The 72089-nt window shown below is 43.3% G+C and overlaps 1 protein-coding gene across 1 annotated transcript; it reads right to left on the reverse strand.

The window, feature by feature from the left end:
• Positions 1-6066: 6066 nt before the first annotated feature.
• On the reverse strand, positions 6067-38871 carry LOC132249393 (uncharacterized). The gene is given in 4 exon segments (XM_059724449.1): positions 6067-6129; positions 26247-26996; positions 27139-29168; positions 38865-38871. Coding segments are annotated over 4 exon segments (2850 nt in total).
• Between the last annotated feature and the right edge of the window lie 33218 nt (positions 38872-72089).

Below are 72089 nucleotides of genomic sequence, written 5' to 3' on the forward strand. Positions count from 1 at the left end.
TCGCATCTCCAAAGAGCTTATGTTTTAGTAATTACTTTAAAATATTACAGAACTTAATATGGGAAGATATCCTTTGTATGATTTTGTGACCTATCGTATATATAAATTACTACATTTTAAGGACATAAGGGTCTTTATGAATCATCTAGTATGACTTCCTGCATAACACAGACTATAACATTTCACTGGTTATTACTACATCAATCTCACAAATTCTGGCCCAACAAGAGCATATTTTTTCAGAGGGGGGAGTGGGGAAGATCAGGTCTGACTTAAAAATTGCAAGTGACTCTTAGTAATCTGATCTAAAGGTTACCCTAACCTAAATGAGTGCTTAATTTGTAGTTTAAATTTACCTAGCTTTAGCTTTAGGAGTAGGTTCTTAAGCCTCGCTCTATTAAATGCTATAATATATATCCAAAAATACCAATGGTAAATTTGACATTCTGCATTATATTATGAAGGATTTATCTACAACAGAAAATACTGAGATGGCACAATGCAGAGATGCTTCTATTCTCAGATGCAATTCCTACTGAATCATTCCACAGAGTCAGTGCCTCACAGTTCTTAAATGATTGCAAGTAAATAACATGCTTTCTTATTAAACGGTCTGTGTTTCATTCATCTCTACAGGACACTTGCTTATTTGCTGAGCTGACTGCCCAGAAATGAAAAAAAGAAAGGAAATCATCCTGTGGGGCTGAATTAAACAGATTGTGACAGTTGCTGTGGTTTATGGCCATGATCCAGCAAGGCAGTTAAACATGTGCTTAAGTGCTTTGTTGGATAAGGGCCTGCTAGCCTGTGAAGAAATCTTGGAGTGTTTCCAGGATGAGTGACAGATTTGACCTCAGACCTGGTGATGTTGCTTGATACATGTCTTATGAGCAGGGATCCTGGTTTTCTCTGATAAAAAAATCCCAAATTTTCTGATATAAAAAAATATTCCCAAATCCATATTTTTCATGATTAAAATGAAATGCCACTAATATATAACTACATATTAAAATGAAACACCACTAAAATATAAATATATGTATTAGTGGCATTTAATTGTAACCATGGAAAAATGTGGATTTTGAGATATTAAGACTTTGTGGAATGATTCAATAGGAATTGCATCTGAAAACAGAAGCATCACTGCATTGTGCCATCTCAGTATTTTCCTTATAGATAAATCCTTCATAATATAATGCAAAATGTCAAACTTACCACTGGTATTTTTGGATATATTGTAGCATTTAATAGAGTGAGGCTTAAGAACTTACTCCAAAAGCTGAAGCTAGATAAATTTAAACTATATTTTAAAAATATCCCCAAATCCATATACATGCATACATATACACACACATATACACGTACATAAACATACACACACACACACACACATATATACATAAACATACATACATATAATGAATAATAATTATAATTAAAATGAAAAACATTTAATCATTTTCACATGATTAAAATGAAACACTATATCTATCTATCTATCTATCTATCTATCTATCTATCTATCTATCTATCTATAGTGTTTCTTTTTAATCATGGGGGGAAAAAAAATCCCCAAATCCACATTTAAGTCAGAAAATGTTTTTGCTTTTTTAAAATCAGAGAAAACCAGGATCCCTGCTTATGAGATGCATTTTAGAGTCCATGTTGTCCACCCTAAGAAAAACTGGGAATATAAAATTGAATCTTGGGATACTGCTATATCAGCCAGGCAGGGATTATTCTGTGTTTGAGAGAACCATGACAATAATCAGAGTAAGCTCTTCACTGAGACAAAGAACCACAGAACCTGGACAGGAAAAGCTTCCTATCCGGAGAGCTACTAGAAAAGCTCTGGGGTAAAGAATGGTTAGAGCTTTCAAATGTATACTACACTTTTGGTATTTGAGAGCACTCATCATTTTATAGATATTCAGCATTTTATTAGATAAGGTCTAAAGTGATCTGAAAATATGAGCATATTTTTTCCCCCTGACCAGCAAAAGGTAAATTTAGAAGTTATTACATCAGTTTTTTCACTAGCAGATGTGTAGACCCTCAAATAAAAATGTCTTTTGTTCACATGAAATATATTTTTTCCATTCTTTCTATGCTATGAAGCACTGCAAATTATATGCTATATTTTTAAAACTAATAATATATTAGTGATATGCACAGAGTTGTATTTTTCCATATTATGGTATCTATTTTTTTCTGTACTTACTGATGCATTCTAATCAAATGAAAGGTCAGCTGTACCTTATTTGTCAAAAAGTTTTTTGCTCAGAACCTTGTAAAAGAAAGCAGCCATTGCAGGCTACAATGTGTGTGTGCATATACACAAATTAATGTATGGCAATGAACACACACACACACACATACACACACACATGCACACACACACTTGTTATGATGTCGTAGATACTAAAACCAGGCCTACAATTTGATATTAATATTAACTTTATTTCTCTCTCTTTCTACTCACTGCTAATTGAATTTCATATAAAAAAAATCTAATAAAGTTAGTAACAAATTGGGGTGAGTATTTTGTATTTTATTACAGTATTTCTAGTGTGTACAATGAGGATATTTATTTTTCATCTGAAAAAGGAGGTCTAAAATTAAGATACTTCTTATACACAAAAGTTAAGTAACAAAAAACTAGATTAAATCATTGTAATTTTATTCTTTTTCAGTGGTTCATCTTCAGGGATCCTGGTTTTACCTGATTTAAAAAATAAAAAATCCCCAATTTTCAGTTTTAAAAAAGTAACCCCTAATCCAGCTAGATATAGCTTTAGCTATATCTAGCTATAGAGAGTGGTGTTTCATTTAAGTCACGGAAAATATGGATTTGGGTTACTTTTTTTAAAACTGAAAATTGAGGATTTTTTTATTTTTTAAATTAGAGAAAACCAGGATCCCTGTTAATCTTAAACAAGGAGTTAATAGGCATACTGCCATGGGAAGATAGACTAAAGGATAAATGTTCCCAGGAAAGTTAGGAGCTTCTAAAGGGCGCAGTATTTGACCCCCAACAAGAAACTATTTTTACATGATGAAATCACTAGAAGAAAGGCAGGAGACCAATGCAGCTTCACAAGGAGTTTCCATGAGTAGAGTCCTGAGAAAATTGCAGGTTTTTTTGAAAATTCATGGCATGTGCACAGGTAAAGTATCATTTGTTCATGGAATATTCAGGGAATTACCATTTATCTTGGCAAATGGGTCCTGGTAGTTCTGTGAACATTCCATGAAAAAATGATACTTTACCCACGCAAGTGTGGCAGGCAGGCACATGGCCATAAGTGGGAGAAGGCTGTGGCTAAGAAATTTAGCCTCCTTAGACTCAGGGCAGTGCAGAGGGTCCCTGGGCATCCCAGGCACAGGCACTGGGCAGCTGCAGCAGTGGGGAGGGGTGCACACAGACAGACACAGAGTCTGCAGGCAGCCAGGATTTCAGCCAGATGCCATATGGAACACTCTCCACCATACCAGGTAAGTCAGGAAAGGGGAAGTGCCATAGGGATGGGGGTGGGGTCGGGGTCAGGGGCTGGGGCTGGTGTGAGCGGGCCCCAGGGTGGATTGTAGAATGCTCAGAGCCTGGATGGCTCGTCCAGGGGTGCAGGGAGGTTCCTGCTGCTGTGCGCACCTTGGGAGAGGCCAGGGGGCATGTGGCCTCCAGATCTGTGTGTGGGGCAGAGATGGGCTGCACGTTGGACTCTGCACACTGCTGCCACTGCTCCAGCAGCAGCATGACACCATGTGCCTGCTGCCACCAGCTCCTGGAGCCGGCTTCTGGGGTAGCGACAGTGTGGAGAATATCAGAAAGGCAAAAAATTAAGAATGATTTTAAATACAACAAGAAGATGTTCTATAAATATGTTGGCCAGAAAAAAATTACTAAGGAAGATGTAGGTCTCCTGTTAAAGAGCCAGATGGAACTACAGTTGATGTAAAGAAAGTGGAGCTACTCAGCTATTTTGCCTTCATCTTCACAAAACTATTAAGCTGCAACCAGACACCTAATATAGGTTACAGGCAACCCCTGCTTAACGCTGTTTCACTTAACACTATTTTGCGATAGTTCTCATTGATACCCAATTTCACTTAGAGCTCAACGAGTTTCACTATAATGCTCACAGGTATCAAGCAGGGAGCACTGGCAGTGCACAGCCTCATAACCATCTTGCTTCAACAAGAACTTTTGTGCTCTGTGCTCTTTCTTGTTCTTTGTGCTTATGTCGCTGTCTTGCTTTGTCTTTTGAGCTTGGTGTTGAATCAGTCATCGTGAGTCAGAAACGTGTAACTGACTGTGAGACTTCAAGTGCAAGAGTCTTTCTGACTGCAAGAGTCAGAAACAGTGCAAAAGTATAATGCTGGAGCTTAAACTGGATGTCCTGAAGTGAACTCAAGCAGGGGAACACCAGAATGAGGTCTGTAGAGAGTTGAATTTGGCTGGATCAACTGTTGCACCCATATTGAAAAGTATAGATAAAATAAAAGAATGTGGTAGAACTGTAACTCCTTTGAATGCTTTGAAACTCAGTCGGAGTAGTGCTCCATTTATGTTAGAAATGGAGAGGCTGTTAAGTGTGTGGATTGAGGCTACAATGCAATGCCGTATGCCCTTGAACATGCTGCTTATTCAGAAGAAGGCTAAGAGTCTGTATGATAATTTACAGAAAAAAATTGCCTGAAGGGTCTGCTTCTGAGCATTTTATTGCAAGTAAGGGGTGATTCAAAAGATTTAAGAAACACAGCAATTTACATAACATTTCTATTCAGGGGGAGGCTGCTAGTGCTGACACCCAAGCAGCTTCCACTTATAGAAATAAACTTGTGGAAATCATTGAGGAGGGGGGTTATACACCTCAACAAGTCTTCAATGCTGATGAGACAGGCCTGTTCTGGAAGAGGATGACTTCTAGGACTTACATTTCCAGGGCAGAGAAGTCATTGCCAGGTTTTAAGGTATCCGAAGATTGACTTACTTTATTGTTGGTGGTAATACCGCAGGGTATTTTAAATTGAAACTATTGCTTGTATACCACTCAGAAAATCCCAGGGATCTCAAAGGGCGTCTTAAAAGCAGTCTGACAGTCATTTGGAAGTCTAAGAAGAAGGCCTGGCTGACAATGTCAGTCTTCCAGAGTTGGTTCAGGGATTATTTTTGTCCTGCAGTTGAAAAATATTGTGCTGAGAACAATCTTAGTTACATCTCTCTCCTTCAGTTTATTTCATTAGTGAATTCTAACCTGTTCCTAAATGCTTGACTATTATGCCCACAAGGCATTTCTCATTTTAGACAATACACCAAGACATCCTACCACACTTGATTACCTCAGTGATAATGTAAAAGTTGTTTTCCCACCCCCCAATACCACCTCCATTATAAAACTGATGGACTAGCATGTCATTTCTGCCTTTAAGGCTTATTATATAAGGAAAACATTTACCCAGGCAGTCAGAGCTACAGATGGAGAGGGTGCTCTGGCTCTAAAAGAATTTTGGAAGGGCTATAACATCTGCAAGGCAGTAGATAACATTTCAAGTGCCTGGGATGAAGTTGCTTCCAAAACAATGAATTGTGTCTGACAAAAGCTTTGGGCAGACTGTGTCCAGGATTCCCAAGAGTTTGAGGAACCAGTGGCGACAATTCATGACAATATCACTGAGGTTGGAAGGAAAATTGGATTTAATGAGCTTGAACCTGAAGACATCCAGGAGTTGATCAATTCCAGCAGGGAGGCATTGAGCAATGAGGACCTCATTCAAATAGAATGGGTGAGAAGCCATGAAGAGGAGGAAGATGTTCAACCAGCAAGGGCCTTAACCAGCAAAGGCATGGCTGAAGCTTTCAAACATCTTGAAGATTTTCTTTACTACTTTGATGACCCTGACATACAGCGCAGTTCTGCAGTTGCAAGAGGAGTTAACAATGAAGTTAATTGTTACTGACTGCTTTATGATAAAAAGAAGAAGCCCGAAGTGTAGCTATCAATGGCTTCCTTCAAAAAATGCACAAACTCCTGCTTCAATCCCTGCAGCCATCCGTCAAAACCATCCTCAGTCAAGCTCTTCAAAATCCCCTGAAACTTGCACTAAGCTCGACAGGCCTGATTCTGAGTGCTTAAAAAAGCCAAAAGAGCAAAAAGTGAAAGTGAAAGTGCATCTATGAATACAGTTCATTACTTTATTTTGTAATGTTATACATTATTTCAAAGTTCAAAATAGTAAATAAAGCATACATACATTTAAATGCCTGAATTCATTAATTTTATAGTATGAGTGGGGAGCCCTAGGAATGAATTATACTTATTTACATTCACTCCTATGGGAAAACCAGTTTCACTTAACACTGTTTCACCTAGCACTGGATTTTTCTGAAACTAATTAAGAGCGCTAAGCAGGGATTGCCTGTATTTGGATATGAAAGAGGACATGCTGAGGGATGACATAATGAGAAAGAGAGCTTTTGATGGTCTGAATAAATTCAAGTCAAAAGCAAGATATTGAAGGATCAGGTCATAGACCTAGAGAGTGCAAAAGTTCACTATATACAATGGGGCCAATACTGCAGCAGAGGCATTTAGATGCTTTTTGGGATCTCTCCAGTATTTTTAAACAACCTTTACAGAAGCATTGCATTGCCAAAAGCTTCCCCCTCCTTTATGTGCAGCAAATTAGGGTGTTATGCTTTGGGTTTTGTGTCAGGGTTGATTGTGCAGTTTTTCTAAGATTTTAGACTATTTTTATAGGATGGCTTAGTTAAGGCTGATCTTGCCTCAAGTAGGAGGTTGGACTAATTGGCCTCTGGAGGTTCCTTACAGTCCTACCACTTCTCTGATTCTGTGATACTATGATATTTACTAATATTGCAATATGTTTATGGTTAAATATCCTACAAAGGGTAGTGCAGGGCTTTTGAAGTATTTGCTATGTTTAAGACTTTACAATTTTGGCCAAGAGTGCCCCCAATTGACCTAGTTGAAAAGGGGTATTTGTGTTGGGGCATCAAAGGCAGTTGGCTCTGATGCTGACAACATAATTTCCATTCTGTTGGCTACAGAAAATAGTTTGGTTTCACTACACTAAGGCTTTGGACTGCTCAGCTAAGGAGGACTTTTTTACCTGTTCATAGCTAATTCAAGACTCTGAAGAAAACCAATCAAATATAAGGAAATATGAACTCTATTTTTTCACTTCATAAACTCATGGGCTAATCAGAAGTTCTGCATGCAAGAGCAAATGACTAGAAAGCAAGTTTCATTTAGTTTACTTCATCAGTTATATTATAGTAGGCCAAATCCACAAGCTATGGAAGTGTACCAGTTTACAACAGCTGAGGTCCTGGAACAGGATATATTCACCTATTCATTTATTTAATTTGATAAAAAGTGGAAGGAATTTGTTTCTAAATGATACTATCAAAGGTGGTGTGAAATCTTAAAGCCATTGGAGATCCTGGTCCAAGTGAAACATAAATTTGCTTAATTAGTTAGTGTCTGACTCTGGTTTCCTGAGGAGCCCCTGTCCCTTGGTTTGGAACTAGGGTTGCCTTCTGTTGGTCTCAACCCAGTTTTCATCCCTGCAATCCCACTGATGCTCGCTCCCAGCTCCACCCACTAGACTTACCACACTTTTGAACCACGACAAAAGCCATAAAAGTTTATATTCAAATGGGCCATTATTCAGTAGAACAGCTGTCCCTAAGTCCACAGGGCTCCCCCTGTTAGCTACTGATCTCTTCTCTCTTTATCTATATAGCCTGCTCACTGTTGAGGTGAAAGCCTGTGCTGCAGTTCCTCCCATCTAGAAACTCTGAGATTAGTGGGGGGTTTGTTTGTTTGTTTAAATTTCATTAGCTCTTAATTTAGTTGTGTCAAATTAACTCAGGGTATGTGGGCAGATAGGAAATTTTATACTTATTTTGGTCTGTGAACTAGAATATCAAGTTAGGCCCATAAATGCCTCACAGTGTATTCAGACAGGAAATTTACAATCTTCTAATTATTGCTTCAGGTTATCTGCAGTACAGGCAGCACTCCAATCTATCAAGATCCTTCTGGATTCTACTCCTGTCCTTTAAAGCGTGTGCCATTCTTTTTAGTTTCATGTGATTTGCAAATCTGATCAGGAGGCTCTCTATTCCATCTTCTTGTTTATTAGTAAATATGTTGTACATCACTGGACCCAGGACAGACCCCTGTGAAACTTCCTGCCACTCTGACATTGACCTATTATGATTACTCTTTGCTTGTCATTGATGTCTCATAGTATTTTTATTCAGCCCATGTATCTCCAGTTTAGTTATGAGAGCTAGGATCCTGGTTTTCTCCAATTTAAAAAAATCCTCAATTTTTGGATCCAAAAAAGTAAACCAAAATCCACTTTTTCCATGATCAAAATGGAATAGGACAATCAAAATAGGCCAACTACCTATTTACCAGCAGGGTCTTCTTTGCTTCTTCTGTTAATAGATCATCCTTGCTATAAAGATTGCAGGATCTTTCCTCTTTGACCAAGGAAAAAAAAAAAAAAACTTCCTTGTTGTTCTGCAATAAAGTTTAAAATCCAAATTTGGCTAAAATTCGGCATCTTCCATGTTTCAGGGGTGTACTTGGTAGCCATGCTGGTCTGAGACAAAAAGACATACAAAAAACTAGAAACCTTGGTTCCAAAATTATACCTTTTACACAGTTTTTTTTTTACCTCTCTGCCTGACATCTGACACTTCCAGGGAAGGAATTCTACCTGATCAACACATCAAAGAGCTACTCAACACAGCTCACAAAGACACTCTAATGGACCCAGAGGGACAGACTTCCCTCTTCAGCTCCCTCTGTGCAAAAATGAAGTGTATTTCCTACCTATGGGGACTTTTTACCATCTTGTACCGTCTACACTTTTGACAAAACCTGACGAAGGAACTTTGATCCTGAAAGCTTGCAGAAAAGGAAAATTTTCTTGCCATTTTCCAGTTGGTTTAATAAAAAGGTATCATTTTGGAACCAAGAGTTCTAGTTTTTTGTATGTTTTCTTGGGAGAGGTATATATAGAGGAAAAAAATCCCACCAATATTGTTTTGTATCTTAAAGTAGAGTAATTTAACTCTTTATGCTCCTGATTTGTGTTAGTGAGGGTTACTGACATAAATGCTTATGGAGAACAAAGCTTCAAAGACGACTTATTACAAAAGCCTTATAATAACCCTATCCAATCAAAATAAAGAAACCAAAACATGCATCTCATGTACCGAGTCATGATTTGGTCTTGAATAAGACAGCAGGCCATGAAGAAAATAAAACTTCAGACAACCCCCCTCCAAACACACACACACATACATACATACACAGACACACACTTTGGAATGGAAACTTTCTTCTCTTTAACTTCTCTTTTTTAAGAACTGTCAGGCTTCTATCCTTCATTGGATTACATTATTTAAACTTCAAATGGAAAAAATGAAAAGTAGCCATATGGTAATAAACAAAACAAAACAAAAAAGAGGCCCAGCAAATGTGCTCTTTACAAAATCAGCAAGGTCACACAATTATTAACTTTTGTTTCTTCCTTTTAAGCACATTAAAAGAATGACATTTTCAGACTGGACTTTATACCACATATGCTCTTTTCAGTATTTTATAGAGAGGGCAATATCATTTTAATCTTTTATTTTATTTTTTCAGACTATCTTATGAAGCTCTAAAAGTTATTAGAAGCACTCTGCTGCTGTTCAGTTTTAACTGTTAGTGCTGACCTCAGATTTTTTCTTTTTCTGTTTTCATTGTAGAAAAGAAATAACCTTAAGCAATAAATCAAACTCTCAGAGAGCTGATATTTGTGGTCAAACAATTTCCTCTAACACTTCAAGTGAAATTTAGCAGAAAATAATTTTACAGTTTGATTTATTACTTTTTGGTTTAACAATTATTCCTGAAGCAAGGAAACACAGGGTTATTAGAAGATATGGTGATTTTTCTGGGGAAAAGGCCAATATTTAAAGCTTAAATCACAAAGATATGTTTTAAAAGATCTTAAAATGTATTGTCTCATCACTTCTGCTCCAAGTGTAAACAAAACCAGGTGTTTAAAGGAGACTCACTCTTACAGACTTCACTTAAAAATACTTGGGAAACAGGATTACCATAAATGTGTAAAAGATACTTAAACTATTTATTGGTTACAAGCTGCCAATTAACTTTCATTGAGTACCTAATTAAATAGGTCATCATGAGTGCTATCAGTACCTAACAGAATTGCAAACACAAAAGAAAAGTGATGATGAAAGAATGTTAAAGATAAAACCCTAAATACTTACCTTCACTGCTAGAATTTTTTTTTTTTAGATATAACATATAACAGGTACTAGCTATCCCAACGCAACAATTCCATGGGAGCAAGGCTTTTCAGTTATACCATAAGATAAACTCAGGCAGGTTATCCCTATACACAAACTGATGTTGGAGAGCTTATTTTTTTATAAAGCTGAAGTATCTTCTTGGAAAACAGAGCATATACTACTCTTTGTTCAACATGGGTGATGTCATGGTGAGTGTCTTCTATAAACTACCAGACCAGGAGGACGAGGTAGATGAGGTTTTCTTGAAACAGCTACAAGAAGTTTCCTGATCACAGGCCCTGGTTCTTGTGGGGGACTTCAATCACCCGGACATCTTTTGGGAAGCCAACACAAGAGTGCACAAGCAATCCAGGAAGTTTTTGAGAGTGTTGGGGGACTCTATGGTACAAGTGCTAGAGAGATCAACTAAGACCATGCTCTTCTTGACCTGCTTCTCACAAACAGGGAAAAATTAATGGGAAGTATAGAAATGGATGGCAACTTGGGCAGCAGTGATCATGAAGATGATTGAGTTCAGGATCTTAAGGAAAAGAAGGAAGGAGAGGAGCAGAGTAAGGACCCTGGAGTTCAGAAAAGCAGACTTTGACTCACTTAGGGAACTGGTGGACAGGATCCCCTGGGAGGTCAGTCAAGGGAGAAAGGAGTCCAGGAGAGCTTGTTGTATTTTAAAGAAACCTTAATGAGGGCACAGGAATGTACCATACCCATGGCAGAAAGACTAGCAAGTATGGCAGAAGACCAGATTGGCTTAGCAGGGAACTCTTGAATGAGCTAAAACCAAAAAGGAAGCCTACAAGAATTTGAAGTTTGGAAGCAGGAGTGTAAGAGAATTGCTCATTGCAGGGATGGAATCAGGAATGCACAATTGGAGTTGCAGGTAGCAAGGGATGTGAAGGGTAAACAGAAAGGTTTCTAAAGTATATCAGCACCAAGAGGAAGGTCAGGGAAGGTGTGGGTCCCTTACTGAATGGGGGAGGCAATCTAGTGACAGATGATGCAGAAAAGACTCAATGCCTTTTTTAGCTCAGTCTTCAAATGCAGTGTCAGCTCCCAGACTACTGCACCAGGAAACACATTTTGGGGAGAAAGTGAGCAGCCCTCATTGGTAAAAGAACAGGTGATTTAGAAAAGCTGGACATGCACAAGGCCATAGGGCTGGATGCAATGCATCTGAGGGTCCTGATGGAATTGGCTGATGTGATTTCAGAGACATTGGCCATTATCTTTTAAAACTAATGGTGATTAGGAGAGGTAGTGGAAAATTCAAAACTGGCAAATATAGTGCATATCTTTAAGAAAGGGAAGGAGGAGGATCTAGGGAAGTACAGACCCTGGAAAATCATGGAGCAGGTCTTCAGGTAACTTATTTCCAAGCACTTTCAGGAGAAGCTGATTAGGAATAGTAAGCATGGATTCACCAAAGGCATGTCACTTACCTGATTGCCTTCCATGATGAGATGAATGGCTCTGCAGATGGAGGGAGAGCAAAGGATGTGATGTACCTTGACTTTATAAGGGCTTTTGATGTGCTTTCCCACAACATTCTTGCACACAACCTAAGGAAGTACAGGCTAGATGAATGGACAATAAGATAGATAGAAAACTGGCTGGATCATTAGGCTCAAAAAGTAGTAATCAATGGTTCGATGACTCCATGTCTAGTTGGCAAGTGGTATCAAGCGGAGTGCCCCAGGGGTCAGTCCTGGGCTAGTTTTGCTCAGTATCTTTATCAACAACCTGGAAAATGGGATGGATTGTACCCTCACCAATTTTGCAGATGATATCAAGTTTTGGGGGAGTAGTCAATACACTGCAGGGTAGGGCTAGGATTCACCTAGACAACTTGGAAGATTGGACCAAAGTAAATCTCATGAGGTTCAATAAGCAGAAGTGCAAAGTTCTGCACTTAGGATAGAACAATCCCATGCACTGATCAGGCTGGGGATTGACTACCTAAGCAGCAGCAATTCTGCAGAAAAGGACCCCAGGAGTTACACTAGGTAATAAACTGAATATGATCCAACAGTGTGCCCCTGTGGAGAAGAAGGCTAATGATATCATGGGCTGAATGAGTAGGAACATTGTCAGCAGAACTAGGGAAGTGATTCTTCCCCTCTATTTGGCACTGGTGAGGCTACAGCTTGAGTACTGTGTCCAGTTCTGGACCCCCTACTACAGAAAAGATGTAGACAAATTGGAGAGATTCCAGGAAAGGGCAACAAAAATGGTTAGGGGTGTGAAGCACATGCCTTCTGAGGAGAGGCCGAGGGAGCTGGGCTTATTTAGTCTTAAGAAGAGAAGACTGAGGATGGATTTAATAGCACCCTTCAAGTACCTGAAGGATGGTTCCAGAGAGGATGGAGCTAGACTGTTCTCAGTGATGGTCTCAAGTTGCAGGAAGGGAAGTTTAGGTTAGATATTAAGATCAACTTTCTCACTAGAAGTGCAGTAAAGTACTGGAACAGGTTATCCAAAGAGGTTGTGGAATCTCCATCCTAGGAGTTTTTTAAAGATCTGGCTAGACAAAGCCTTGGATAAAATAATCTAGTTGGGGATGGTCCTAATCTGACAAGGGATTAGGACTAGATGAACCTCCTAAAACCCCATCAAACCCAATTTTTTTTTTTTATATGATTCTATGATTTCTTAGCAGTTAGGTGCCAATCTTGTTTGGACCTTAGACATCAAGTTAATAAATATTATTCTCACCTTGGCTAGGGACAGACGCACAGAAAGCCTAACCCTGAAATAATTCAATCTTTGCAGGTTAGTCTAGCTTGCAGAGACTGAATTGATTTTCAAGTGCATAGACATTCTCTGTTCATTCCAGAAATGCAGGCACATGCCTGCAGTGACCTAGGCCAGACCCACGGGTGATAGTGCAGCCCTCCCTTCCTTTCCACAGGAAAGCTGAGCTGAGGGGTGGTGGCGGGGCATGACCAGGTCCTGGCAGACTTGAGTATGACTGAGGAGGCCTGCAGGGTTCAGTGGGTGGGGGAAGAGTGAACTTGACCAGATGAGGGCATAGCTAAACCCCCATGGTAAGGGAGATGGGGGAGATGGAGAGCTCTGCCTACTGCAGCAGCTCCCTGATAACCAGGAGGAATCTGGGCACACACATCCATTGTCCAGCCCCAGAGGGGGACTCTTTCCCCTTGTCCTTCTCCTGCTTTCTCTCCCTAACCACTGCAGGGCAATAAGGGGGCTGCGCGTGGCACTTCCTGACACTAGTTAGGGACTCTTTCCCTCCCCCCTCCTCACACAAGTGTTATATTTAATTGATCTAAATTACTGTACATCCTAAACTAAAGTAATTTGAACAAAAACTAAATTAAACTAGATAACTTTAAACTCAATAACTAAACTAAACTATATCAAGAAATGGCTAAACTAATCTAAGAAGGGTTTAACCTGATATAGTGAATGCCTGCACATGTTCACAGCCCAACTCTGGGGCTAGGAGAGCCCAGCCACTGGCCCCAGCCATGGACCTGTGCTATTCCTACCCACTGTTTTGACCCTGAACAGCTATTTTTAAATCTTGATCACATTTCCTGATGGTGCAAATCCCTTAGTAACCCAGCAGCACCCCTCCCTGGACTCACCACCTCTTCCTCCACCCCACCTCCCAAGTTACTTACCTTGGGCTGTCCTCACTGCTCCTGGCACACTTTTTCACATCCACAGAAATCTTTTAAATCAAGACTAAGATACATTTCAAGAAAGTTTTGGAGGGAGGAGAAATATCATTATCTAGTTTGATACTACAAATGAAGAAATGACAAGCTGAGCTGACCATTTTACAAACAAGCCAGGACCTCAGTTATTCACCCAACCTATGGAATGAGTAATTATCAGGGATCCTGTATTTGTCTGATTTTAAAAAATCCCCAATTTATGGATTTAAAAAAGTAACCCCAAATTCACATTTTTCTGTGATTAAAATGAAATGTCGCGATTATATATATATATCTAGATCTAGATAGATAGATAGATCGATAGATATCTATACATCTATACGTATATCTAGATCTATATAGGGAATGTAGTGAAGGCAATACAATGGTAGGAGTCTACTACATACCTCCAAACCAGGAACAAGTGCTTGACCAAGAATTTGCCAGGGAACTGGCCAAGGCTGCATGCTCTCAGTGCATGGTCATCATGGAGACTTCAAGTACCCTGTCATCTTATGGGATGAGCACTTGGCCAAATGTGATTGGTCACAAAGCTTCCTTACATGCATGGGTGAGCTCTACCCATTCCAAGAAGTTTATGGGCCAACAAGAGGCAAGGTGCTGCTGGACCTGGTACTGGCCAAAGGAGATGATCTAATCAGTGACCTAAGTATTGAAGGGAAGCTGGGTGACAGTGACCATGAGTTGATTACTTTCACTATCCATTACAAAGCTGGCAAATCAGCCAGCAATGCAGTAATCCTTGACTTTAGGAAAGCTGACTTTCATAAGCTCAGCAGGCTTGTTCTTGAGGCCCTGAGAGGCCATAATTTCATAGGGAGGAGAGCTCAGGACGAGTGGTTGCTCCTTAAGGAAGCAATCCAAGAAGCACAAGGGGAGTCCATCGCCATCCATAGGAAAGGTGGTAAAAGAGCAGAGAAAAACAGTATTTCTGCTAATTATGAATATTTTGCTGGTGCTATTGCTTTAATCAAAAATCAGTTGCAAAACAAAAAGTCTATTTGTATGGAATACTGTGTACAAAAATATTATTATTGTGCTCTAATATTGTTAAACATTCCAGATTTATGTTCAAAACTCTTCAAATATTAATTAAAATGAATTAATTTTCACATTTTTTTAATCTGCTTTTTCTTTATCATTTCAGTAGCAGGGATCCTCCCTCCCTTTCCTCTGTTCCCAGTGCAAGTGCTTTATATCACAAGTACTTCTGAAAGTTCTAGATGACTTTTAGAGACATGTCAATGGATTGCTAAAAAATATAAAAATTCAGCAAACTTTTAATAAACAAAATTGCTTTTTCAGACAGCTTCAGTGGCAAGATAGCCTGTCACTGGGAAATAGGGTAATACATTTGGAGAATTCAGATCCATGCTCAGCAGCAGGATAAACTTGTCTCCCTTGTCTGTTTAGGCCTCAAGGCTACAGCTCCTTAGAAATAGGTGGGTCAGGACTTTCTCCTACTGTTAATAGAATAGACTAAGCTGGTATCAGAAAATTTTTGATGAACAGAGGAGAAAGTCAAATGGGCATGAAGGTTTTTACAATATAGGGGAAAACAGAGAGCCTACCTGTTAGTCTATTTAGACAAAAATATTGAAATGGGACAGGGACAGCGCCTCCTTAATGAAGGTTTCTCTTCCTTGCATTCTGGAGGAGAATACAGATTGGGACTTGCTGCAGGGGAAGGGTGGTTCTACTTATTTACAAAAATATTACTGTTTATTGATGAAAGTTTAAAACTCAGTTATTTGGAAGACCCATCCCTGAGTACTTCAGGAACTGAAATGTAAAATACAGATGTTTGAAGGCATTTTATCCTTTTTCTAGCACATTTACTAAATATATGAAATCATGCAAGGCCTAGTTACTGTTGTTTTAAAAGGTTTCAGAAAGCTTCTAAAATGTAGAACATGGTGAGATCCACCAGAAGTTTGAGAAACCATTGAAGAAGGCACACACATTTACTCTGCACCAGATCTTCTACCACCTATTATGATCCAAATGGATTTAGATGCTTAAATACAATCTTGTTCCACCTTGTTTGAATCCCTGAAAAAAAATGGTGAAACAGAAGGTAGGTGGGTCTTCCTACTCTGCTCCATTTTGGCCATTTAATCCTAAATATAAAATGACAACAGGTTATCAAAGTAGATTCATTAGTGTATTCTCAGAAATTCAAGTAGGGTAGAATATTTTCATGGTTCAATATGGAAGTCCACTTCAGTGTCCTATAGAGGCCCTATGTTATGCTTAACCCTGTTTTTTAAATAAATAGCTGCCCTACTTATTCCAATCACATTTATGGTGGGCAAAGCAACCTGACACATATCTGTTGTGATGACACAGCTTGATTTAAATCAGAAATAGTACTGCACCATGAACGTTCTTCTCCCATTATACTCAGTCACACATTTTGTTAAGAGGTACTTCTATTTATAGCAAAAATGCCTCCATAAATGTCCTTACTGATAAAGATTCTGATACAAGATTACCTCAGGAAATAGCATTTAGCCTTAACATTCTGAATTTTGCTGATTCTCATACTGAACTATCTATGGAGGGAAGAGTTGAAAAAAAGTAGACTAAAGAAGGCATGAAGAAAAGAGAAACATTAATTTTATTCTGCTAACATGGTACCAGTGATGTGCGCTGTCATGTCAAAAGTCTAGTCATGGAATAGACTACTAGAATTTCTGAAACCTAAATGTACCTCAGATTTGACATGATTCATTATGTCAGTCTTTAGGTGACCAGAAAAAGGAACACAATGAAAAAATCAGGAGTGGTGGTCCCAGTAGGCATAAGGCAATTTCTTCCCAGCCAAAGGTATAGTTTCTCATGCAACATTTGAAATGCTCAAATGCATAGCAAATCAGAAATGAAACAAAAGGATTTCAACTCAGCTATGTTGATTCACTCAATACCAAGAACTTTTTTGTACTTCAATATAGTTTTTGAATTCCTTATGGTAAAAAAATCCAGGTGTTAGTAATTATTCACTCATCACCACCATACAACAAAAGAAAAGAGAAAAAAAAATAATTTATCAATTGAAACTAATGTAAAATCTCTGTATTATCACTTATCAGTCAACATATTCCTAGGGTTTGCATAATCAAAAGAAGATGCATAATTCATTTAGATAATTAAAAACACATTTAAATGTTCTAAAAGCTCTGAATTATTTAGAGGAATGGGTAATATCCATATACTCTAAAGGAGATATTAAAAGAAAGGTCCAGATTAGATTTCTTGAAAGAACAGCAGCAGGTAGGCCAACAGATTATTACTAATTATTTGGAAGGTACAATAGGAAAATCACTAATAATTAGATGCACGGTAGGTAAACATTCCATGCCAGACTACCAGTGGGTTGGGTAGTCTAAAGTTAATAATTAGGGCAGTCTGAATATTTTACAGTGCTGTACTGAAGAACATACAACTTTTTTTTCATTGAAAAAAAATGCAACAAGGATCTTCTAAGGTTCTCAGCACTCCAGCGTATACCAACTTCAAGCTCAGCACCAACTCTTAATATTAAAATGTATAATCTGTCTTTTCTTTTTCTTTTTTTCTTCTTTTTTCTTCTGGCACAGACATGAAAGCTGCTCTATTTAACACTTGCTAGATACTGACAAGGATTGGTTGACTATTTTCTATCAAAACTGACTTTTGCTGCATACCTGGGTAGTGGCTAAACTTTTATTTCTTCCTTTACTTTTTGCAAGAATAAAGTTTTCTTTTCTGAAAAGACACATTCAATTGGAAGTGAAAGTTATTATACTTATATCCATAAATTAACATTTGAAATTTTCCACAGAATTAAAAAAGAGACAGAGAACTTTTTTGAGTACCACTAAAGAACATATAACCTTTTGTTTTCATTGACAAAAATGCAACAAGGAGTGCTCCTTTACAGTTCTAAGCAGTTCAGCATACAGCAACTTCAAGATCACCCAATTCTAGCATTGTGAAATTGTAAAAAAACAAAAACCTAATTATAGCAATTTAAAAAAGAAATTCTTATATGAGAGAGAGAAATTTGTTTTTCTAATTCTGAAATGTAAGAATTTTACATAAATTTGTTTTTCATTTAATAATAATGATATTTTTTTTTATTTTCATGACAATAATAGTCAAAATGCATGTTAATATTACTGACATTATAATGTCATCCTAAAATTACTCCAGGTACCATATCATTTTTATTTTTAAAATAATTAGGGACAGCTGCTCCTTACTACTGATTGAAACATTTTTTCTCCTTTTTGAGATTGCACTTTCTTTTACTTGTGTGGTAGTGAAACAGTTTGGGTTATTTGGTGTTCATGGGAATCCCGTAATATTGTACATCATTTCTATGGAGAATGGCTATGCATGTAACTGTCTCTTTTTACCTGGAATTATCAGACATGTATGAGTGTCCAGCTATCTGAATCTACTACTACCCCTGTTAGAGCCAAAACAATGAGCTAGATGGGTCCTTGTTCTGACAGAGCATGGTAGTTCTTACTTTGATATCCAAGAGACTATGAGAAAAAAAATAAATAAGAGGACTGGTTCATGTTAGGTTCTTTACAGCATCCATCATCTTATCTCTATAACATAGGTAGAGAATAAAAATGACTCTAGATCAGTGGTTCTCAAAGATTTTTAAACTCAAGGCAGCCCTCTGAAAATTCCAGGTTTTTATTTACACTTTTATTTTTTTTTAAACAGAAAAATAATAAGAGCAGTTCTGCAGCTGCAAAAAATCTCAGAAACATTATGACAGGTCAGAATAGTTTTAAAACTATAGATTTCTATTTTAAAATCTCTTAATTTATCTTTTTAAACATGTAGGTGTTTGTGCCCCTGTGCTAATAACTTGTGGCATCCATGGCACACTAAAAAGACTCTCACAGATCTCCAGTGCTTTTTTAGGCCTCACTTGGATATGGATTGATATACTATTGATCAGTGCATATACAAATCACACAGTAGTTCATTATTACTGCACAGTAGCTTGTTACTACTGCACAGTAGCATTGCATGGCACGAACCATGACATGATGCTACCGCACAGTAGTAATGAGCTACTGTGCAGTCATCATCACCAGAAAGCTGTGCAGGGATTCTACTATGCAGTAATTCCAGTTATGGAGCAGTCATTTAGCACTTGAGTATATAAGTACTAAATGACTGCACAGTAACAACTGCACAGTTAGCAGCTCACGGAGACATGGCCACAGAAATCCAGATAACAGTATGAAGTGAAGTAGGCCCAAAAGAATATAAAACTAGGCATAGCATATATGGATTGCACAGAAATACTGGAAAGTAGTCTGTTAGTTTTAGAAGTGCCTTCAAGGCCAATAGATAGAGAAGAATTGATAAGACCAGTATAGAACACCAAAACAAAGATCGGAGTGACTTGGCAAACTGTCTGGTTGGGAGGGGTACATTAACTGGTGAGAACTAGAATGTGCATGATGTAAACATGAAGTATTGTGTATGTGTTTTCTTGGTGTATTAAAAAGGGGCCTGAAAACCTTTAATATTTATACTGGGCTTAGGGGTTATGTTCATGCCTGTGTGATGCCTGTTAATGGCCTGGCTAGCTATATGGACCAGCTGGTCATAGATGTTAGTGTCTAGGCTGACTAAGAGACAATAAACCAGGTTGAGTTCTTTCTTACTAAGAACCAAAGCCTGCAGCCTCTTTCTTGTAACAGTAAGGTTATCAGAGGCACAATATTGCAGATGATATCCCGACAGCACACATTCAGACCATACAAACTGAGTAAGCATTAGGGCCGTGTGAAATTTCACCAGCTGTTTTATTTTGATGATGTTTTGATTCATTTCAAGCTCGAAACAGTGATATCAAAATGAAACACTTCAAAACATCCTCAAAACAAAATGAGGGTAGTCTAAATGTTTTGAAAGTTTCAAAATGTTTTGAGTTTCAAAGCTGTAGCTGGGCTTGCCTGCAGGGAAACAAAAAGTAAGGAGAGGGAGGCGGAAGAGGGAGGAAGGACTGCTCTCATATTGACTGTGTAGCTGGCCAGTGACTGTGATCCTTCCCTGAAGTCCCTTCCAATCACAGTGTTCTGGGGAAGGTATAGAAAAACAACATACAAGGCAGCATTGTTTGAACTGGCCTGCTTTCTGCCTTGAGGTCTGACAGTTACTGAGCTATCCTCCACCATCTCAGGAGCATTAAACAACAAAGGCTACTACTAGCATTGATTTGAATAATTTCCTACTAGCTAGCCTAGCAAGTGGGATTCCAGAATACCTTTTTCTTTCTTCTAGACCCCTTTATTTTATTATTATTTTCATTGATTTATTATTTTCAATGCTATAATTAATTGGATATTACAATATAGAATGTATATAGGAAGGGAGATACTTTTATACCTTGCAGCATATATCACATACCTTATAGAATTTATATAGGACTGCAGATACATTTATATCTTCTGGCATGTCTGTAGGGGGCCTTACACTTCATCTTGGACATTTGGAGCAGCCAGGGTGGAGATCACACCTACATCTCCCTCACAGGGCACTGGTGTGTCCAGTCAGGCTGTCGGTGGGCTCTCCTTCAAGTCAAGGTAATGGATGAGTCCCACACGGCAAGGGAGATCATGGGGGTCATGAACCGCTTGGTGCAGGGGTAGCTCAGTGGGCAGGGAAAGCTCACCCATGGGTTCATGGTCACTGACAATGAGGCCAATATGGTCATGGCAGTCTGTGATGGAAACTTTGTTGGCATCCACTGTTTGGCATACAAGTTCCACCTTATTGTCAGGGATGCCTTGGAGCAGGACAGGGCTGCTGGTGATGGCACCATCTCCAGTAGCAAGCTCATTTCCAAATGCAGGAAGGTGGTAGGCTACTTCCACTGGAGCATCAAGGGGGGCAAGATGCTGCAGTACAAACAATCAGAGAACATCCCACAGTACAAAATCATGCAGGATGTGGACACTTGGTGGAACTCCACATACCTCATGCTCAAGAGGCTTTTGGAGCAAGAAAAGGGCATCCATGAGATGGCCTTGCTTGGGAAATTGGGATCAGCGGCCCCCTTAAAAGAACTAAGTGGGATACCATCTCCCAGATCTTGGGGATCCTCAAGCCTTTCCTCAAGGTCAGCAAGACCCGCAGCACTGGTGATGCCCTCCATAGGCAGCTGATCCCCATAATAATGGAACTTCAGAGTCAAATGGAGAGCTTCCAGCACATCAGTGTTCCTGGCTGGGACAAGCTGCTGACAACAGAAGTCCAAGCACTGGTGAGGTAGCTGAAGGAGGGCATCAAGAAATGGTTTGATCCCTTGCAGTCCAGTATGGTCCATGTGCTAGATGCCATGTGTGACCTGAGGTTGAAGGGCAGTGTGTGCAGCATCCAAAGCCTGAATCAGTGGATGGAGGTGCTGGTGAAGAGAGTCAGGGAGGCAAAATGGGAGGTGGGTGGACATGGAAGAGGGGGAATCCACTGTCCCATGCCAGCACACCATCCACCATCCAATCTCCTCCTCCACCACTTGTGCTGTCAAAGTGGGCCAAGGGCATGGCATCCATGGTGGGGTACAGAGGCACCAGACCCCATCATCAGGCAGGTAACACTCAGGCCTTGGTGGCTGCCAAACTCGCTGAGGACGTGGAGCTGCTGTTGTGCGACCCCTTGGCCTATTGGGCAAGCCACAGCCAGATGTGGCCGGATCTGGTTATGGTTGCCAATGAACACCTGTCCTATCCACCGACCAGTGTTCCAAGTGAGAGGGTGTCCAGCATCGCTGAGGATGTAGTGACACACCCACTGCACCTGTTTGGATCCTGGTTTGCTTGAGCAGCTGGTGTTCCTGAAGGTGAACCTCCCGCTGCTGTTGTTCCCCAAGCTTCCCCATTATAGCCTATGGGCAAAGCATTGAAAGAGTGTTGAAACAGCAAAACTCTTTCAATGAAACAAAATGGACCAGTGTTTTTGTCCCATTGAAACTTCAAAATGGAAGTTGAAATGGAACAGTGCTGTTTCACACAACCCTAGTAAGCATGACATAAGCAAAAACACCTAACCCCCTAACCAAGGCAGATAGCAATACTAATGGAGAGAGCCCAAAATATGGGAGTGGAGGAGCAGATATCAGCCAATCCTTGCTGGCTCCTCATGCACCAGAATCCCCAGCATGAGAAGCAGGGGTTTTGCCCTGACACTCCCTTCAATCAATTCCCAGGCAATGAGAGCCAAGTGGAGGTAGTAGTGTAGCAATCTGTCTGCCCACTTAATGACCATTCTCCCAGTAGAAACTGACCATCTGTACATGGCCTTACTTAGAGCACTTTACTTGAAAGTAGGAGATACCTTCTCTGAGTGAAAGAGACCAAGTTCCTAGCCTTCCTTCTCCCAAGGAGAATGCTCTAATCAATTAGGTTAAAAGGTGAAAAGGCAGTCTTCCTCTCTCCTTCACCATATTTTTTTTCTGCAACTATAATTTGAGGACTTACCCTGCCTTAAAGCATCCAATTTCATGAGGCAGCTCTCTGACTAGAGTGTGGGCCTACTAAACATGCATGTTCATAATGCATGAGTGGGCAAAGTTGAATACCAAACTGTGTGTAAGTCCCAACATCTATAGTTATGCAGCCGTTATATGCCATTTAATCACATAAAACAAAATCAGTTGTAGCTCAAAGTGTTATAAAGTGAGTGCAGAAGAGAGTAGAATCAAGCCTACAAATTGTTTCATGTGAATTTTCCCAGCCACTTTACCACCAAATCAATTATGTTTACAATAAAAACAAATTAAAATGTCAAACCAAATAAATATGCACAAAACCTATGTTAAAAGCATAATATTAATTTTAGAAAGTCAAAATTTTATGGTTATTAAATATTAAATTTAAGGTTGCTTATACATCCTTAATTCAGATATTTTTGAGGAGGGATAAGAAAGCAGACTTTAATCATGTGAGCACATTTTTCCATAGTGCCTAAGCCTCATTCATTGCACACTGAGGCTCACATTCACTTAAATGAACAGTTATTCAATATTTTGTTTTCTTCTTGTTATTCAATGTGTGATCTAATGCCTTATTTATTGCACACTTCAAAACCTTGTCTGAAAACAGAATTATTAAGTTCCCCTCTGGGTGTTTCAGTTACATTCATCATTCATTATTGGATTGTAAACAAATAAGTTTTAATTTATCTTTATAACAACCTTGTGAGGTAATGGGGAAGTATAGTACCCATTTTATAATATATGACTGAAGCTCAGAGAAGTTAAAGTCACAGAATATTACGTCACTAATTTCAGGTGTTCAATTTAAGACAAACTAGGCATGTCTGCACGTGCTTTACTAAGCATTAGACTAATCTAATGTATAGTAAAGCATCGCCATCACATGTGCATGGCAATTACTGAATAGTACAGGTGTGTGAAATGGGCCATATTCGATTCAGGTTCGGCCTGAATTGCGGACAGTGATTGAAGTCGTGATTCAGATCACTGTCCTCGATTTGGTTTGGCTGAATCCATATCTGAAGATCCAATGCTGATTCAGAGAATCAGGGATTCGGCCATAGACACAGCTTTAAATGTTTTTTCTACATACCTCGAGGTACCAGGCATGGCTTGTGAATGCTATGATGGTGGGGCAGGTAGAGCAGCCCACATGAGTGCAGCCCACCCCCCCGCATGCTCGGTGGCAAACCCGGAAGTGGACCAGAAGTACTTCCTATCCACTTCTGGGTCTGCCACTGAGCATGCTGGGGGGGGGGGCGGGCCTGCATCCCTCTGGCTCGGCAATCAGCCCTGGGGGGACCCCAAGTGCTCCACGAGACCCAGAAGACACCAGTTGCCTGGTACCTTGAGGTATGTATAAAAAACATTTAAAGCTATGTCTATGTCTGAATCATCGAATCTTTCCCATCTCTCCCAATTGATTTGGAAGGTTCAGATTAGATTTGAAAAGATTAAAGGACCTCTTGATTCAATTCAGATTTGGAGATTCGGCCACAAACTTGGGCCAAATCTCCACCAAATTGAATTAACAAGTGAAGCTTTGCACAGCCCTACTGTTAGGCCCCAGCTGAAGTCTGGGTTCGTGCCCGGTATGCAAAGGCCAATAAAGATACCAGGGGTGAAAGTATAAAAAAAAATTATTGCTAGCAATAAAAGGTGCAAGCAGAATAATTTCACAGAACAAGCACACCAGATATTCAATACTAAGCCCCTTATATACAGGGGTTTGAACCTTCATAAGCATCCTTGTTTGCTAATTGGCTGTAAAGGACTGACGCAAGGAGTTCTTTACTGAGCATGTCTCTATACCTGTGTTTTAGCTATGTATCTCATTAACATACATATATGTTTCATTAGCATATTTCTTCGCCACCTAGGGGAATGATTTTTAGTATTTTAATGAGCTCTTTGTCCCAGTACTCTGATTCTGTTTTTGTTTTCAAGCCTCCTCTATCTAAGACTGTCTGCTCCTTATCATTGCAGATGGGCATTCGTCACATAACATTCACTTTTGCTTAGGCTTTGCATAGTAGTTTCTAGGTCAAACCTCACATTCCCTCCTCTGGAGCATTTTTAATTATTATTAATTATGATTGCTCCATTCAATTTAACTTAACACAAATCTAGTATTTTCAGCTTTCTTTGTTTGCAAAATCATTTGATTTACCTTAGGCCTGAAGATAGATGCAATACAAACAGGTATACATTGGATACAGAAACAAACCATAATCCCTATAAAACAAAACAGAACAACCATACAAAATAACTGTTTCAACCATCCAAAATTGGGAAGCCAGGAAGTTAACCAGGAAAAGTCTAAACCAGATGTTTCTTTCAACGTCTGTGTCAATCGTTGTAAGGCATCAATTTTGTCTTCAATTAGCACAGAATTATCAGTGAGGTTGAAGCAGCACATTCCTTTTAAGGTTTCACACCCCAGATTGTGTCGTAACAAGAGATAATCAATAGCGGCTCTATTTTCTAAGACAGCGTCCCTTAGTTGTTTTTGTTCAGCATTCAGGGCTGAGAGCGCTCGAGATGTAGCATTTAGTCCTTTTGCTAAAACACAGGCCACTGCATTAAGATTTCTGCTATTACTTACAGCAAGACCCGGAACCCCCACCATAGATGCAGCTAATGCTATGTATTCTGCCTTATATAATAGTCCAGGGGAATCATTCTCATCACAATCAGCAGTGAGAGTAGTATATGCTCGTTTAAACCTCCCACCAAGAGGGGTTTGTTCAATGTGCATTAGGTCAGATTTCCTTGGAAGAGCTGTAGTTACCCGGGCAATGGTGCATGGTCCCCCAGTAGCATTTGCTGGAAGATATTAATATATCATTCTCCCTCAGGCCAGAAACCATCCTCGAGGAAGGATGGTATGTGTGTATACATAGGATATTTGACTAGTCTTATTACAGAAGATTTTTCTACCTTGGTTCAATTTAAAGCAATTATTGGTACAATTAACTCTTAGGAAACATTCAGAAGAATTAGCTGTTGCCTAAACCCGTACAGAAAACATGTCTCTGATTTTCTCTTTTACAATAGTCCCCCACTTATATATATCCTGATATGTATTTTTTTCTCTACATCTTTCAGCATAGTATAATTTTGTAAAATTTTCAAAGGGGTAGGTACTGCAATTAAGCATGAGGTAAAAACCAGGTGAGCATTGATCCCTCCCGCTAAGCAGAAGTCCGTTCTATTTAATATTTCCCGGGCCAGATAAATCCAGACATTTTCCTGAGGGTCAAATTTTTGTTGTAAAAGATTTTCTCCTCCTATGAGTAGGAGTGGACAGATCAGGGCGCCCCACACTAAAACCTTGAACAATTTCATAATAAGGCTTGTAAAACTTGATCAAAGATTGACAAATTATTTAAAGTTCTTTTCTTTTGAATAGGAATTTTAAGTCTCTTATCGGCTCCACCTTCCACTGTTCTCTGCCTCCAGTCCCGAAGTTTGCAGGGGTTTCTTCTTGTTCTGGTCCAGCCACCGGCTTTAGGCAACTGAAATGTATCCAAGTCTTGATTCCTTCGAGCTTTGCTGCCGTCGGGGTCGTTAAAAGTACCCTATATGGGCCCTTCCATCTGGCTCGAAGTGGTTCCTCGCTCCAATCTTTTACAAGGGCGTAACTCCCAGGTAATAATCTATTTTCCGGGGCAGGAGACTGGTCCTGTGTCTGCAGCACGTCCCGTACCTGCTGATGGATGGAAGACAAAACAGAAACCAAGGACCATACATATTCTCTAATCATTCCCTCCCCTAAAACATGTAACTGTTGTTCAGTACCCATGGGCAGACTCAGAGGGTAAGGCTTACCATACATTATCTCAAATGGGCTTAATCCCAATTTAGAATGTGGTGCGACCCTTACTCGTAACAGGGCCAAGGGTAGGGCCTCTGGCCATTTGAATCGAGCTTCTTGGCAAATCTTTGCAAGGTGTCTTTTTAAGGTCTGATTCATACGTTCCACCTTTCCACTGGACTGGGGTCTCCAAGGGGTGTGTAAATGCCAGCTGATTCCCAGGAACTCAGAAACCTTCTGAGTAATTTGTGCAATGAAATGTGGGCCATTGTCTGACCCTATTCCTTTTGGAAGTCCGAAGCGAGGTATGATTTCTCGTAGGAGAGCCTTGACCACCTCTCGGGCTTGGGCAGTCCGACATGGGAAGCACTCAACCCAATTAGAGAAAGTGTCCACAAAGACAAGGAGATATCTCATCCCCTGTTGCCGGGGTAACTCAGTAAAATCCACCTGCCATTCTTCTCCTGGCCCATTGCCTATTCTCTGATGTCCTGAAGTTTCTTTTCTCCCTCCTTTTGGGTTATTTCTCTGGCAGACCTCACATGTCTCTGATACCTTCTTGGCAGCCTCTCTTAATCCCACTCCAGTTACATAGTGACTGATCCACCTTACAAGGGCCCTGGGTCCATAGTGGGTGCCATGATGAGCTCTCTTCACTACCACATGAACCCAGGCAGCTGAGATGATAATGTGGCCATCCTTTGCTACTAGCCACCGGTGCTCCCCCTCCTTTGCTTGAAACTCTTATCAATTGTTTGTCTCTTTCCCCATACTGTGGTGTCACAGGCTGGTATAAGTCTGGGAGGAGAGGTAACAGATTACTTACTTCAGGCAGCAAGTCTGTCTGAGGTCTTTTAGCTGCTTTCTTTGCTGTAGCGTCAGCAAATCGATTACCTTTTGTGGAGGGATTATTTTCTTTTTGATGTGCTTTGCAATGCATTACCGCTACCTCTTTTGGCTCCCAGACTGCCTTGAGGAGGGCTTTTATCTGCTTGCTATGCTTAATGCCTGTTCCTTTTGACTCAAGTAGACCCCGCTCTCTCCATAGCGCTCCGTGAGCATGTAAAACAAGGAAAACATATTTAGAGTCAGTATAAATATTGACAGTTTTGTTGGCCGCCAATTGCAAAGCCCGAGTCATAGCAATGAGTTCAGCCTTTTGAGCTGAAACAGATGGGTTTAAAGGTCCTGCTTCTATCACATTCTGTGTAGTCATGATAGCGTATCCGGATTTTCGAATTCCATTCTCTATACTCGAGCTGCCATCAGTGTAAAACTCCAGGTCAGCTTTTTCAAGAGGTCGGTCTCTCAAATTTGGTCTTGAAGAATAAACAGCTTCCAATGTTTGCAAACCATCATGCACAAGATCTGGTGTGTCACCCATAGATGGCAACAGTGTTGCTGGATTTACAGTGCGAGAAATGGCCAATTTTATTTCAGGCTTATCTAGGAGGATGGCCTGATATCGAGCCATTCGTCCCGGAGTTAACCAGTTCCCTCCTTTCTGCTCCAGGACTGTAAGCACTGAGTGAGGCACATATACAATCATTTCATGACCTAGGGTTAACTTTTCAACTTCTTGTATTAGCAAACAGGTGGCAGCAACAACCCGGAGACAAGCAGGCCATCCACATGACACAAAGTCTAATTTTTTTGAAAAATATGCCACTGGTCATTGCCAGCTACCCAATTTTTGTGTTAAGACTCCCACGGCTAACCCACCTCGGTCATGCACAAAAAGGGAAAAAAGCTTACTCATGTCCGGTAGTCCTAAGGCGGGTGCTTCAATGAGAGCCTGCTTTAACTGGCAGAATGCTTGCTCACACTCTTCAGTCCATTTGAGCACCTTTTCATCTCCGTGTGTTGCTTCATACAGAGGTTTTGCAATAACCCCAAAATTTGGAATCCAAATCCTGCAAAAACCTACTGTACCTAAAAATCCTCGTAGTTGTTTCTTTGTTATTGGGGGTGCCAGCCGGCATATAGCTTCTTTTCTTTCAGGCAACAGGGCTCTCTGACCAGGCTGTAATTCAAATCCCAAGTATGTTACTTTCTGGGATATGGGCTGCATTTTATTTCTGGATACCCGGTATCCTTGTTGACCCAGAAAATTAAGGAGGCAAATTGTTCCTTCCAGGCAGCTTGCTTCAGTGGTGGCTGTTAAAAGCAAGTCATCCACATATTGCAAAAGAGCACAGGACAATGGCAGTTTTAGCCTGCGTAAATCCTTGCTTAATGCATTGCCGAATAGGGTTGGGCTGTTTTTAAATCCTTGGGGTAAAACAGTCCAGCACAACTGAGTCTTAATGCTAGTATCTGGGTCTTCCCATTCAAAAGCAAATATTTCCTGAGATCCCCTCTCTACCGGTATACAGAAGAAAGCATCTTTTAAATCAATAACCGTAAACCAGTTATGATCTGGGTTCAAAGCAGATAGCAAGGTGTATGGATTAGGCACTACCGGGTATATACTCACAACCACTTTATTTACAGCTCTCAAGTCTTGGACGAAACGATATTCATTACTCTTAGGCTTCTTCACAGGCAAGATGGGTGTGTTAAAAGCTGATGTACATTCACGGAGAAGGCCATACTCCAGGAACCGTTCAACTAACGGCTTCAGTCCTTTCCTGGCTTCCATCCGCATTGGATATTGTTTCACACATGGAGGCTGGGCCCCTGGCAAAAGTTGAATTTTCACAGGGTCAGCATTTTTAGCCTTCCCGGGTCGGTGACCTGCCCATACCCATGGAACAACAGCATCGAGCAGGGTTTGAGGAATATCTGGTGTACTTTCCTCTCGGAGAAGGCAAGCCTGCAAATGCCACCCCTTTTCAGGAGGAACTGTTAAAAACATTAGCCCATCCTGGAACGACAACGTAGCTTGCAGTTTACAAAGGAGGTCTCTCCCTAAAAGGGGAATGGGGCAGTCTGGAATGTACAAGAATTGATGGGTAACTTCGGCCTGCCCAAGATTACAGGTCATTGGCTGTAGGAAGGGTCATGTTACTGCCTTCCGTATAACCCCTACCACCGGCACAGTCTTTTTACTTAAAGGTTTCAGTTTTTGAATTAAGACAGAATGGGCAGCACCTGTATTGACGAGAAAATTTACTAATTCATCTCTGTCCCCTAGTTGCATTTTAACCAGAGGCTCGTCAGGGGACACTGGGATCTGGGTTATCTTTCCCTCCCGGGCCTCCGGTCCCCTTCAGTCTGAATCCCTTCCAAAAGCGAACAATCCACTGCTCACCTCTTTTTTCTTTTCATAGATTTCATAGATTTCATAGACATTAGGGCTGGAAGGGACCTCGGAAGATCATCGAGTCCAGCCCCCCGCCCAAAGGGCAGGACGTCAGCTGGGGTCATAGGATCCCAGCAAGATAAGCATCCAGTTTCATCTTGAAGGTGTTCAATGAAGGCGCTTGAACAACCTCCGGCGGCAGGCTGTTCCAGACCTTGGGGGCTCGGACAGTAAAGAAATTCTTCCTTATGTCCAGCCTGAAATGGTCTTGTAGTAGTTTGTGACCATTCATCCTCGTCATCCCCTGGGGCGCTCTGGTGAACAAACGTTCCCCTAGATACTGGTGATCACCCCTGATAAACTTGTAGGTGGCCATCAGATCACCCCTGAGCCTTCGCTTTTCCAGGCTAAAGAGCCCCAGGGCTCTCAGCCTGTCATTGTAGGATCTGCTTCCCTGACCCCTGATCATGCACGTGGCTCTTCTCTGGACTCTCTCAAGCTTCTCCACATCCTTTTTGAATTGTGGAGCCCAAAACTGGATGCAGTACTCCAGCTGCGGCCTCACTAAGGCCGAGTACAGGGGGAGAATGACGTCCCGGGATTTGCTTGAGAAGCATCTATGGATGCAAGCCAGCGTTTTGGTCGCTTTACTAGCCGCAGCATCGCATTGCAGGCTCATGTTCATCTTGTGGTCAATGATGACCCCCAAGTCTCTTTCTTCCATAGTGCTAACCAACATAGCACTGCCGAGTCTATAAGGATGCTGCGGGTTTTTCTTCCCAAGGTGGAGAACCTTGCATTTATCAGCGTTGAACACCATCAGATTCTCATCCGCCCACTTGCTGAGCCTGTCCAGGTCAGCCTGGATCACCCGCCTGTCTTCTGGCGTGGATGCTTTGCCCCAAAGTTTGGTGTCATCGGCGAACTTGGCCAGTCTGCTTCTGACTCCAGTGTCCACATCGTTAATGAAGATGTTGAACAGTATGGGTCCAAGGACAGAGCCCTGGGGGACCCCACTGGTCACAGGACACCACAATGAGTGACTTCCATCAATTACTACCCTCTGGGTCCGACCCCGGAGCCAATTTTCCAGCCAGTGGATCGTGGGGGACCCAAGGCGACAATTGGCCAGTTTCTCCAAGAGACGATCATGGGACACCAGATCGAAGGCTTTTTTGAAGTCAAGATATATGACATCAATCTCATCTCCCTTGTCCAGGTGATAGGTCACCTGGTCGTAGAAGGAAATGAGATTGGTCAAGCAAGACCTACCCGCAACAAACCCGTGCTGGCTATCCCTTAAGATGTTGGCATCGGCCAGTCCATTAAGGATGGCCTCCTTAATAAACTTTTCTAAGATCTTCCCCGGGATAGAAGTCAGGCTGATGGGCCTATAGTTAGCCGGATCCACTTTCCTCCCTTTCTTGAAGATAGGCACCACGTTGGCCTTCTTCCAGTCTTCGGGCACTACACCAGAGCACCAAGAGTTTTCAAAGATCCGCGCTAGAGGCTGGGCTATGATGCTCGCCAGCTCCTTGAGTACCCTGGGGTGAAGATTGTCAGGGCCGGCTGACTTGAAGGTATCCAGCTTCTCAAGATGTTCCTTCACAAAGTCAGCATTAATGGAGGGCAGGGGATCACCCTCACCCGGACTTCCCGGCCCTGTAGCAGGCATGGGCGTCCCATGGGGCTGATGAAAGACCGACGCAAAGTACCTATTTAATAGGTTGGCTTTTTCCTGGACGTCAGTTGTCAGTTGCCCCATCTGGTTCAGCAGGGGTCCAACGTTGCCCCTGCTTTTCCTCCGGCTCCCCACATATCTGAAAAAGGACTTTTTATTGTCCTTGATGCTCAAAGCTAGCTGGAGTTCAGTTGCAGCCTTGGCTTTCCTGGTCTGCTCCCTACAGGACCAGACCAGTGCAGAATAATCCTCCTTGGAGGTGACTCCCATCCTCCATCCTTTGTAGGCCTTTCTTTTTAGCCTCAGGAGGTCTGCTAGGTCCCTGGAGAGCCAGGGGGGCTGCTGTGCCCTCTTGCTGCCTTTCCTCCGAGATGGAATAGACTTAGTTTGTGCATTGAGGATCGCTCCCTTGAGGAGCAACCACTCTTCTTGAACTCCCCTCTCCCTGTGGTCACAGTCCCTTAGGGCCTCACTGACAAGCCTCCTGAGCTTGTCAAAGTCGGCTTTCCTGAAGTCAAGGACTTGCGTGTTGCTGACCGACTTGCCAGCTTTTCGGCGGATGGTGAAGGTGATCAGCTCGTGGTCGCTGTCACCCAGCTTCCCATCGATCATTAGGTCGCCGACTAGGTCCTCCCCAGTAGCCAGCACCAGGTCGAGCAGCGCTTTGCCTCTCGTTGGCCCATAGACTTCTTGAGTCAGGTAGAGGTCATCCACGCACGAGAGGAAGCTCTGCGACCGCTCAGATTTTGCTGAGCGATCCTCCCACGAGATGTCTGGGTAATTGAAGTCACCCATGACAACCATGGTCCTGGAGCAAGCTGCCTCAGCCAGTTCCTGGGCAAACTCCTGGTCTAGCTCAGGACTTTGGGTGGGAGGTCTGTAATAGACTCCCACCATTGTGTCCCCTGTGCCGTGTTCCCCACGGATTTTAACCCAGAGGGTCTCCAGCCGTCCACCCTGGTCGCCAATATCGGCTTGCAGGGACACGTAGCTTTCCTTAACATAGAGAGCTACACCCCCGCCCCTTTTCTCTACACGATCCCTCCTGTACAGGGTATAGCCATCTATCCCCGTGGTCCAGTCATGGGTGGAGTCCCACCAGGTCTCCGTGATCCCTATGACATCGTAATTGTTTGCACTGAGCAGGAGGATGAGCTCCTCCTGCTTATTCCCCAAGCTCCTGGCATTTGTGTACAGGCAGGCAAGCGCCCCCTGGGGGGCTCCTTCCTTGCCCACAGATTTTACCAGGGCTGGGGCTGGGGCGGGCTCCCTTGAGTGCCATGATCCGCTGGCTTTGCAAGATTTGCTCAGCGGGCCAGCAGTGGCGGTCGTGCCCCCGTCCCCCAGCGGGCTTAGTTTAAAGCCCGGTGGAGCAGGTCAGCCAGTCTGGCTGAGAAGAGCCTCCTCCCTAGGGGAGAGAGGTGGAGACCATCTCTTCCCAGCAGCTCGCTGCCTCTCTCACCAAAGAGCGGGCTGTGGTCATGAAAGCCAAAGCCTTCCTGACGACACCAGCGCCGCAGTCTTTGGTTGACCACATAGATCCTCCTGTCCCTTCTCAGCCCATAGCCTGAGACTGGGAGGATCGACGAGAACACCACCTGTGCCCCCAGACCCTTAAGCCCCGCTCCCAAAATCCCTGTAGCACCTCATGACCTGGCTGGGAGTGCTCTGAGCCGTGTCATTGGTGCCCACATGAATAAGGAGCATGGGATAGCGGTCTGTGGGTTTGAGGAGCTTGGGGATCCTCTCCGCAATGTCCTGGATGCAGGCCCCTGGGAAGCAGCAGACTTGCCGGGCTAAGGGGTCAGGGTGGCAGATTGGCCCTTCAGTCCCCCTCAGGAGGGAGTCTCCCACAACAAACACCTTACGTTTTGTCTTGGGGAGAGCAGGGGCGGGAGTTGCAGTTAGGCCCATGTTGCCTGTGGGGGCCGGCAACTCAGCAGGCTCTGCTGGGGCAGCAAGAGGTGCATACCTGTTGCTCAGTTGTGGCGGGGGTGGGGCCTTGGTGCGGCGGGCCTTAGGGCCCTTGACCACCTTGGTCCATGCCCCTGGCTGGACACAGCAGGAGGTCCCAGAGTCCTCCTCTGGCCTGGAGGGAGACTGTGATCTACCCTCTGCCTCCCGGGGGAGAAGGGCCTGGCAGTAGGAGTCTATCTCCTGCTCGCAGTCCCTGATGGCACGCAGTCTGTGGACTGTGGCCTGGAGCTCCTCCAGCTGGCATGCCAGAGACCCCAAAAGGAAGCAGACCCCGCAAGGGGAGGTCGCCATGCTCCCAGGCCCCAGAGCCTGAAAAAGGGACAGGCAGCCCCCGCAGCCGAGAGCCAGGGGCTCCGTCTGCGTGGAGCCCGGAACCAGGGGCTCCTTCTGGGTGGCCGTCTCTGAGGTGCCAGACGGGGGGGGCCGCAGAGCCCGAGGGGACCCTCAGGGTGCGGTGCGTGCCCATCTGTGTCATGCCTCCGGTAGGCTGGCTACAGCTGGGACTGTCTACCCTGGGGGGTGCGTAGGCAGGGTCTGGCCCTCCTGCACGCCCTCCCGCGCGAACTCCGCGCTAACTCACACGCCGGCAGAGAAGTGCGCCTGTTTGTGCAGCCTGTTCATGCGGCTCCGGTCGCGTGGCTCCCTGGGGGGCTGGGCGAAGTAGGGGCCTGGGTGGGGCTTGACCCGGCCCGGCTCCACTCAGCTGCCGCCTCCCACACACACACTAAGGGGTTAGCCCCTTCTCTCCACGGGCCCCGCTTACCCCGGCTGCGCTGGGGGTCAGCGGGGGGCTCCGCGGCTGCTGGAGGGTTTCTGGGGGGCTTCGGGGGAGCGGGGGCGCAGCGAGCTTTCGCCCGCGCATCTCTTGCTGCTCCCGCATCTAACTGGGCTTTTTCCCGGTCGGCGGGCCCTTTTAAACTGCGCGCATGCGCAGTGGGCCTGCCGTCGAGGAAGCTGCTCTTGAGGCAAATACGGGGGCCCTGCCCAGGATTTGGGGGACCCTGCCTTACTGGAGGGGGGCTGGTGAGTACCCCCCCTTCTCTCTCTCTCTCTCTCTCTCTCTCTCCCTGGGGGGCTGGGCCAGGTAGGGGCCTGGGCGGGGCTTGACCCGGCCCGGCTCCACTCAGCTGCCGCCTCCCACACACACACTAAGGGGTTAGCCCCTTCTCTCCACGGGCCCCGCTTACCCCGGCTGCGCTGGGGGTCAGCGGTGGGCTCCGCGGCTGCTGGAGGGTTTCTGGGGGGCTTCGGGGGAGCGGGGGCGCAGCGAGCTTTCACCCACGCGTCTCTCGCCACTCCCGCGTTTTCACCTTCCCCAACTTTCCGATAAGGGCATTCCCGCTTCCAATGTCCTTTTCGTTTGCAAAAGGCACATTGATCTTTCTCTAATTGACCCTGTCTCTGCGGCTGTCTCCAGGATCCCTCATCTCTAGGTTTTCCCGTGATTGCAGCTGCCACTAGGGCTACCTGCATTTTCATCTTTCTCTCCTCTTTCTTGTCCTGTTTCTTTTCCTGAACACTTCCTCGGTTAGTAAATACTTGGTAAGCAATGTCTACTAGTTGGGAAATAGGCATACCTGTTGCTCCATCTGTCTTCTGCAATTTCTTTCTAATGTCTGGTGCACTCTGACCTATAAAGATCATATTTACCATGCGAGCGTTCGATGCATCCTCCAGATCCTCACGAGTGTATTGCCTGAAAGTAGTGTAAATTCTTTCCAAAAAAGCATTCAGGGTCTCATTAGTCTCCTGTCGAACCTCATACACCTTACTGAGATTTTGAGGTTTTTTCACAGCATCTCTCAATCCTCGGAGGATATATTCTCGATAGGCACAGATGGAGGTCATTTCTTGGTCTGGTTTCCAATCTGGCTCCTGGATGGGGACATGATCGTCTCTATTTCCTTGCAGGTTCCCTGCAGTAATTTCCTTTTCCACATACTCACGAGCTTTGTTCACTACCATTCTCCTTTCCTCTGGTGTCAACAGGATATCTAAAAGAGACTGAACATTTGCCCAGGTTGGGTTATGGGTTTTGAAAATCATTTTAAACTGGTTTTGTACCTTTTCAGGATTCTCTCTCAAGCTGGGGTTATTGTTCTTCCAATTATACAAATCTGATGTATTGAAAGGAACGTGCACAAAGGTTCGATGGTAGGTTGGCTCACCGTCATCTTCGAGAGGCCTGGGTACCACTTGTTCTCTTAGGGGAAATACCCCATTTCCCTTCCCATGGCCAGGATCAGATTCCCTGTGATGTTTTCCCTTAACCCCGGAGTCTGCTCCTAACTGTACTCTCCACCCACCTCCTAGGCTTATATCAGGAGAAGTCGGGGAGTTTGGAGATTGCCAAGCACCTGATGGCCATGGTTGGCACTGTTCCAGATCCCTGGGTCAGGGAGTATTCCCAACTTCTTCCTCGGGGGGGGGGTGGGAAGAAGCAGGAAGAGCAGATGCCAACGAGGAATCAGATGAATCAGGAGGAGGAGGGGGAAGAGGAAGAGAATAAGGTAAAGGCAGCAGAGGGAGGGGAGCCTCCGGCTCCGGACAGTCCAGGACAGGATTTGCAGTTGGTCGAGCTACAGCCATCTCACAGATCCCAACCCCCTCCCCCAATCCACATTCCTCCAAAATCCTCTTATCTCTACAAAGAGACATAAACGCTTGCGCATACATCAATTCCTCCCATTTACCATTCTGCCGGCAGAACAAAATCAATTGCAAGATGGTATTATAATTAACACTTCCCTCCTGAGGCCAATATTCTTGATCATCTAGCTGATAGCATGGCCACGCAGTTTCACAGAAGAATTTAGCTTTCTTCTTAATCATAGGATCCCCACCAAACTCTGCCCAATGTCCCAATACACAAGAGAGGGGGGTACATTTCCTAACCTTACTGTTAATAGTACCCATCTCAGGTCTGCCTTCCCGGTTCTGACCGTCCAACTTACCTGGGATCCAGGGATCTGTTCTTAGTCCTCGTCCTCACAGGGGAAAAATCACTGGTCTTGGACTCGGGCCAGACAGAATACTTACAGAAATAATCCGAGGCAGACGTACTGACGGTAGGCCTTATGCCCTTTCTACCCTTTCACCCAGGTGCCTGTTACTGATACTTTCACTCTGTGGCGTTGCACCGTTAGGCTACTGCCACCTCAGCGATCCAGCTCCTCAGAAGCAAAAGTCTCACTGGGAAAAGAAATCCCGGGGCGCGCCTGACATTTGATAAGGAAGAGCAAATCAGCTGGTCGTCAGCTAGTCCGGGCAAAGCTTATCTACGGCAGTCCCATCTGGGTTGCCAAAAACTGTTAGGCCCCAGCTCAAGTCTGGGTTCGTGCCCGATATGCAAAGGCCAATAAAGATTCCAGGGGTGAAAGTATAAAAAAAAAATTATTGCTAGCAATAAAAGGTGCAAGCGGAATAATTTCACAGAACAAGCACACCAGATATTCAATACTAAGCCCCTTATATACAGGGGTTTGAACCTTCATAAGCATCCTTGTTTGCTAATTGGCTATAAAGGAGTGATGCAAGGAGTTCTTTACTGAGCATGTCTCTATACCTGTGTTTTAGCTATGTATCTCATTAACATACATATATGTTTCATTAGCATATTTCTTCGCCACCTAGGGGAGTGATTTTTAGTATTTTAATGAGCTCTTTGTCCCAGTACTCTGATTCTGTTTTTGTTTTCAAGCCTCCTCTATCTAAGACTGTCTGCTCCTTATCATTGCAGATGGGCATTCGTCACATAACATTCACTTTTGCTTAGGCTTTGCATAGTAGTTTCTAGGTCAAACTTCACACTACTGCACAGTAGATTATTTTCAAATACCAACAGATATATTTACTAGGCAATAGAACTTTACATTAATTCACCTGAATGCATATGTAGATGCTGATCCAGAAACAAATTACTCTTAGTCAGCCCAGGGAGCAGGGAGTAACATCCCAGTGTCTGGGCTGGCAATAGTGAGCTGTACCCCCTGTTCCATGCCTCTGGAGAGCTTGCCTTCATACTGCCCCAGGTATCTCAGAGCACTGTGGTAGGGAAAGGGAGCTTTAGGAGAAGATTGAGTTCCAGGCAGCCAGTTCAAAGGTGGGGGGGGGGGCATAGTTTGCCTGGCTTTCCTCACTCAATCCTGAAGATCTGGACAGACACAGCTGCCAGGGGGCTGCCTCCACCTCTGCCAAGCTGTTTCCTCCCACTATGCAACCACATGAGAGACAGGGGCAGGGGCAGGGGCAGGGGCAGGGAGAGGGGTGGTGCTGCTGGTTCTGTGACTGGAGGAGGAGGGAGGGGGAACAGGAAGACAAGAGAATCCCAAAGAAGGCACAGCTAGATAAGGTGATTGGGGCTCCTGACATGCTGGGGTGGGGGAGTGGGGCATATGGGTCAGGGTGCCTCTAGCTATGGGATAAAGTGGGGTGCATGCCCTCAGCCTGTTCCCCACCCCCCCAACTCCCCAGGCAGCTCCACTGCATTTGCTGTATCCCCCAAATCTGAAACTATTGCTTGGGGATCCATCCCCCACCCCAACCTTTCAGGAGCTGCAATCATGTTCACTTTGTACTGGACACCTCCCCTGTCATGATGCTCCAAGACATCTGGAACTGCATGAGGACAAGCCCCCAAAAGCCACAGAGTAAGGGGCATGGCTCCTTGCCACCAGCCCTGGACACCAGACTGTCACTGCCCTGCCCTGCCCACCCAGCCCCAAGCTCCTCGCTGCTCAGAGCAGTCCCTGGAGTCAGGGACAGCTTCTGACCCATCCCCTGAAGCTCAGAGCTGATCCCCTATGTCCTCTGCCAGCCCAAGTTTGCCCTCAGTGTCCAATCAGGGCTGACACCCAAAGGAGCCTGGAGCTCCTCCTGGATACTGCCTCCTGGGGGCAGAGCAATGATCACTCAGGTTCTGAACACACAGGTTCATTCTATCTAAGCAATGAGTTGGCATCCAAAACTAGCTAAAGTTTGAAATCATGAAAACTGAGATGCTGATAGCTTTAAGAGGTTTCTAGATTCCTTGCTAGGGACCATACAGAAATACTTTTATGCTCTGTATCACTTTAGATGGCATCTGTGTGATGCACAATGATGGGGTGTATGTTAATTCATAGATTTACCATTAACTTAAAATGGTCTTGCTTTTATCAATTTGCATTACAGTCCCTTATATCCTATTGATTTCCTCCCTTCAGTTGCCTAATGCAATGGAAGATGGTATTATTCTTTTTGGATTTGGAATATTCCATATTCCACTTTGAAAAAAGCAGTTAAAAGAACCTACAAGCAACATGAGGTAGAATTAAAAATATGCTTTGTACATGTGGAATCAGATTATTGAGACAATAGAACATAAGCAAAAAAAAAAAAAAATGTAGTGAAACCTTTATTTCTTTTTTTGGCATATGAACCTGAGAATCTTTAGATGTTCCTGAACACAGAAGTTAAAATGTTGGTTAATTTTTTAGTTTGTTTTCACATATTTTATTTCTTTTTTGAAGTTATTCAGTGATAAATGCTGTTTCTTTTGTTGATAAAAGCAAATGATTTTATTAAAACTTACTTGGCATGGTTGCCTGGATTTCAAGTTGCTTACAGTACCCTGAGATTTAAGAAAGTGCTTCATGTTCAATAAATATCATAACAATTATTGTAAAACTTCATAGTTCTGGTTAGAAATATAATTGAGCATAGTTCCCCAAACTCAGAGTTCTTTTGTTTTGTTTTTCTTTCTTTTATTTTTCATTACTGAGAATTTGCTTATTTAAGACAGATGAGTACTACTACAGCACAATATATTACAACTTCATAATAATTTTTGCTGTTTATTTCTACATCTTAATTGTAAGTATGGAATTACTCACTTGTATATTGGTATACTACTGAGAGCACTAGAATTTGTAATGATGTTACACTTAGTGAATTAGTATGATCTACATCTCTAATAAATGAGATAAGGGAAATATAATAATATTAACAAATCAAAAAAAGATAAATCTGCAGAATCATAATTGACTGAAAATATTGGAGCACACTAAATTATCCATCTGTAAGCACACAGGCTTCATTAAAATGCATTAATAAAAATCATCCCAACACTTACAGTATTTAAAGGGTGAGAAAAAGAAAATTTTGCAGGTTTTATACATCTTGATAAATATAGACTGCAGATAAAATTAATCATGAAATTTTTTTAGCGCTAATCCAGTTCATTATATGGTCTCAAAGATGGGGTTCTATATGAACATCATGGGCGCATCCAATTCAGAATGCCCATTCCTCTTGCAGCATCTCAAAGTAATTTGAGACACCGAAAGAGGCATGCCAGGAACAAACAAACATTCCCACACTGTATATTTGCAGTGCAGGTACAAAATTTGATACCTGGAAATCTAGTTATAAAACAATAACTCTCAGAAAACAGTGGGGTAGCGCACGGTCCAGGACCATGCCCTGAGGCAATCAGAGGCTGGGGTCCTCCAAAGAGATGCTCTGGTAGCTGACCAGAGCATCTCTATGGCTGCCACTTGCCCCAGTGCTGCAGCACACTAGCTCCCCGTGCAGGGCAAGGAATGTTGCAGGCTGCAGCGTGACCCAGACTTGGCTTTGTCTAAGGTAAGTAGGGGGTCAGGATACTGGAGTTACCTGTGTGGGTGCAGGGACTGGTGGGGGGTGCTGGTCAGGAGGGGTGGGTTCCCCAACTATGCCCTGCATGGCCCACAGCCCCTCCACAGCAGCAGTAAACACTGGGGGACTCAGGGCCCTCCTGGCACAGCCCCCCCAACAGTGTGGGGCAGTGCAGCTTGGCCCCAGCTACCTAGCACCTGGTGCTGCGTGTGCCACATTGTGCAGGCCCAACCCACCTTGGCATAAGGCCATGAACTTTTGAACAGGTCAGGAGGGGGGTCCCCTGCGCACTGTTCGGTGGATCCAGAAGTAGACTGGAAGTGCTTCTGGTCCACTTCCAGGTCCACTGCCGAGTATGCTGGGGACCCCCCCTGCTCTCCTGTGGGATGCTCCATCCACCCCACCATTTCAGTGTTCATGAGCCACCCGGTACCTTGAGGTATGTAAAAAAAATATATAAAGCTGTGTCTATGGCTGAATTGTTGAATTTTTCCAAACTGAATCGGAGGCTTCCAATTTGATTCAGAGAGATTAATGGGTCTCCTGATTCGATTCTGATTTGTAGATTTGGCCACCAAATCCGGCCAAATCTCCTCCAACCTGCAACTGAAGCTTATCATAGCCATAATAGATAGTTAAAAGCTTAAAGAATATGGAGAATTTAATCCATCTCTAACTAATATGATTCCCATGCCTTAAAAAACACAAGTGTAGCAGGCTTGCCTTTTGGAGCTTGGGTTGAGAGCCAGGCTTGAAATCTTGCTGTTTTGATTGGTGGAGCTCATCCCTCAATCAGGAGGCATCAAGAGGAGTTCAGTCACACCCCTTTCCTGAGGGAAGGGGGAGAGGAGTTTCCCTCTCCCCTTGGACTTGATTCAAGACTGCAATACTCACGTCTGGAAGACTTCAGGGTCGGAGTCCTGGAGCATATATAAGGAGCTGCATGCCCAGCATGAAGGAAGCACATCCAGAAGAGAGAAGAGAGGAGCTTAGAAGAGCTGAGGAGAGCTGCTCAGCAGGGTGAAGCAGTAGCCCAGAAGCACCCCTGAAGACTTCCATCAGCGGGGAATGGCAGATGGCTCCAACAGCTAGTCTCTTGGTGTGCAGCACAGCACATGGCATCCAGACTCTGGGAGCTGCATGAGATGGCTGAGGTCTGCAACCTCTGGTGTACAACCAGAGACACGGTGCATGAAGTAGGACCTTTGGAGCACTTGGGTGGCTCAGGTCCTCAACCCTCAGAACGAGGCTGGGAGCTCAGTGCAGGAGGCACTGCACAGAGGGTCTGGGAGTGGACAGAGCCTGGTGCTGCACGAGGCAGCGCAGGCCTCCAACGCATAGCAAAAGGTTGAGTCCAGAGAGCCAGACGGTGATCGGGCTACTGAGCCAGCCAACAGGGCCAAGCCAGAGGTGCCAGAAGCCCTGCATGCATAGTGAAGCCCTGTTCCAGGGGACAGCGACCCACCCTGAAGCCCACTGCAGGCAAGAGAGCAGCCTGGCAGAGAGGACGAGGACCACCCTCCAGGCCTGGGAGCCATGAGTTGCAGGGAAAAGAGGATTCCCACAGGGGAGGGGAGTTCCCCCCCCCCCCTCCCGGTTAGTTAAGGGCTCCTGAAAGGGGAAGTCCCACTGAGAGGGCCCCCCTAAAGTTGCCAACTTCTTTGTAGGGCTTGGGAAAAGCCCAAGGGCATTGGGGTTTCCCCTTGGGATTAAGTTTATCTTTGGGGTTTATCTGTTTCAGATCAGATACTTACCTGTGACTTACCTGTATCTGGAGCACTGGTATAAGGTTTTATGTAATTTACCCAGAGGGTATTGTTTATGTTACTGGTTTAGATACTTTATAAATATATATATACACATAATACATATGTTTATATCCATGTTCCTTTCCCTTGTGATAAGTTAATGTAAATAAATGTGTATATACTTAAATCCCCTGACTGTCCTGGCCTGGTTATGTAGGGATGGAGGGAAACTGAGCAGTCAGCAGTTCCCACCCACAGCACACCTGCCAGCTAGCAATCCCCTTCGATTGGAGAAGGGAAGTATATACCCAAGTTACCTGGGCTACACAAGTCTCCTGCCTTGGAAAGCAAACATTACCCAAAAGTGAATGACCTTAAACTAAAACCTAGAATACCACATTTACTTGAATAAAACATGACACTTCAGTATTGGAGGGGAGGGGCAAATTTAACATGACCCTCCAATTATTAGATTTTACACATAGAAAGTTTATAAATTTATCATCATTTTCCAAATATAGAATTTAATTATTGGAGGACCATCTTAAATTGGCCCCTCTCCCCCACTACTACAGGTTGTGATGGAGAGGTGATGAGTAGAGCAGTAATGTGTCAGGTAGTTGGGGACAGACACTGGGAAGGATGTGGCGGGCATGTGGTCAGATAGACAGTGTGGAGGTGGTAGGGTAGGTAGTGAAAGGCAGGAAGCTTTCCCTCTGATGCTTGCCCCCTGGCACTTTACCCGCATTGTGCCTGCCCTGCCACCCCAGCCTCAGGTTTCCCAAATTACCCCTTTCCCTGTTTGTTTCTCCTACCTCCTTCATGCCACTTCTGATACCCATGGCTTCATAACCCTGCCCCGCTTCCTCCCATAATCCCCACAAAGTCCCTTCCCCCAACCTGTCCCCACCCCTGATACCTTGTGCTTGATTGTAAAGCCAAGAGCTTTCCTCCCGCATGTTAAATGGTGGGGAAAAACTCAGCTTCTAATCACGAAAATCTGGTAGCAAAGTTTTAATAGAAAGAAAGGCAAAAGGGTATGAGAAAAAAGTATGTTAAAAAGAGAATTGCACTAACAAGGACTCACCACAGTCAAGAGAGCAAAGTAAGACAGATTCCTATAAAAGACAGAAATCAAAATAGCAAAGTTTGAGGAAAAGAAACAGCATAAATGGAACAGTGAGTTCCACAGCAACGACAATACTAGCCTTTTTCTCATCAGAATCCTCAACTGTACCCCAAGAATTCTTACCCCCTGTCTACTAGACTTTCCCACCAGATGGAAATTGGATGATTCTTTACCCCTGTTCTGGGTGAACTTAACATATCTGGATTCCTACAGCCAGCATAATAAATAAAGTTTTAATGTGTGTGACCCTTTAACCTCAAGGTGATTAAGAGATTTGATTTAGTGGTGCCCATACTTTTTGTTGACTCCTTTTTTAATATTATTCATATTCCATCTTTTGAAGACAAGTAATTTCTTCTGTCACAAGAATGCTATTAGATTGTTTAATTTCTCCATAAATTGTTTGCCCTAGGCCTGCTCTGCTTGCCAGACCCTTATTTAAATGGTGAATTACTTTTAGTTTCCTATATTGTACTAAGAATAGACTGTGCAATCTATTTTTATCTCTTGTCATATTCAGTCTGATTCCTGGCTATCTCCCCAAGTCATTCCTAATATATCAATTTTGAGCTTCATATGTTAGAAACTTCTCTACATTTCCCCCTGAGGCTGTATAGGTTTTAAACATTTAAGCATCATGTTTTTGCATAGTTTTCTGAAATGACAGTTCTCCATCCAATTAGGAAAAGAAACTGGAGATAGCTTTTTGTATCCCATTTTAAACTTTCAAGGTTCATATAATTTATTCGTTTTGAGAGCAAAGACTCCAAAAATAGCCAGCAACAACTATGGAAAATTATTCTCATAGAAGAATTACCACAACATATAGATATTAAATATATTATTGATTTCAGGCAAAAAAAAAAAAAATATTAAAGAAAAGTAAATTAAATAAATCTTCCAAAAATACTTAATGCATGTGTCTTTTTATATATTATATATACACACACACACAACTCTTTATAAATACCTTGGACAGGACTATTTTGTGTTTTGGATGGACGTTCATATTTGTTTTCCTCACTATAGTATGGTACAAGGCAAGCAAGGAAATATTCTTCTTGAACTGTTAAATTTTAATGATAGGTTTTACAAGGCTGAATTGACCTGAAATAATGGCTCAATAAGGAACACATTAGATAAGATTGATCTCTACAACATTTGTGTACATTAGTAGTCATTCCATTGAGTGAGTGGCATCTCTGTATGAAATGCATGTGCAAGAATTTGGATTCAGATTTCTGGAATATTACATAAATGTGCTAGAAAAAAATGTGAGATTATATATATATATATATATATATATATACAGAGTAAAATAAATAAAATATATATAAAACAGAATCAAGGAAAAAAATAGAACACTCTTCATGTTCCACAACTTCTCTCTGCAAACTATTTCCTGATTAATTGTTTGGCATTCCTTCCCCCTGCCATCACCCCTATGCTTTAAATAGATTTAGGGTACTTACACAAGTTACATTTTTTATGTGATCAGTCCCCTGAAAGTGGTCTATAACTGTGATATAACATATTTGCATGGCTGCAACGCCTTTTTAAAATGGCTGATCACACAAAAAAATTACCCTGGTCAAATCAGGTAATAGATGAAGGCAATCTAAAGCAGAGCACCTTAGGGAACTTGTGAGATTGGGATAAGAAACTTGACTTGAGAGTCTTAAATTTAAGGCTGCATGTGGGAGAACAGAACTGTCAATGAGTTGGCAGTTGAGTGGGGCAGCTGGGATGGGTATGAAAGCCAGAAAGTCATTTGATAGTTGCAGAGAAACTGAATGTGGCTGAGATGACTGAATCTTCCTGGGCAAAGAGATTAAAATATTATACTTATACTGGGAGAGTTGCCTCCCACCCAGTAGAAATTACCACTGTACAGGTAATTTCTACTAGGAGAGAGGTATTCAGTTTTTCAGAGGAAATGTGTACATTCTGGGAGAAAGATCTTTCAGGTTGATAACTGGAAGAAGTCCCCTTCAAGAAAGTTTCTCTCTAGAATTTAATGGCTGTATGCTCTACTCCTCCCTGATCATGAGGAGATGAACAGCAGGTTCCATTGCGTCTCCTTCAGACCAGGGGGACTCTGGTTTGGGGAATATGGGGATGGATTTTCCTGCTGTTATACACTTCCCAAATTGGATTTGAGCTGTTCCTGCTGCCCCCTGAACCATTCTAAAACTGCATGCACCCCTGTTTGAGGAAGGTGCAAGGAGCATTTCTTCACTGCTCCACACCCACTTCCCACACCGGGGTTCTGAGTTTAAAGAGAATACAGACTCCTTTTTATATAGGTGTATCCATCTAGGGCTGGGGAAACTTCCCTCATCCCTAGCTGCAAGTTTTTTAGAATTGTGGGATGCTATAAGTTTTATATCCATAGATCCATGTACAGTCCCCCTGATGTTGGTCTCCTGGTGCTCTTAATATACCCAAGTCTGAGAAACAGGTGGGGACATTGTCCAATGCTCCCTCCCCTCTCAGAGACCTGGTGGGAGCTACAGGAAAATCTCCTCCATGATTGCCTTGATTGGGGTCATATCAGTCTGGGAAAGGCACACAGGAAAGCTAGAAGGGATGGCTGTAGGCTGAACACCTGTACTGCTCCCTCTGCTGGAAAAATTGCCTAAAATCATTGAATGTTACTTTGTGTCACAACCAAATTAAGTAGTGCCCATGTCACAAACAAGTAAAACCATTCAAAACAGTTTTTTTCTGCACTAGGTTAACTAAGGGTTAACAATAATGATAGTAACCGTTTTTTTTCCTGCGCATGTCAAAAAGAAATTTATAACTGCACCACTAACAGAGATAAAACTTAGCCTTCTGTGCTGTACATAAATCATTATAACTGGTCAAAAAAATCAAGAAATAACCCTGTGATAACACCCTAGCAAGGACCGCTAGATAATTGGTGATTCGAATTAAATTTATGATGTGGCGAAAAACAATTGGCTATTACACAAATAAAACCCATCTTCACTTCCGTGAAGAACGGAAGACCTCCGCGCACACACCTGAAAAACCTCTGAACGTATGCGTGAGAATAACTGACAAATTGATCACTTGTCAGTCTCCCCCGTCTCTACCTAATCAGACGTAAATCAACGACCTGCCGGCCCGACATCTATGACCTGCCGGCCCGACTTTTTTCTCCATTTATCTGCCTGACCGACGAACTCTTATGCAGACTGACATACGACCTACGAACCTTAAACTATAACTAACCAAATATCTCTGACCTCCACTATTCACCACCTTAACGGCGTGAGTAAATAATCTTGCTTTGCAACCGATAAGCGTCTGCCTAATTAATTACACTCCAAGCGTCACAAGTACCCACCTGACGGCCTTCTAAGGCCCCGGACCCTTAACTGCCTGGGTGGGAGTCAGGGAGTGCTGCTGGCCGGCTGCCCTGGGTCCTGACATGGCGTCACGAACAGGATACAGGGAAAATGTGATGGAGGTGGAATTAATTAAGAACTGCCCCTGGTGTAGTGGGGGGTGCCGCGTAGATAACGCGGATGAATTATGGGCCCACATCGCTTATCACCAAGCGAGCGGAGCGGAGACAGGGTGCGTCAGTGGCTACTTCTCGCTGAGAGGAGAGGAGGGAGTCGGAAGGGAGTGGACAAGCTCCGAGTGGGACAAAGGAAAGATGATTAACGTAGTGTCACTCCTACTGCGTGAAAATGCAAACTTAAAAACACAGTTAGCTACAGTCAGCAAAGCTGCTGCAGAGATGGCAGCGTGCCAAAACCCTCCGTTGCCACCAGAAAATGGCACCGAGAAAAATATGAGCTGCCTGGAGGACCTGGAAAAGAAGGGCGGAGCCACAGAAGAACAGGCGGGACTCCACCCAACAAGCCCGCCCCCTAAGTTGACGTCGCTCCCAACGGCCCCACCTCCGTCCCACAGGGAGGGGGCAACGAGCGAGAATCCAATCCTCCCACCAGACACAATAACAACTACAGCTGCCGCTCATCCTGTAACAATAACCAAGCAAGTAACCAACCCAGAGGGTGCAACCACCACCACCACCCTTAATGTCATCGAAGCATGCATGGAGATTTATGGAGGAGAGGACACCATCACCCTTCGCCTTCTCCTCAACCTGCTCGTTACTCAGCCAGCAGAAAATCTTTTAAGTCAACTTCCACGGCTGCAAGCTCTTATAAAATCAACAACTGCAAACTCAGCCGTCGCCCTAAGCTATCTTACTGCATATACAGTCGAACATCAAAAGCCAAGATATTCCCAATTCAACTCATGAAAGGAATCAAGACTGCCACCCCAGAGGACACCGGAGGAAAGAGCCATGTTTGGGTTCCTCCTAAACCACTTCACACTTACCAAACAATGACTACACATCCTAGGAGATGTGGGACAATGACAACTGGCACATATACTAGGCTACCAACCTCGACCGATCCCGCCAACTGGTCCGGGCCCCGGAGGCACCCACACCTAACAGTGCACTCCAGATAACACCGCAGCCTGCCCCAACAAACAACTACTCGAAGGGGCATCTATTAACTATTCCAACCACTACGACATTATGCTCGTAGATATACAAAAGACAATTTAATTGTTTTTTAGTTTTGTTTGTTTGTTTGTCTGTTCATTTATTTTGTTCCCTTACAGGCCCAGCAGTGACGAAAAAGCAATCTGGGACTGCCTGATCGCGGGAATCACTGAGCACCAACCTACAGCACACTCGAGTCGATGACACAATGGCCGCCTACTCATATGTCGCAAGCAGGGTTGTCACTCTATTCCTGCTGTTACTAACAGGTTCCTCGGCAAATGGAGCTGACTTCAAAACCTTCAATTCGATCCTGAACCTTTTGTCTTTTTAGGCCAAAGACATAACTAACGACTCATTTTATGGTTTTTCTTTTTCTGTTAATGATCTTGTACATACTTGTTTTATTTTGTTTTAAAGCCTGTTTGAGACTTTACGCAGTGAAGCCAAGTCATACTGTTTTGAGTGAAAAGCTCTAAATTATTGAGAAAGAACAGCATTGATAGTCTAAAGGTTTGGGGGATGTCGCAGAAAGGTCAGGTGTGGACAGAAGCATTGATTGAGAAAACGTAAAAAAAGAGATGAGGGAGATGATGATGGAAGGGGGCAAGTAGTCAAGGTTCTAAAAGAACCTATACATTCAAAGAAGAGGAAAAGGAATGGTTTGGGAAGAGAGGTGACAATAGAAGAAATAAAGAAAGGCCGCTAATGATGGTACGGAAAATTGGTGTTTTCAGAGCTACGATTTAACTCAAGTATAATAAGCCACAATTATAAAAACCCTCCGTATAGGGGGCATTAATCTGATACCTCACTCTCAGTTACCTTAAAAAATCAAATTAGAAAAGATTATATAAAATCAAGCGTTACAGTTTACTGCGTTTAAGTTATTTCAAGTGTCGGCGTCTTTGATTATCTTGTGTTTACCATTGATCATAATAGCCATTTTTATATTTGTGTGTTTTAGTTGTTGGATTTTACAATATCTCAAAACGAAGTTAACCACGCTTTTTCCTTTTGTATACACCCGCTTGCCAAACACTAACAATGATGAACAAAATGGTCTGTATGTAAACATGATGTGACTTGCTGTGCCATGGGCAAGGGGGCATGTCACAACCAAATTAAGTAGTGCCCATGTCACAAACAAGTAAAACCATTCAAAACAGGTTTTTTTCTGCACTAGGTTAACTAAGGGTTAACAATAATGATAGTAACCGTTTTTTTTTTGCTGCGCATGTCAAAAAGAAATTTATAACTGTGACACTAACAGAGATAAAAACTTAGCCTTCTGTGCTGTACATAAATCATTATAACTGGTCAAAAAACCAAGAAATAACCCTGTGATAACACCCTAGCGAAGACTGCTAGATAACTGGCAATTCGAATTAAATTTATGACGTGGCGAAAAACAATTGGCTATTACACAAATAAAACTCGTTTTCACTTCTGTGAAGAATGGGAGACCTCCGTACACACACCTGAAAAACCTCTGAACGTATGCATGAGAATAACTGACAAATAGATCACTTGTCAGTCTCCCCCGTCTCGACCTAATCAGACGTAAATCAACGACCTGCCGGCCCGACTTCTTTCTCCATTTATCTGCCCGACTGATGAACTCTTATGCAGACCGACATACGACCTACGAACCTTAAGCTATAACTAACCAAATATCTCTGACCTCCGCTATTCACCACCTTAACGGCGTGAGTAAATAATCTTGCTTTGCAACCGATAAGCGCCTGCCTAATTAATTCCACTCCAAGCATCACAAGTACCCGCCTGATGGCCTTCTAAGGCGCCGGACCCTTAACTGCCTGGGTAGGAGTCAGGGAGAGCTGCTGGCCAGCTGCCCTGGGTCCCGACACTTTGTAGCCCTAGATTCAATCCTTGTCTCAGTTGCATAGTTCTCAGAGATCCAGCAAGTTGCTTCTGGTAAATCAAACATATTAGAAATCTTTGTTTTCTGGTCAACAAACTTTATAGTCTGACTAGGAAAAAAATGCTGACTGTTCATGGTATCAATGTAACCTATAGAGTAATGGCTTGAATAGACAAAGTGTTCAGTAAGACTGAAAAATCAAGGCCAATGTTTTTCAAATTAAGTGCACCAAGTAAGTGATTTTTTTACTGTAAAATGAGAATAAATGTCATTCATACTAATCTCAGGTGTGAAACAAATATAATAGTAGCAAGCACTGTTAATCAGCAGAAGGGGAATTAGTGATTCTCTCTTCACTTGCATTTTCATGTTCAATAAAGAATTAAAAGGGACACATTGAACAGAAGTTATACAAAAAGTATTGAATTGATTCTTGTTAAGTGACCTTCTTATATTCAATTCACTGAAAGTGGTAGTGATGCTGTGCAAAAAAAAAATAAAATATGGCCATGTAATTGAAAAGGATTGAGGCAGAGGCAATCCAGGTACATCACATGTGTAGTGAGAAAAGGTCCAGAACGCAAGGTCATCGACCAAGCTGGGAGGCAAGTGGAGTCCAGGAACAAAGTCAGGGTTGCAGGACCAAGATAAGAAGTCAAGGTCAGAAGCCAAAATAAGGATTAGGTGAGGGGTTCTAAGTAAGACCGGGGTACAGCAAGGCAGTCTGTTGCCCACTTCCTATATCCCAGAGGAATTACTCATCCTACTCCCCAATTACTCCCAGTTGAGGCATGGGGAAGAATCTTCTTCAGCTTAAGCTCACTGTATCAATTAAAATGTGTATGAGAAGACATATATACAATAAGGAAATATATAGGCAACCTGATTTTGACATTTCATAACTTTTCATTACTTAATTTTAAGGAGAATATTATTCAGGTTGCAGCACAGTGTTTGGTGTTTTACATATACACATGAACATTTTTTATTATATGTATATGTATATATATGTATAAAGACGCACACTATTATGTAAAAAAATATACCATATCACAATGTATATGACTCAGCCACCATGCATGTGTCTTTTACTCCAGAGGAAATTACTTTCTTTTGGTATATTCTTATTTGTATCATTCAGTTCTCATCTTTCTCCATTTCCTATTTTAATAGTTTTGTAAGATTCATGATGAGAGGAACAGTATTGATTGGTAAATGGTCTCTTTCATAATTTTTTTTTCAAAAATCTAAATTCAGAGTCACAGAAAGTTGAAAAAGGAGAGATTATACTTGTGCTAGATTCTGAAGATACATGTAATCAGAAAGAACTAGGGCTGGAAGGGATAACCCAACCTCCTTCCCCAGCCCTATCCAAACCATCCTATACAAATCTATTAGCAAAACTACAGTCAGTCATCTCTGACACAACACCAGAAATAACACCCTAATTTACTACAGGTAAAGCAGGGGAGCACAGCAGCCAAAGTCCTGCTGCAGCAAAGATTGTTAATATATGCTGAAGAGATCTCAGAAAAAGGTATGCCCCCCACAACAGAGAAGGACAAAAAAAACATAGCAATCTTGGGTAAAATGATTTCCTGATCCTAAATATGGTGATTGGTCTGATCCTGAGCAGAGGTGCAAGACTCCCCATCAGAAACCTACAAGTTTAAGTCCCAGCAGGAGCATTGGCATGCCCCAGTCAAAATCCCTAGCCTTGGGTGCAGCTAAAACCCAGTACCTCTGAGAAAAGCTTTTAAAAGCCTCAACACCTAGCAGCCAGGGGATGGGGGAAGGAGAGTTCCCTTCTAGCTCCAGGCAGCAACCAGCAAAGCCCAAAAGCATAGATAATATCCATCGTAGAAAATAGGTATAGTTATGCCTAGATCATCCTCTACCAGTGGCTGCCCAATCTTTTCTTGAACACCTAAAGTGATGGAAAGCCCACAGCATTCCTAGACAGTCTATTCCACTGTCTCACCATTCTCACATCAAAGTGGTTCCAATATCCAATCTACATATACTTTCCTACAACTTCAAGTCATTGGTCCATGTCTTCCTCTCTGCAGCAAGAGAGAAAAGGTGCCTTCCTTCTTCTTTATTGCAGCCCTTCAAGTATTTGAACACTTCTATCATGTCCCCTCTTAAGTGCCTTTTCTGCAAGCTGAACATGCTTAACTCCTCCAATCTCTCCTCATCTAACTTGCCTTCCAAGCCCTTGTTCATCTTTGCTGCCCACCTCTGGACCATCTCTAACTTCCCCACATCCTTTTATTTATTTATTTATTTATTTATTTATTTATTTTAAATGTGGAGCCCAGAACTACACACAGCATACCAGAGGAGACCTGACCAGTGCCAAGTACAGAGGCACTATCACCTCCCACATCTTACACCTAATGCTTCTATTGATGCAGCCCAAAAACTGCATTCATCTTTTGGGCAGCTTCATCCCACAGCATACTCATGTTGAGTCTGTGATCTACCAAGACTTCCAGATCCTCCTCTGTAGTGCTGCCACCTGGCTAGGTGTCCCTCATTTTCTATTTGTGTTTTTGATTATTGTTCCCAAGGTCTAACACCTTATATTTGTCTGCACTGAAATTAATCCTGCTAGTTTAGCCCAATTTCCCAATCTACAGGATAAAAGGACAATTCAGAAGGATCTCAACAATGAGTTCATAATCCTTCCCAGTTTAGTGTTGTCCACAAACTTGCCCAAGAAGCTTTCTATGCCAGCATCCAAATAACTAATTAAAATGTGAACAGCACCAGGACAGACTCCTGTGAGACTCAACTCAAAACCTCCTGCCATGCAGACATGGAACTGTTAATAATATATATAAGTTGCATTTCATTTTAATCATGGAAAAATGTAAATTTGGGGTTACTTTATTTAATCTGAAAAAAAAAATAATCAGAGAAAATGAGGATCCCTGATAATTACCTTTTGCTTGCAGCTATTGAGCCACTTATCCACTGAGTACTAGTTTTATCATTCCCCCAATTTGTTTATGTGAAGGTTCTTTGTTACTTTCTCAAAAGCCTTCCTGAAGTGCAGATACAATATATCCACAGCATTCCCTTCATCCACCCAACAGAGTAGTTCATTTGTTAAAGAAGCAGATCAGGTTCACCATGATTTGTTTTTCATAAATACATGCTGGCTGCTTGCAATCTGCCTTTCCTCCTACAGAAACTTGCAAATGGCCTTCCTTAAGATATGCTCCAGTAATTTCCCAAATATTCAAGTGAAACTAATAGGCCTGTAGTTCCCCAAGTCCTCTTTCTTGCCTTCTTTAGTGCCTAGAGTTCCTTTGTGATATTAGTCCTTCTCCAGGCCAGGTATCAGAGGCCTGTCTCCCATGACTTCATGAACAACATTGCCAAAGGCTTCAAGATCTGCTCTTCCAGTTTCTTCGGGACCCTGCAAATGAAGCTTATCAGGCCTTGCTGACTTGAGTTTATTCAGACTCAGCAAAAGCTCTCTGTCTTTTTTGTTATCTCCTTCCTCATCTTGCCCCCTTCTTTGTCTAGACAATCTCTATTAGATATCTGGCAGCTAAATTGTTGTGTGTGAAGACTGAGGCATAGTAGCTGTTAAGTAGTTCTGCCTTTGTATCTTATGTTAGGAGTTTCCCCTCCCTGGTCCTTTTCTGGCCAGTATACTTATAAAACCTCTTCTTGTTGACCTCAACCTTCTTTGCCAGGTGCAGCTCATTTTTATCTTTGCCAACCTGTTTTGTCCAGTGGGTTCTCGCTATTTTCTGATATGCATCCTTGGTGACCTGCCCTTTCTTCTATTATCTGTATGATTTCGTTTTGCATTTGAGCTTTCATATCTAAATCCCCTACAGAACTCTGGATACATTGCAAGGTTGTACTACATATTAGGCCTGTGTGAATAGGAAAGTATTCAATTTGGATTCAGCCAATTCAGAGGACAGTGATTCAATATGGAGATTTGGATCACTGTCCTGAATCAATTCAGCAGAATTGGCTTTGGAAGATTCGGCACTGATTCGGAGGGAGAAATGTCATGATTTGGTTTGGGAGAGGCAGGAACAGCTGGGTGGCTCCTCCAGCTGTGCCTGCCTCTCCCCAGGTGAGGGGAACTGCAGGAGAAGCCCCCATGGCTTCCCTGCCCGGCCACATCCCCTGCCCAGCCCCAGCCTAGTCCCGGCACTTAAAAATAAATAAATACATAAATAAATAAATAAATAAAAGGCCCTCACTCACTGGCTGCAGCAGTGGTGATCAGGCCTCTGGGTGCTCATGGAAGAGCCCCTCCATGCAGTGGAGGGTCATGAGGTACAGCAGGAATTGCCCCCCTACCTGGTACCTGCATGGCAGCTGCCCCAGGGCGTAGGTGCAGTGTGGCTCCGCAGAGCGCTGTGTGCTGTCTGGGAGCTGGGGCCATTAGGACTAAGAAGTGTGTGGCTCTGGCCAACTGCTGGAGCCACCCCAGCACCCAGACAACACACAGTGCCCTGCTGTGCTGCATTCCAGCTATGCCATGGGGCAGCTGCCATGCGGGTGCTACATCGGGGGGGATGATCCCTGCTGTCCCCTTCTTCTCCATGCTACAGGGGGGGCTCTGCCATGAGCACCTAGAGGCCCCAACTCCTGCTGGCAGAGCTAGTGAGTGCATGGCTTTTTTTTTTTTTAAGTTCCAGAAGGCTGGGCCAGGCAGGGGATGGGACCAGGCAGGGCAGCCATGGGGGCTTCTCCACTGGCTCCTCCATCTGTGCCTACCTCTGCCCTGGCAGGGGGAGCTACAGGGGCTATGCCCTGCTGCCGCTTGCCCAGATGGTGGGGGCAGGGGGGTCTGATGCAGGTGCGGCTCACTCCAGATAGCAGTAGAGCATAGCCCCTGCCCAGCGCTGCCATACCCTCATCAACACTGGGAGTGGGGGCTCTGCCCTGCCACTGATTGCCAGCCAGTGAGGAGGGCACAAGATGCAGATGCAGCAATGCTGGGAGCAGGGGCTATGCTCTGCTGCTGCTTTCCCCTTCTGCCTAGAGCAAGCCATGCCCGCACCCCCCCCACCCCAGCTAGGCAAGCAGCAGCAGGGCAGAGCCCCTACTCCCAGCACTGTTGCACCCACATCCCACACACCTCCGCCTCCCTCCTTGAGTAACACACTTTCCCCTGCCCCAGCTGGGTATCTTGTCCCAGCCCCAGCCCAATCCTTCCCTCCCACATGCCCTTTCCCTCCCCACTCCCCCAACCCCAACAGACTTACTAGCTGGAGGCAGCTATAAGCTGCCTGCTTATTCTATGGCCAAATCTCCAAATTGGCTTAAGCTTTTCCAATTTATTCAAATCCTTTGAATCAATTTGGAGCTTTTACTTGGTCTCCCAATTTGATTCAGATTTGGAGATTCAGTCCCTAAATTGGGCCAAATCTCCTCCAAATCAAACCAGCTACTGAAGCTTCACACAGCCCTACTATATATGTAACTTCTTGTTTATGCAGTGATGATTTTGGTTAATTTCTGGGTTTCTCCTTCTCCCCTCAATCCAATTTTATGATAGAAAACTGTTCCCTCATCTTAGTTTGAGTAAGTATTTGTTAGAGGTACTGGATTGTCTTGAAATAATGCAGAAATGCTGCCAGGAAACCATGTGTAAACCATTATAGGTTTTCATGTAACAGAAACATCAGTAACAGGAGAGTTTTAAGATCAGATTCCTCTTCTCTGGTTAAGTTATCAGCAAAAGGAGAGATATTTGATGTTTAAAACCTCATGGATCTTGTGAGTAGAATAAAAATGAGAAAAATGTCTATCAAAAGAGATATAGCTTCAAAAACAAAATGTATTAGAAGAGGGGAGAAAAAGAGATAAAAGAAAAAAAAATCCAAACACTAAATATTTAATTAGATGAAATAATCTAATTTACTGGGTAATTATTATTCATATAATTTAATATAATGACCAAGATGTTTCGTTCAGAATCCACTTACTTCAAAAAAATACAAGCATTTTTTTTTTTTTTTTGGTGGAAAAGTTCATTATTTTATGCATTGTGGCAAGAAGAAAATGTAAGCTTTTAGAGGAAAAACAGCCTTGGGGAGGTATTATAGGAAAAATTCTATTTTTCTTTGGTTGTCTAAAGTGGCAGTTAATTTATTTGTGTATATGACATTTTTGGCACATACACATATAACGATTCTGGGCTTTTTAGCATTGTGGATAAATGAGTGTGTTAGCACTCTATTTATGTAACTGAGTATGAAGAATAGGTTACATACTAGTTAGCACGGGTCCTGGTTTTCTGACAGCACCACTAATGTGTGTGTGTGTGTGTGTGTCTGAGTACACACACATTATACATATAATGTGTATATATATTAACATTTGGGATTGAAGTCTCTTTTCCTTTGGTCATCTAAGCAGTAGTTTTCAGTTCTCTAAGTGTCATTGTTGTCACTTAGGAGCAGACAGTAAATTCTGTTTCTCAGACATGTAACCCAGCATGTATAGTGTATGCGCATACTTCATTTCAGGTCCTGGAAACAAAATGGAGGAATATCTTCCCATATTTTAGGCTCTGTAGCTGACCAGTAAGAGCATTTACCTGGAAATCAAGGACCCTGCCTTACCCAGGGATGGGTTGACCCTACATCTCTCTGAATTTTCAGTGTAAGTACTCACAACACAAGACAGTCAGTATTCACATACAGACCCCTCTCCAGTGTGGTATTTCTGAATGTGAGCCACTTCACCGTGTATTTATTTAGTCTTTGAAGAAAAATGAATGGAAGACAGAACTGTGCAAAATTATACCAGGGCATCAGGCTAGACTCCAACTCCATCACCAACAACAACTGTAATTTCTTTGAGCTACATACATTTAAGCTTGTTTTCTTTCTTCTGTCCTCACATATTTCCCTATCTCAGCTTCCTAGGGAGGGAACTGCCCATTTCAAAAGGCACACTAGAGAAGAGTCTGGATAATAACTCTGACTCAATATGGGGTGATTACAGATACACTAGAAACAGAAAACGATGCAGGTTCAAACCCCCTCTGGGTACAGAAAGACTTAGGGCATTGGTTTTTGGTTTCCCAGGTAAGAGGCAAGGCCACTCAGCTAGTGAGGATAAAAGATGTCAGATTCTGGAAGGGGTAGAGGAAAACTCTAAGTCACACTGGTCAGTTTTGGGCAGTCTACATTTTTGGGTCACTGATGCTGATGTGTGTTCATAAGCTTTAAAAGTGCCTGACTATACAATTATATATATATACACACACACACACACACACATACATACACACACAAATACATAAATATCAAAACACATACACGATAGATAGATAGATAGATAGATAGATAGATAGATAGATAGATAGATAGAGCTATATCACAGTGAGGCTTCATACTTACTAACAGAGATGGAACACAGTACACATAATAGTGTGTGTATGTGTATATATACATACTTACACACACACACACACATGCATAATAGATAGATAGATAGATAGATAGATATACTATTACTTGTACAGTGTGCCATCTCCATTAGTAAGTATATATAGATATTTATAGATCTAGATATCTCTAGATCTATAAATATCTATCTCTATATATAGCTAGATATAGATATATGGAGATGGCACACAGTACATGTAATAGTATAGATATATATGTAAAGATATCTATATATCTATACTATTATGCGTACTATGTGCTGTCTCCATTAGTAAGTATGAAGCCTTACTTTGATTATAGGGATTGATGCGACATTCAAGACAGTCAGCAGAGGAACGTCAACAGGAGCAGCAGTGAACTGCAGAGGTAATGAGATGACATCATACTCAGCTTGATGAGGCAACATAACATCAGCAGCAACACCAAGCTGCAGAAGCCAGATGATGTTGGTATAGAGCGCAAGATGAATTAATTCACGTTCTGCAGCAGGAGCAGTGAGCTGCATGCAACTGTGCCCACTTCCGTTAACTTAGTGACAAGGAGCAACTGGAAATATGACAACTCCAAGAGTAGGAGCGTTCCTTCAGGATCCTGTCTTCACCCATGGAGAACTATATGTGGCTGCTTCCAGAATACCCCACCCAGAAAACATCCAATTTGCAGTGATTGCTGACTTGAGTAACAAAACCAGGAATATTGTATATGTGGAAGTGCTGTAAAGCTCTTACAGTAAGTAAGTGTGACATGTTTCAGGATTTTGTGTATGCGGAACTGTCGTGAAGCTGTTGAAGTGCAATAAAATGTGATGTCAAGCAAAAATTGGGGACACACACACACACACACACACACACACACACACACACAGGTTTGTTATCCAGCACCTATGGGGAATGGAGGGTGTCAGATAACAAAATATGCTGGATAACTGAGTGGCCCAAACAGGTGTCTTTGCCTGTTCGGGCTGCCGCCTGTCCCACCATGTCTGGAGTGTCATTGCCCCTTCTGCCATGTTGCCATGCCTCCCGCCACATCGCCACCCCTCCTGCAGGCCCCGTAGACCCTGAGGGACAGGGAGGGGGAACTCGCACAGGCTGCTATGCCCCGAGCCATTGGGGCTTGACAGCATAGGCTGCTTTCCCCCAGGCCATGGGGGCTCTGCAAAACCAGAAGTGCCGCGGTGGACACTTCTGGTTTCACTTTTCCCTTACAAGCTGGCATACTGGTTAACAGAGCATGCTGGCTTGTAAGGTGCCAGATAACCCAGCTTTTACTGTACACACACACACACACACACACACACACACACACACTTTTTGTATTATTCCATTGCTGGCCACTCACACAGCAGCAAGGTTTGTCCAGCTGGGCTGCAGCTGCTGCTGCTCCATGCTTGGGGTCAGCTCCTTCCCAGTTGGAGGGGGCTTATTCAGTCACTGGCCCCAATACAGAATAGCAGTGGCTACCGCCTGGCTGAGCAGATTACAATACAGTGCCAGCAGCAGAATAAATCCCCTCCTGTTGGGAGGGAGCTTGCCCTGAGCACAGAACAGTGGCGGGGGCCAAGCCCCACCCCACCCAGTAGCTGGAAGAGCAACCAGTGAGTAACCTTGATGGGCAGCAGCCTGTCATGGCTTCTTGGAGCTTGAGCCCCTTCTCAGTGGGGGGGCTGCTCTGTGGAGCACTGTGGGGGGTTTGCAAGGCTCTGACCTGCTTGAGACCCTGGTGCTGCTGTATACAGCCAGCTACAGCTCTGCCGGCCTCACAGCACAGCCCCTCACAGGGTAGGGGCTCACCCTCCCCTGCAGTATGACAGGGGCTGTTACCCCCAATAAGGGCCCTGCCACTTCCTGCTGCAGTGGCAGGGAGGAGGCACAGCCAGGCGGGGATGGGGTTATTCTTCCTCCCTCCAGGCTCCAGTGGAGGGACAGCAAGAGGCCTATTCTGGCCAGGGAGCGAGTGGGGAGTTCTGGGCAGACCCAGCTCCAGTACCTGCCGGTGGCACAGGGAGAGGGGAATTAAACCCCTCTCTGGCCAGACCTCCACCCCTGCCTGCCCTTGCTTGGGCTGGGGAGCTGAGGGATGAGACCAGCTTGGCTGGGCTGGAGTAGAGATCCTCACCCAGACCAGAGAGCATGCAGGGATGCTGGGGGTCTCTGATTTAACTCAAACCAGGAAGGGGTCTGGGACAGACAATGCATAAACTGGTTTGAGCCAAATCAGTTAAATCTGATACTACATTCAAGCAGGTTTATCTCAAACTAGTTTCAGCCATTTTGAAACTTGGTTTATGTGCACTGAACATATGTTCTGTTATAGGTTTAAACTGGTTTCTGATCACTTAAACTGGTTTATGTGTAATGTCTCTCCCTGGCCTGGGTGATGGGAGCATGGCATAATAACCTCTCTTTGGATGAATTTAAGAACCCTGTATAGTCAGAATTGTAATTTGCAATTATCTTTTTCTTATTTGCATCATAGCGTGTGCATCTATACATGCTATTAGCATGCAGAAATAAACTCTGGCACATCTCTCACCAGTGTTTATTACTCCTAGGCATGCCATTTGAACAGCATGTTGAGCCAGGTTGAAGCAGCCCCAGCTGGCAGGGGTTAAGCCTGCCATCATGGGGATGCTCCAACTCAGCTCAACTTTCTGCAGAGGGGTTGGCTGAGGCACAAGGGTGCTCAGCTGCAGGGCTAGCCCCTGCACTGAAGCATCCTTGTGCCCCAGTCAGCCAGGTCAGCATCTACATGTGTACTGCTGTACATGAAAAACTCTGCAGCAGGGTAGTACTTGTATTTAGGTAGAGAGTATTATTCTCTCTAACATAAAGGACACATAAATGAGGACTTCAAATCCAAGGCTTTGGGGGTCATTCTAAGTAAAAAATAAAATGCATTTTATGTTTCTGCTTCTTGAAAAGAGTTTGTTTAAAATCTGTTCTACCTGCAACTTCCATATGCCTTATAAACATGTACATGAACATAAATCATTAATCTATTTCTTCTCTGAGATGCTATGAAATCTAGATTCTGTCTGTCATTAGAGAGAAACAACCAAAGCCCCTATAACTTTTCTTTTTTGAAAGACTGATACACTCTGTGCAAGCAGGAATAGGAGATTAAAGAATATGAATCACAGAGGTATGTTATAGAGAGGCATCTATAGATTGGAATAAAATGTGTTTGTTTGCTTTATTCAACAGTACATTTTAGGATGACTAATTGTAAACCTAATAGTGGATAAAATTATGGCTCCAAATTTCTGTAGCACGATTAACTTCATCATCAATATTTAGAAAAGCATAAAACCATATTATATTGAGAATATCAAAATTTGAACTCCAACTTGTTCACAGGGGAAAAAAAAAACCCTTAGAAACTATGGGCAAACAATGGTGAGCACAATACACAACAGGTTGATTCTCAGAATAAGTAAAATAAAGTATATTGTTAGGCCTGTATAACTTGCACTGTATGTTAGGTGATGATGGGACATTAAAGAATGGATCCTCTACATTTTAAGACATTATAAATTGGCTTTTAGTTAAATTATATAATATACACTGCAGTGAGCTGAATGGATTAGCTATAATCTGCTATTATTGTTGTTTAGTAACTGGTAATGCTTCAGAGACATACAAAAAAACAGGCCTATTTGATACATAGTAGCAACATGGGCATTGTGCCCACAAGGAATTGTAAGCCCCTGCCTTCCCCATGTTGTTAGAGGAGGGTATTGGGGGGTGTATCAATTGACTTCTTGGGATAACTTAAACAATAATGGGGATGGAAGCAAGGGTCAAAGGTTGATAAATGCTCTGAGGGGGAACACCATGTGAAGCAGCCCAACCAGTGCCACCAAAGGAGTCCAAGGAGCCAGTAAACATTGCCCAGTAACATTCCACCTGGAGATATGACTGGGCAAGGGACACAAAAAAAGGTCCTACAGTCATCAGGGGTCCTCCTGACGAGGGCCTCCTTCCTAGTTAGGTAGATGACTAGCTTAGTTAGGGCCAGGATAAGGTTGACCAGGAGGTTCTGGGACTTGGTGGGGCTATGGATGGGGAGTGCATAAGCAAAAAGGTGCAGGAAGTAGTGCAGCCAGAACTTCAGCAAGAGGTTCTTGAGGAGGTGGTGTAGGGGTTGCAGCCTGGTGCACTCAAGATAGACATGTAACAGGATTTCTCTCTGCTTGCAGAAAAAGGCACATGACAGGAGTTTCAATGAGTCACTCCCGAGCCCAATGGCTCTATGGACAAGCTTCCAGCTAAGGTCCCTGGTGGCTCATGGGACCAGGGTGGAATATAAGCTCATCTACCAGGGTTGACCTTGCCGAGGGTGTCCTGCCACTTGACAAAATGCATGAAAAAAAAAAAAAGACCTGTCAGAAGTTTTGAAAGGGTTTGCACTTTCCTCATTCCCTTGCATATCCCCATCTCAGACCTCTCAAACTTCTCTGAAGAATCTAATTGCTCTTTTTCCTACTTTATATCATTTCTATTATGAAGGAAAATACTTTGCTCACTATTTAACCTCTATCAGAACACCTTAAAACAGGCTGCCTGAGAACCTACTCCCCTATTCATTTGTAGGGTTAGAACCCGGTTTACCTGTCCTTACTTAACACAATCAAACAGTGTAAGCCCATTTTTTTCTCATCACAGCCTGGGTGCTACAAGACACAATAGAAATTGTGTAGTTATCATAATTTTTTGAATTATTGTAACACTTCAAATTTGATTTCTGATGAAAACCAATAAGATACAATAAACTATATGAACACTTTCAAAATTCTAAGAGATAATAAAGCTAGAGTTCAGCATGCACAGGGACCAATGATTTGCTCATTTCTTTATTTAATAAAACCTTACATTTCTAAACGCACACTTTCTACATCACACTTCAAATATGTCCCATATACTTTTATTTAATTTATACATGCTATGCGCAGTTTGCCTATTGTAACAAAAGTTGCCTCAGAGGGTGGCCATAGCTCTTCTTGATGACCAAACCAATCCTACCCCAATGGCTTTCACCCAGTCTCATCAGAGTACTTTCCTTATTGGATAATTACTATCACTTAGGGAAGCTGCCCTTAGAGGCTGGGATGAGGCTTTAGATTCTTCATTCCACCTTGCTCATCAGGGAATGACTCAGTCTGGCCTGCTCTTCTAACTTTTTTCCCCAGTCTGGGTCTCTCTCCCTTAAACTAGCCTCAACCAACACCGCCTGCATGCATCTCTCTCAACCCTACCTTGCACCATTCTCTCTTGCTAGCTTGTGTCTAGACAGTCTAGCAGTCTGACCCTGTGCCCTAGGCCCAATGATTGCAGCACCTAGTACCTCATCAGAAGGGATTCTGGTTTTCTCTGATAAAAAAAAAAAAAAAATCCTCAATTTTTGGATTTAAAAAATAACCCCAAATCCAAATTTTTCCATGATTAAAATGAAACACCACAATAGATAGATAGATAGATAGATAGATAGATAGATAGATAGATAGATAGATAGATAGGAGATGTTTCATTTTATGGAAAATATGGATTTCAGGTTACTTCTTTAAATCTGAAAATTGGAGTTTTGGGTTTTTTTTTTTAAATCAGAGCAAACTAGGATCCTTGCTCATTAGCACCTTCCATGGCTTTACACGGCAACCAGCCTCTGCAAATCACATCCATACATAGCACCTTTGCAGCAAACCCCACATTTTTTGTTTTGTTTTGTTTTTTTTTAATTTAAATATGTATTCCCTCCCCTTCTCCAACCATTTCTTACTTTTTCTCTCCCGTTGTAATTCCTAAACTAAGAATAAGTGAGCTAAGACACAGGATAAGCTTCAGCATTTTATTTTGGTAGCAAGTTGTATTTGTTTTGTTTTTTGTCCTTCTTTATATTGTATAAGTATTATGTTTATATTGATATTTACTAGTCTATATTACTGTTTTACTGATACTGTATGATTAAGGACCACATATGTAAGTTAGCATAAGTCATGTCAAGTTTCCATTTTGTTTGTCAAGTCTCCATCTTGTCCCCATGTCCTGTTATGTAATCTATGACTCATACCTACCCCTCCTATGTAACATGGTTCCTGAATGAATGGGGATTAATGACGGTGCTTGAGAGACAATGGCAGTAGGTCTAAAAATACCTCCCTCTGAATGACCAAACCATCAACACCAATACCTGGACCAATGACCCAGCCCTTGGAACCACCCTCAGCATTCAAGAAACAAAAGATGAGGCAACCCACCATTGTGCCAAGGCTACACATGCTCGGTAAGAACACCTGGAGCCCTCTGGAACAGGACTGACATTTCCTGGACAGGTCATCCCCATAAGAGATCAGAGGTAGTCTGCCCCATAAAAAGGGGTAGCGAAGATTGAATCCCTGGGATGCCCTCTCCATCTGGACCAGCACCATGCCACACCACCTATCCACCCACAGGCCACGCTAGCAACTCCCCTCTGGACAACACCTGCTGGACAAAGATTCCGCTTCCAGCCTGGATAGGTAGCTATCATCTCCTCCCCCTTTTCAACCAAGGACTTGGACTCTGCTTCTCTTCCCTACCTGCACTCCAACCCTTCCACCGAGTCTCTTTCTCCTGCTGCCATTTTGAGTATGTGTGTATGTGCATGGGAACCAATAACTTCATGGGGGTATGTAGTGTGTTGTCTGTTTAATAAACCTGTTACTTTAAAACTCCAAGGTAGGGAAGAGACCAGGATTCAGTAAAACATCACCTATCTTAAATTCTAGTCTCTCTTTCTTGGCTCCAGCCTTGCCCCCTCCCCTCATTTCCCAATCTCCTCTCAATTGTGTCTCCCCTTTGCTGCCACCTCTAAGCCTTTCCTGATTTCCTGCCACTGTTGCTGCCTTTTTAACCTCCCAGCCCCATTCCCAACATCCACTGCCTCTTTCTCATGTCTTTCTGCAGCCTCTCCTGCTTTCCCACCACTTCTGTCACCTTTAGCCTCCCGGCCCCATTCCTTTCTGCCTCCTTCCACCTTTCCCCATCTCTCTCTGCCTTCTCTTTCTGACCTTTCCTGCCCTCTCTCTCTGTTCTCTGGCTTTCCACCCTGCAGTCCTCTGTCTAACTTTTGGTTTGTATAGTGTGTAGGTGCTTGAATTGGTGATAGGTGTGCATGTGCCTAGGCTAGTAATTTTGGATGTGCATGAGCCTGAGTTGGTAGTGTGTGTGTGTGTGTGTGTGTGTGTGTGCGTGCATGCGTGCGTGCGCTTGCACGCATGCACATGCCTGGTGGGGGTGTATGCACCTGGAGTGTGTGTATGTGCCTAGTGTGTGTGGGTATGCACCTAATTGATTTCTGAGTGTGTACATGTGTAATTGTACACCATGCCTGCTCCTATCTAACAGCATGATATTGAAATCCTGAGTGTTGGCCTGACCCCACAGGATAACACCTTCTTGGCCTCAGCCTTCCCGTTAGCCACTTACAAGCCTTACAGATGTATAAACAACTATGCAACCAATCACAAACTTAAATCTCCCTCTGGATCTTTTCCCTACAGTAGTTCCTACACCCTTCTCAGCTGTCTCATTCCAGCTTTCCAGAGTACCTTTGTTGCATAGGAGTTTCTTACTAGCAGACTCATTCTCAGGAACTGCACTCCCTGCAGAGATCAGGACCAGACTGAATTCTTTGGCTCAGGAGCTAGGCTTATACTCCTCTCGTCTCCACCTCTTCTATTCTTTGATCTCTGACTCTTCAAACTAGGCAAAGGGTTTTCCTCTTGTCCACTAATAAGCCTGCTTCCTTCTGTTGCAGCCTACCCAGCTGCTCTTCACTCTCTGCTTTACTGACTACCTGGCACTCTTCCCCCCGTTGCCTATTTCAAGACAAGCTAGCTCTATGTTAGTCACTTCCAGGTAAAGTTCCTATCCCTGTTTTCTACAGGCTGCTTACTTTTTTGCGGCTGGCACAATCAGCTGCATATCTGAGTTTGAAGCCCTGTCCTGCTTCCCTCTCTTTCTTATAGTAACATAGGTGCTTTACTCCAGTTATATTATGAATAGTAGTATACTAAGGTATCAGCTATGCTTTAAAGTATTTAGAAATATTATTTATTTCCCAGGATGCTTCCATTTTTTTTAAAGCTTCATTTATGAACAGAAATGAAACAAATAGGATCATACAATTTCTTCTGATACTAATTAGGATGGCCAAGGAAATATACTACAACAAAACACACTGGCACACTCGGGCTCAACATTTTATATGGCTAGACAAAGAAGCATGTCCAGGTAAGCCATAGAAAACTGCTGTTAGTGGATTTCAATAATTTTCTCAGTGTTTGGAATATTTGGTAATCAAAAAAATAAACAAAATGGTCTCAGATTTAACCATTGCTATTTATGGCATTTCATTTGCATTAAGGATGATTAAAATTCACTCAAAGGCTAAAATCAAACAAACAAAACAGACACAAATCAGTCTGCTTTCTTAATATCCCTCACTATTTCACTTAAAAGCTCTTGCATTATGCCAGTGTATAAATTCTCTTTTTTATAAATGAATGAAATGCTGTACAGATGTAAAATGCTGTAGATAATGGGATAAAACTTTAAGACGTGGATGACTCTGCCATTAAAAATTAATCAATACCAAGTGTTAACTATTAAAATATATTTAAATTAACAAGTCTGATATTCACATGACCATTTTTTCCTACTTGAATTAAAAAATGTGTCAGGAATATAAATCAACACTTTAGAAATTAGGTTTCTAAAATGGACATCTATCACTGATTTATTTAGAAATAAATTTTCATACTTTTAAAAATGCCAGTGGAGGTGCTTGAACTAAAGCTTGTTTGATGAGGTTTAGTTTAGATGCCCCCACCATGATTTTTAAGCACAGGGGTGCTGATATACAAAATGCAAGAGGCTGGTGGAGGGCAGTAATTACCACGCTCCAGCAGGCTCAATGAATTGAGTCTGCTCTGATGTGCTGTAATTACAGTGCACCAGAGCAGTCTCTGCATTCATGTACAGGCACCCTTATACTGCATCTGTGGCATGCTAAGCTGTGTTAAAGTTAGAATATGCTGTGAGTAGTTACACATTAAGGTTTAATACCTTTTCTTGCCTACAAAACTCTGACTTGCCAATAGAGGGCTCATGATCAGGAGTGTAGTTAGAAGTCAAGACACCTAAGCAATATTCCTGCTTTGGGTGGGGAGGGGAGGGGGGGGTGATAATGGAAGCAGTGTACCAAGGGGTGCTGGAGGACTGTAAATTGCTCATTTCATCTCCATGAAGCTAAATGAAGTTACCTTACATGAGCTAGGTATCACAGCCCAGAGTTAACTCTCACCTGAAGTGGTGTAACTTTGAGACACTCAGGCTGTGTCCAGACAAGCGTGGACATTTGGTTCCCCAGGGACAAGTAACAGCAGTGCACCTTGTGCCGCAGCTACTTGTCCCAAGGGGATGCCTGTGACACACGTGGTTTGGCACACAGTAAGTTACCCTGGGGGCAGTAGGGGAGGCTGTGCCAGCGTTGTGCTGGCCCAGCAGCCTTACCTCAGGTCCTGGGGGCCTCCTGAGGCTGCAGCAGTGACGATCCTGCCAGGCAATTCTGGCTGGCAGCCACAGCATGGCTCTAGGCAGCCCAGCTTTGCTTTTCAAGGCATATGCTGCCCGTGTGTGTGCTGCTGGATTTTTTTCCCAGGTGTTTTTTGATCCCTGGATATCCAGGGGTTAAAAAAACCCATGGGGAAAAAACCCAGAGCACACATGTCTAGTGTGCCCTTGCAGCATGATGATCACCTGACTGTGTGGTATGTGGTGCTGCAGTCATATTTGTGGCCCCGCATATGGCACAGCTGCACTCATCTGGACATGCCCTCAGAGGGCATTTAGCACAAGTTGATGGATTTTAAAATACAGATGCTACCATAAGTGCCCTTAGTATGATCTAAGTGTAACTTGTAACTTCACCCAAAGCCAGCTGCATTTAACCTCTCAATAAGTCAGGCGATGGTAGGTTATAAGATATAAGCAGCATCAGTGAGATAATGAGTATGATACATATTAGTCTTTTTGGCAAAAAATATGTCAGAATTCATTCTTGGTAGTCACTCCTCAACTCCAGAATTCTCTCTCCTTTGTGGTCCATCACAGCTGAAGCACAGGCATCTTCTGGAAACACTGGAATACCTTTTTACTTGGGCAAGCCTTCAGCAAGCAGGGTGTTCTAGGACACTCTCTGGAGAGTTTGTTCTATTATATATATATTTATTTTAATATTTTATCTATTATATGATTTATTTGATTTTTGTCTTGAGTCTCTTTTGTGGAAGGTGGCATATAAATCTAATGAATTAATAAATGAATACTATTCCTGTTAGAAACAGCAACATTCAACTACATAAAAGATAGTGCTGTCACCTGCTAAAGGCTTACAAGAAAAAGTAAACACATAAGTCATACTTAATTATGCTGAAAGTGCTACTTGCAGGTATGTTACTGAATTTCACATCTTTAAACTTGAATAAAGTTATGCTCTTGAATCCATAAACCTAACCCCACATCCTGATTCAAGAGGTACTAAATGATTACAGTCAAATATAACAGTCAGCTTCCAAAAACATGCATAATTTTAATCATCTTTAAAATGGATGCACTTAAATACTTCACAGCAGTATTACAACTATTAAGAGCTCTTAAACTCTTCCGGACTCAATGGTTATTATATAAATAATAAGCACTAGCGCTGGAAGTTTTTGGTATGGAAGAGACTAATGTAAACAAAGTTTTTATAGCATATTAACAGCAGCAACAAACCAGCAATACCTGAAGCGTGACCATCACCTCCACAGTTTGGTAGTGACTAGAGATCTACCAAAAATTGGCTTCATTGTTCTAGGTACCACATAAGCAGGGATTCTGGGTTTCTCTGATTAAAACAAAAATCTAAAATTTTCCGGTTAAAAAAGTCAACCAAAATCCACATTTTTCCATAATTAAAATGAACACCACTATATGTATATCTATATATTAGTGGTGTTTCATTTTTATCATGGAAAAATGTGGATTTTGGGTTCCTTTTTAAACCCAAAATTGTGGATTTATTTATTTTTTTTTTTTTTACCAGAGAAAACCAGAATCCCTGCACATCAGTTCAGAGCTGAAAGTCCCTTCCTGCTTTCCCAAATTACAACCTAAACAGATAAGATAAAACAGATTCATGTAGTATGGAGGCTCCAATTAGTGTGTGTGTGTGTGTGTGTGTGTGTGTGAAATGCATTATTTAGGAGGGAACAAACTGTCACAACCCAGTGATTTTGGTGCCTCGGCACGATGGAATTTTCCCGCCACATGAGAGCCTCTTGCACAGCAAAGGTTTTCTGTTGCAACAGAAAAACCCCAGTGCAAGAGAGTTCCCGCCATTCGAATGCAAATTTGTGTCCCGCTATCGGCCAGTTCTAAATTATTCCTATGTGGTGGCTAGTAATTGGCATGCTAGCCGTTTAAAATTTTGTGCGACTTCCGCCCAAGTCGGAGAACTTTAAGCATGCTGCAGAGTGCTTCTAAAAGAGATCTGATTTGCGGCTGAGCTGATTGATAGACTGATCACCTATCGATTCTTCTCCCCGTCGCCGAGTGCAATCCTCGACGTACCCTTCCCCGCCAGCTTGATTTGTGGACGGATGAGCTGGCCTGAGCCCTGCCAGCTGGAACAACTCACATAGTTGTTCAAATGACCAGACCGTCTGTGTCGCAGCTACAAGCGGCGTAAGTAAAGTTTTGCAACCATTAAGCTTTGTCTGCCTCTCTATTCACCAGCCCGCCCAACGAACGAGTAACTACTAAATCACCTTGAGTCAGCTCTGGCCGTCCGAGACATGGTGGTGAGGATAGGATCTAAGGGCACGGTGATGGAGATGAACCTAATCGGGTGCTGCCCCTGGCGCACCAGGACCTGCCGCGTAGAGAATGCAAACGACCTGTGGGCGCATATCGCTTACCACCAGGTGGTAGAAGGGGGTGAAAGAAATATTGATGGCCACTTCTCCGTAAAGAGAGAAGAAGCAGTCATGAAAGAATGGAGAACTAAGCTATCCCTTGGAGAGTTCGGATGCATAATGGGGAGCGACCGGGTCTATTATTGGACCCCGGAGGAAACATCAACCATATCCTTAGCTGGGGTAAAGGCGCGGAAGGCAGAAAAGCTGACCCCCGCTCAGGAGTTCGCGCAATGCACTTGATACTTAAGGGAAGGAGGGGAACCCACCCCCACGGACTGGTTCAACTGTCCGGATTTGGTGCCTGGGTCGCGGGGCCATGAGCTCCTCATTCAGCTTCGGAAGGATCTGGAAACTAAGGGCCGTCATGTGCCGAGATGGGGTCTAACTAAATGCAAGAAGGGAAAGATGATGAAATTGCTGTTCCGTACAGTAGCGGGTCTACTGAGGGAATATGCAAATTTAGAGGCACAGATGCATACGGCAGGTAAGGAGTCGCTGGAGCGGACAGCAAAGAGCTCCGGAGTGACGCTTGTCAAGAGCACCGGCCGTATGATGCCACTAGCAGAAAATGGCGCTGAAAGAAGCATGAGCCATCCGGGGAACCCGGAAAAGAGGGGCGGAGCTTCAGAAGACCCGGCGGGGATCCGCCTAGCGACTCCGACCCCTGAGGTGACGTCGTTCCCAACGGCCCCGCCTCCTTGCCACGGGGAGGGGGCAATGGGAGGAGGGATGTACCCAACGCTCCCAGATGAAGAATTTAACTCTTTCTCTGCTGCAGCTCACCCGATAGCTGTGATGAAGCATATTGCGGATGAAGAAGGTACTAAGCATACCACTGTTATCTCTCACACACGCACCCGACCAGAAATTCAGGAACTGTGTAGGGAATCTAAAATAAAACCAGAAGAAACCTTGGCCATGTGGTTAGGACGATTAATAGTGGAATTTGGATTTGACACTTTAGATAAGGAAGAAGCGAGTGCCCTGACCCGACAAGCAGCATGGAGCAGAGGGCGTGCTACCAACTTGAATGTGGTCACGGGCAGTGCCCACTGGCCCATCCCGCTCCTGGCACTCATAGTGGGACAGGTAACCCACAAATTTCACACCTGGCATGAAGGCCGCCCGCAGAAGGCTACTGCAGAGAAACTCCTCCTGGCCATAGTCGGGGTGTCATATCTTTCATGGAGCCCGAGAATGAATCTAATGGGACTAACAGCAGTCCAATGCAAAGAGAGATGGGCTCATCGCCACCTATCGAACTCCGGGGCAATTCCAAAACCCCTGGAAGCTATAGATACCTGTGTGGAGGTATACGGAGGAGCAAATGCCGTTACACTCCGACTCTTTTTGAACCCAATGGCGGGTCAACCAGTGGGAAATCTCTTAGGCCATCTCCCACGACTGCAGGCACTCATGAAGCAAAGTGAAGAAGCTTCTGATGATATAAGGGACCGACCTTCAGCATACCCAGCCGAAACACTGAGACCCAGACGTCAAGAGTTTACCCCCTGGCGAGAGCCATGGTGGTCAACTCCAAGAACCCCGAAGGAAAGAACTACAAAGGAAAGGAATATGTTTGGTTTTCTTCTCGCCCGCTCCGGACTTACAAAGACTCAGTTGCGAATTTTGGGAGAAAGGGCCCAGTGTTGTCTGGCTGAAACATTAGGATTCAAATTCGAAGACCCACCAAAAAAGGAATAATGGCCGTCGGCTCTGTCGGCGGCTTTCTCCAACTCAAACCTGACCCCACCGATCCTCGTCCATACACCGAACTCACTGTTTACAACCCTACCGATCCGGATGACCAAGAACAAGTATTCTTCCTTCTCGATACTGGAGCTCAAACCAATGTGATTACCCCAATGATACCTCACCAAAAGACCACGAAAATGATTAAGGTACAAGGGCTTAACGCTATTGCAGTCACCACAAAAGTCAAATTCTCAGTCCAAGGCCACTGATACTCCCTAGAGGCCGTCTTAGGGGGCATCAACATTTTGGGAATCCTGGGGATAAGAGCGCTTGACCTTAAAGAACAAGTGCTACAAGCATTACCCATTATTATCCCAGAACAGGATTGGCATCGACCAACGCTTCGTAACACCTCCACCTGGTGATATCGACCGATCCCAACTAAGGGTCCTCTAAAACAGTCCCTTACTGACCTCCTGCGGCGACTTGAGTGACGAGGCTGTATTAAGACCATAACAGCCAGCACCTACCTGTCATCAGGATGGGGAGTTGCGAAACCTGGAAAGCCTAATGAAGCCTGGCTAGTCATAGACTATAGAGAGGTTAACAAAAGATGTCAAGTACTTCAACAACCTAATCCTTCTACTCTGCCACAATGTATGTTTGAGATGGCACAGTTCCAACAAAGTAAGTGGGTCGGAGTCACATTGGACCTAAAAAACATGTTCTTTTCCATCCCGATAACTGACCCGGAAGGAATACTAAATATGTGTATTGATGGCACTATGTACAGGTGAACAGTTTGTCCACAAGGATATCGCAACGCTCCATCACTAGCCACTGGTGCCATGAATAATACCCTAAAGAATTTTCAAGCCTCACGCTCTCTTCCCCCAGAGAAGGAATTGAGAATCTGGAGTTTTGTCGATGATATTGCTATCATGGGTCGTGATGGTTCCATAGTTACTAGTATAGTCAACCAACTAGTCGTTCACCTTCAAAGTGAGGGATGGACGATCAGCGAGGAAAAGTCATGCCTACATCCTGTAGATGACATCACGTTCCTTGGCACTCAATACATCAGTTCCATCCGCCACGGAATCTCACATGATGGTCCTAACATCGATCCATTAAAAACATTCCTCCCTGTCACTAAGAGGCACTTTCAACAGCTTTGGGGTCATTTGAATTGGTATCGGCATTATGTTGGACCCAGTGATTTGGCACTCCTCACCAAATTGCAGCGACAGATCCATAACAAATCCCGAAAGTCCATGCCCTGGACAAAAGGAGATCAGCGGAACCTGTTTCACCTTCTAGCCACAGTTAAAGATACACAGCTCCATGCCATCGATCTAGGTGAGTCACTAACCATAACCCTTGGATTCACCACAAACCACGTGTGGGCTGTCGTACATAACCCTCGCGATGAGATAGTATACACGGCCCATAAGACGCTTCAAGCGGCACAACATCGATATGGAGCTGTAGGAAAAATCCTCCTAGCTGAACAACTGGTGGAGTCATTAGCAAGGGGGCATGGGACGTTACGCGCTCCTGGTGCCACATTATTACTCTTGTTGGATGCGGACAAAGTCGACCCACATTTTCAGGGGGAGTCTAAGACCTGGAATACGCTAGTGCTTACCCACCATTACAACTGGCATTGTTGGAGGTTGGAAGACACGGCACCTGATCCAAGCCCAGAAGATGAGGAGAAGGTCCCT

Source organism: Alligator mississippiensis, chromosome 1, assembly GCF_030867095.1.
Source record: "Alligator mississippiensis isolate rAllMis1 chromosome 1, rAllMis1, whole genome shotgun sequence".
Taxonomy (NCBI): Eukaryota; Metazoa; Chordata; order Crocodylia; family Alligatoridae; genus Alligator; species Alligator mississippiensis.